General features: G+C 52.3%; 2 protein-coding genes across 5 annotated transcripts; both read left to right on the top strand.

The window, feature by feature from the left end:
• The first annotated feature begins 1,176 nt into the window (after positions 1–1,176).
• On the top strand, positions 1,177–30,974 carry LOC100383808 (uncharacterized). 3 transcript variants are annotated; one of them, XM_008653526.2, is made up of 8 exons: positions 1,177–1,460; positions 27,951–28,176; positions 28,318–28,560; positions 28,650–28,700; positions 28,939–29,199; positions 29,293–29,345; positions 29,464–29,833; positions 29,928–30,974. In XM_008653526.2, the coding sequence occupies exons 1-8, from the start codon at positions 1,356–1,358 to the stop codon at positions 30,749–30,751; spliced, it is 2,133 nt and encodes a 710-aa protein (XP_008651748.1). In that variant the 5' UTR covers positions 1,177–1,355; the 3' UTR covers positions 30,752–30,974. The 3 variants fall into 3 exon arrangements, with proteins under 3 accessions (XP_008651748.1, NP_001355140.1, XP_008651751.1); NM_001368211.1 differs by lacking the exon at positions 1,177–1,460 and adding an exon at positions 27,317–27,857 and having other exon boundaries at positions 29,928–30,751; XM_008653529.3 differs by lacking the exon at positions 1,177–1,460 and having other exon boundaries at positions 28,081–28,176; positions 28,386–28,560.
• Positions 30,975–38,427: 7,453 nt separating this feature from the next.
• Positions 38,428–40,824, top strand: LOC100272692 (uncharacterized). Of its 2 annotated transcripts, none has more exons than XM_023300467.2 (5): positions 38,428–38,781; positions 38,872–38,966; positions 39,112–39,256; positions 39,907–40,185; positions 40,350–40,824. In XM_023300467.2, the coding sequence occupies exons 1-5, from the start codon at positions 38,556–38,558 to the stop codon at positions 40,682–40,684; spliced, it is 1,080 nt and encodes a 359-aa protein (XP_023156235.1). In that variant the 5' UTR covers positions 38,428–38,555; the 3' UTR covers positions 40,685–40,824. The 2 variants fall into 2 exon arrangements, with proteins under 2 accessions (XP_023156235.1, NP_001140619.1); NM_001147147.1 differs by having other exon boundaries at positions 38,507–38,781; positions 40,353–40,803.
• Positions 40,825–70,927: the final 30,103 nt, after the last annotated feature.

Below are 70,927 nucleotides of genomic sequence, written 5' to 3' on the forward strand. Positions count from 1 at the left end.
CACCACCACCCATGTCGCGATGCAGAGGGTGACGCGAGCCAACGCGTGGGGTGCTAAACAAATCACCGGGCGGCCTCATCAGTAGAGAAAATGAGACCACCGACCTACTAGTGGTTAGGGCATGTGCCACGAGGAGCCTAAAATATATTGTTAAGCGTCAGATGTAGAACAATAGTAGAATGGTAAACGGAACGACCTTAGTTTTCATTGGTCGCTGTTTTGTTGTATATACATAGTACACGTCAAAGAATACCAAGGACGTGCGTGCACGTAATTAAGCGGTAACGTCTAAGTAGACATGTTCGTTAGATAAGTGATTGGTTGAGCGGAGAATGGAGCATCGCCGTTGACGGGCTGAGCATTTGGAATCAGCTGCATGGCTAGCCCATGGGCTGGATGCCAGGGAGGAAGGAGCTCGGTAGCTGTCTCCGAAGCGTGGCGGCGCGCGGCCCATAAGAGCTATTGGGCCACCGCGTGGCTCCGTCTCTCTCCCGCGCTCGCCTTACCGACCCCACAGCCCACATCACCACAGAACAAAGTGTCCATCCATTCAATCCAATGTTCAGACCGGTCGCGGGTATATCTAGGGCTGGACGAAATACTCGTGGCTCGATAACTCGCTCGACTCGGCTCGTTAGTAGCTCGGCTCGACTCGGCTCGTTTTAATTTTGTAGCGAGCCAAGCTAGCATTCTAGCTCGGTTCTCTAATGAGCCAGCTCGGTTTAGCTCGTGAGCTAGCTCGCGAGCCAAACGAGCTAAGCCACAACACAAGTTTATCTAGTCATTGGTGTCGTCTTATCTCTCATAGTCTTGTTTTCTCGTTATTATGATCTGTGATATGGACATGTGTGGATGTGCCATGTGCTTAAATAATTGTATTATTGCATGGCTACATGTTTGTAGTGTTAAACACTTAAAATATGATTTTTTGGTTATACATATATTTATGTATATAGATCTTTATATTTAGTTGTGTGGCTCGCGAGCCTAACGAGCTGGCTCGAGCTTCCTAACGAGCCGAGCCGAGCCAGCTGTTTGGCTCGTTAGTATAACGAGCTGAGCCGAGCTGGCTCGTTACAATAACGAGCTGTAACGAGCCGAGCCATAACGAGCCGAGCTGGCTCGATATCCACCCCTAGGTATATCTCCTCTCCCTCCCCTTCGTCTAGTCTAGTCTCGCTCAGAGTTCCATTCCACCACGGGCACGTGGCGCAGCAGAGCTCGACCGCTATAAGGGCTCCTCGTCAGCCTCAGCTCGTCCATCCTCCACCAGCAGGCACCAGGCAGCTGTCGGCCCCGGGGCCGCCTTCGTTTTCTGGTCTCCTCTCCACCAACACGGCGCGCGCGGAGCTCCCATGACGACGACGAGCACCCACCTGGATCTCGAGGCTGCGCGGCGCGGAGGCGGCGGCGGCGGTGGCGGTGGCAGCAGCAGCCCGCCCGGATACGAGCAGGCGGAGGTTAGTTCGCTTCGCACGACAAAACCTCGCCCACCTTCCTTCCTTCCTTCTGCAAGATTTCCTTCCGTTTCCATTCGAACTCGAGCCTTTCATGATCTTTCGATCTGCTGGATCCCCTCTCCGCGCTCTAGCTAGCTAGTGTGAGTGGCGGTCGTCCGTAGTTTCATTACACTCTTGTCACAAGAAAACAAAGCAAAGATTTTGACATGCAGTGCCTGCAGGTTTAGTGTTTCATCAGCTGTAGTAGCAGTGCTCATGCATGCTACAGTCATACTAGGCATTCTCAGTTGCAGAGATTGTGGCGTGATGATGTGGACTCGCACGCTAGGGAATACTAGAGATCATGGATACCTGGGGGAGTGGGAAGACGGGGAGTGGTCTGGTCGTGATAGGAAGGCGGACCACTTTCCAAAGCCCGTTGCGTGCGTTCCGCGCCGGTGATCACTGACAACGGATAGCCTTGTCACCTTGCAGTGAGTGCAGGTTCATTTTCTGCTCTTTTCCAGCGCCATTAGAGACTTCAGTATTTGTTTTTTTTTTCAAGTGTGTACGCGTGGACGCGTGGTGATCCCACTGCCTGTCCTTCCCTTTGCTTCCGTGATTTGTTCATGAAAAGTCGGTCCTTTTATTTTGTTTAACATGCCTAGTCTAGTACGTACAATCTACTTATTAGTTTTAGTCCCTGTCTCCTATTCTTTTTTTAATATATTTTCTTCAAAGATATCAGCATTTGTCGCCTGTCCTTGATGTCATATATGATTGCACCTTTTAATCGTTGACTTGACCCAGGGGTGGTTTCATCATGCACGCAGTCCTTCTGTCTCCTGTCATGCCCTCTGTCCAAATTTTCAAACATACGAATTACGTCGTTTTCGCGCTCGATACCGCGACTAGACCTCTTAATCAAGGACTCGGGTAAAGGTCATTACATTGGCGTATCGGTCTGAAAACACTACTAGCTGTATTCTTTTCTTTAAGAGCAAAAGCAATCTAGTTTGAGCAGTGGATTCCTAGATATACTGTATGCATTTAATAAACAGATACAGTATATGGCTAAATAGGCCTGTCCTCTTTCACTCGCACTATCATATATGTGTTGATGTCTTTTTGGATCAAACACTAAAGGTCTCTAGATCCCACTCGTGGGGAACGAGACCTTGGGTAACTGAAAGTCGCCTAGAGGGGGGTGAACAGGGCGAAACTGAAATTTACAAATATAAACACAACTACAAGCCGGATTAGCGTTAGAAATATAAATGAGTCCGCGAGAGAGGGCGCAAAACAAATCGCAAGCGAATAATAAAGTGAGATACGCGGATTTGTTTTACCGAGGTTCGGTTCTCTCAAACCTACTCCCCGTTGAGGAGGCCACAAAGGCCGGGTCTCTTTCAACCCTTCCCTCTCTCAAACGGTCCCTCCGACCGAGTGAGCTTCTCTTCTCAAATCAAAGCCGGGAACAAAACTTCCCCGCAAGGGCCACCACACAATTGGTGTCTCTTGCCTTGATTACAATTGTGTGTTGATCACAAGAACAAGTGAGAAAGAAAAGAAGCAATCCAAGTGCAAGAGCTCAAAAGAACACGACAAATCTCTCTCGCTAATCACTAAAGCCTTATGTGGAATTGGAGAGGATTTGATCTCTTTGGTGTGTCTAGAATTGAATGCCTAGCTCTTGTAAGTGGTTGAGAAGTGGAAAACTTGGATACAATGAATGTGGGGGTGGTTGGGGTATTTATAGCCCCAACCACCAAACTTGACCGTTGGTGGAGGCTGTCTGTTCGATGGCGCACCGGACAGTCCGGTGCACACCGGACATGTCCGGTGCCCCAGCCACGTCACCAATGCCGTTGGATTCTGACCGTTGGAGCTTCTGACTTCTGGGCCCGCCTGGATGTCCGGTGCACACCGGACATGTACTGTTGGATGTCCGGTGCGCCAGTATGGGCGTTCCTGACATCTGTGCGCGCTGCGCGCGCATTTAATGCGTCGCAGGTAGCCGTTGGCGCCGAAATAGCCGTTGCTCCGCTGTTACACCGGACAGTCCGGTGTACACCGGACAGTCCGGTGAATTATAGCGGAGCGGCTGAAGTGAATTCCCGAGGCTGGCGAGTTCCGGAGGCAGCTCTTCCTTGGAGCACCGGACACTGTCCGGTGTACACCGGACAGTCCGGTGAATTATAGCGCGAGTGCCTCTGGAAATTCCCGAATGTGGCAAGATCGAGTTGGAATCCTCTGGTGCACCGGACACTGTCCGGTGTACATCGGACAGTCCGGTGCCCCCAGACCAGAGGTGCCTTCGGTTGCCTCTTTGCTCCTTTGTTGAATCCAAAACTTGATCTTTTTATTGGCTGAGTGTGAACCTTTTACACCTGTATAATCTATACACTTGGGCAAACTAGTTAGTTCAATTATTTGTGTTGGGCAATTCAACCACCAAAATTAATTAGGGACTAGGTGTAAGCCTAATTCCCTTTCAATCTCCCCCTTTTTGGTGATTGATGCCAACACAAACCAAAGCAAATATAGAAGTGCATAATTGAACTAGTTTGCATAATGTAAGTGCAAAAGTTGCTTGGAATTGAGCCAATATAAATACTTACAAGATATGCATGGATTGTTTCTTTCTTATTTAACATTTTGGACCACGCTTGCACCACATGTTTTGTTTTTGCAAACTCTTTTGTAAATCCTTTTCAAAGTTCTTTTGCAAATAGTCAAGGGCAAATGAATAATATTTTGAGAAACATTTTCAAGATTTGAAATTTTCTCCCCTTGTTTCAAATGCTTTTCCTTTGACTTAAACAAAACTCCCCCTAAATGAGATCCTCCTCTTAGTGTTCAAGAGGGTTTTGATATATCATTTTTTGAAAGCTGCTTTCTCCCCCTTTAGAATACAATAGGATACCAAATGAAAAATATTCTTTGAAAAACTAAGTTTTTTTTGGTTGGTGGTGGTGCGGTCCTTTTGCTTTGGGCTCATACTCTCTCCCCCTTTGGCATGAATCGCCAAAAACGGAATCATTAGAGCCCTCGAAGTAATTTCTTCCCCTTTGGTCATAAACAAATGAGTTAAGATTATACCAAAGATGAAGTCCTTTTGCTCTCTCCCCAAAGATGGAGAGTGGCTTGGAGCGACGGCGAAGGATGAGTTACGGAGTGGAAGCCTTTGTCTTCGCCGAAGACTCCAATTCCCTTTCAATACACCTATGACTTGGTTTGAAATTCACTTGAAAAACACATTAGTCTTAGCATACGAAAGAGACATGATCAAAGGTATGTAAAATGAGCTATGTGTGCAAGTTAACAAAAGAAGTTCCTAGAATCAAGAATATTTAGCTCATGCCTAAGTTTGTTAAAAGATTGTTCATCAAGTGGCTTGGTAAAGATATCGGCTAATTGATCTTTAGTATTAATGTATGCAATCTCGATATCTCCCTTTTGTTGGTGATCCCTAAGAAAATGATACCGAATGGCTATGTGCTTAGTGCGGCTATGCTCAACGGGATTATCCGCCATGCGGATTGCACTCTCATTATCACATAGAAGAGGAACTTTGGTTAATTTGTAACCATAATCCCGCAGGGTTTGCCTCATCCAAAGCAATTGCGCGCAACAATGGCCTGCGGCAATATACTCGGCTTCGGCGGTGGAAAGAGCGACTGAATTTTGCTTCTTTGAAGCACAAGACACCAAGGATCTTCCCAAGAACTGGCAAGTCCCCGATGTGCTCTTTCTATTGATTTTACACCCCGCCCAATCGGCATCCGAATAACCAATCAAATCAAATGTGGATCCCCTAGGATACCAAAGCCCAAACTTAGGTGTATGAGCCAAATATCTCAAGATTCGTTTTACGGCCTTAAGGTGAGCTTCCTTAGGGTCGGCTTGGAATCTTGCACACATGCATACGGAAAGCATAATATCCGGTCGAGATGCACATAAATATAGCAAAGAACCAATCATCGACCGGTATACCTTTTGATCAACGGATTTACCTCCCGTGTCGAGGTCGAGATGCCCATTGGTTCCCATGGGTGTCTTGATGGGTTTGGCGTCCTTCATCCCAAACTTGTTTAGAATGTCTTGAGTATACTTTGTTTGGCTGATGAAGGTGCCCTCTTGGAGTTGCTTCACTTGAAATCCTAGGAAGTACTTCAACTCCCCCATCATAGACATCTCGAATTTTTGTGTCATGATCCTACTAAACTCTTCACATGTAGATTCGTTAGTAGACCCAAATATAATATCATCAACATAAATTTGGCATACAAACAAATCATTTTCAAGTGTTTTGGTAAAGAGCGTAGGATCGGCCTTTCCGACTTTGAAGCCATTAGCAATAAGGAAATCTCTAAGGCATTCATACCATGCTCTTGGGGCTTGCTTGAGCCCATAAAGCGCCTTAGAGAGCTTATAGACATGGTTAGGATACTCACTATCTTCAAAGCCGGGAGGTTGCTCAACATAGACCTCTTCCTTGATCGGTCCATTGAGGAAGGCACTCTTCACGTCCATTTGATAAAGCTTGAAGCCATGGTAAGTAGCATAGGCTAATAATATACGAATTGACTCAAGCCTAGCTACGGGTGCATAGGTTTCACCGAAATCCAAACCTTCGACTTGTGAGTATCCCTTGGCCACAAGTCGGGCTTTGTTCCTTGTCACCACACCATGCTCATCTTGCTTGTTGCGGAAGACCCATTTGGTTCCTACAACATTTTGGTTAGGACGTGGAACTAAATGCCATACCTCATTCCTAGTGAAATTGTTGAGCTCCTCTTGCATTGCCACCACCCAATCCGAATCTTGAAGTGCTTCCTCTATCCTGTGTGGCTCAATAGAGGAAACAAAAGAGTAATGCTCACAAAAATGTGCAACACGAGATCTAGTAGTTACCCCCTTATGAATGTCGCCGAGGATGGTGTCGACGGGGTGATCTCGTTGGATTGCTTGATGGACTCTTGGGTGTGGCGGCCTTTGTTCTTCATCCTCCTTGTCTTGATCATTTGCATCTCCCCCTTGATCTATGCCGTCATCTTGAGGTGGCTCATTTGCTTGATCTTCTACTTCATCAACTTGAGCTTCATCCTCATTTTGAGTTGGTGGAGATGCTTGCGTGGAGGAGGATGGTTGATCTTGTGCATTTGGAGGCTTTTCGGATTCCTTAGGACACACATCCCCAATGGACATGTTCCTTAGTGCGATGCATGGAGCCTCTTCAATACCTATCTCATCAAGATCAACTTGCTCTACTTGAGAGCCGTTAGTTTCATCAAACACAACGTCACATGAGACTTCAACTAGTCCAGTGGACTTGTTAAAGACCCTATATGCCCTTGTGTTTGAGTCATAACCAAGTAAAAAGCCTTCTACAGTCTTAGGAGCAAATTTAGATTTTCTACCTCTTTTAATAAGAATAAAGCATTTGCTACCAAAGACTCTAAAATATGAAATGTTGGGCTTTTTACCAGTTAGGAGTTCATAGGATGTCTTCTTGAGGATTCGGTGTAGATATAACCGGTTGATGGCGTAGCAGGCGGTGTTGACCGCCTCAGCCCAAAACCGATCAGAAGTCTTGTACTCATCAAGCATGGTCCTTGCCATGTCCAATAGAGTTCGATTCTTCCTCTCCACTACACCATTTTGTTGAGGTGTGTAGGGAGAAGAGAACTCATGCTTGATGCCCTCTTCCTCAAGAAAGTCTTCTATTTGTGAGTTCTTGAACTCCGTCCCATTGTCGCTTCGAATTTTCTTGATCCTTAAGTCGAACTCATTTTGAGCCTGTCTCAAGAATCCCTTTAAGGTCTCTTGGGTATGGGATTTTTCCTGCAAAAAGAACACCCAAGTGAAGCGAGAATAATCATCCACTATTACAAGACAATACTTACTCCCGCCGATACTTATGTAAGCAATCGGGCCGAAAAGATCCATGTGGAGTAGCTCAAGCGGCCTGTCGGTTGTCATAATGTTCTTGTGTGGATGATGGGCTCCAACTTGCTTACCTGCCTGGCATGCGCTACAAATCCTGTCTTTCTCAAAATGAACATTTGTTAATCCTAAAATGTGTTCTCCCTTTAGAAGCTTGTGAAGATTCTTCATCCCAACATGGGCTAGTCGGCGGTGCCAGAGCCAACCCATGTTAGTCTTAGCAATTAAGCATGTGTCGAGTTCAGCTCTTTCAAAATCTACTAAGTATAGCTGACCCTCTAACACACCCTTAAATGCTATTGAATCATCACTTCTTCTAAAGACAGTGACACCAACATCAGTGAAAAGACAGTTGTAGCCCATTTTGCATAATTGAGATACAGAAAGCAAATTGTAATCTAAAGAGTCTACAAGAAAAACATTGGAAATAGAATGGTCAGGTGATATAGCAATTTTACCCAATCCTTTGACCAAACCTTGATTTCCATCCCCGAATGTAATTGCTCGTTGGGGATCTTGGTTTTTCTCATAGGAGGAGAACATTTTCTTCTCCCCAGTCATGTGGTTTGTGCATCCGCTGTCGAGTATCCAACTTGAGCCCCCGGATGCATAAACCTACAAAACAAGTTTAGTTCTTGACTTTAGGTACCCAAATGGTTTTGGGTCCTTTGGCATTAGACACAAGAACTTTGGGTACCCAAACACAAGTCTTTGACCCCTTGTGCTTGCCCCCAACATATTTGGCAACTACCTTGCCGGATTTGTTAGTTAAAACATAAGATGCATCAAAAGTTTTAAATGAAAGAATATGTTCATTTGATGCACTAGGAGTTCTTCTCTTAGGCAACTTAGCACGGGTTGGTTGCCTAGAGCTAGATGTCTCACCCTTATACATAAAAGCATGGTTAGGACCAGAGTGAGACTTCCTAGAATGAGTTCTCCTAATTTTGCTCTCGGGATAACCGGCAGGGTACAAAATGTAACCCTCGTTATCCTGAGGCATGGGAGCCTTGCCCTTAACAAAGTTAGACAAGTTTTTAGGAGGGGCATTAAGTTTGACACTGTCTCCCCTTTGGAAGCCAATGCCATCCTTGATGCCAGGGCGTCTCCCATTATAGAGCATACTTCTAGCAAATTTAAACTTTTCATTTTCTAAGTTATGCTCGGCAATTTTAGCATCTAATTTTGCTATATGATCATTTTGTTGTTTAATTAAAGCCATGTGATCATGAATAGCATCAATGTTAACATCTCTACATCTAGTACAAATAGAAACATGCCCAACATTAGATGTAGAGGATTTGCATGAATTAAGTTCAACGATCTTAGCACACAATATATCATTATTATCTCTAAGATCGGAAATTGTAACATTGCAAACATCTAGTTCTTTAGCCTTAGCAATTAAATTTTCATTTTCTACTCTAAGGCTAGCGAGAGAAATGTTTAATTCTTCAATCCTAGCAAGCAAATCATCATTATTATCTCTAGGATTAGAAATCGAAACATTACAAACATGTGAATCAACCTTAGCATTTAAACTAGCATTTTCATGTCTAAGGTTGTCAATCATCTCATGACAAGTGCTTAGCTCACTAGATAGTTTTTGACATTTTTCTACTTCTAGAGCGTAAGCATTTTTAACCTTAACATGCTTTTTGTTTTCCTTGATTAGGAAGTCCTCTTGGGAGTCCAAGAGGTCATCCTTTTCATGGATGGCACTAATTAGCTCATTTAGTTTTTCCTTCTGTTCCATGTTAAGGTTGGCAAAAGAACGCGCAAGTTATCCTCCTCATTGCTAGCATCATCCTCATCACTAGATGTCGGGGACCATAATTAGGGGTACCCTCAATACGCCTAATTCTCAGCTGGTAACCCCCATCAGCATAAAGCTGCAGAGGCCTGATGGGTGCGATTAAGTCAGGGATCAGTCCATACGAGTGACTCGATCACGCTTCGCCCGAGCCTAGCCTCGGCCAAGGGCAGCCGACCTCGAGGGACTTCCGTCTCGCCCGAGGCCCCCCTTTTAACGGCGGACGCATCTCCGGCTCGCCCGAGGCCTTGGCTTCGCTGAGAAGCAACCCTGACCAATTCGCCGCACCGACTGACCGAGTTGCAGGAGCATTTAACGCAAAGGTGGCCTGACACCTTTATCCTGACGCGCGCCCCCCGGCAGAGCCGAAGTGACCGCCGTCACTTCGCCGCACCACTGACCGGTCTGACAGAAGGACAGCGCCGCCTGCGCCACTCTGACTGCAGTGCCACTCAACAGAGTGAGTCTGACAGGCAGTCAGGCCTTGCCAAAGGCGCCATAGGAAGCTCCGCTCCGCCCGACCCAGGGCTCGGACTCGGGCTCAGCCCCGGAAGACGGCGAACTCCGCTCCGCCCGACCCCAGGGCTCGGACTCGGGCTAAGACCCGGAAGACGGCGAACTCCGCTCCGCCCGACCCCAGGGCTCGGACTCGGGCTAAGACCCGGAAGACGGCGAACTCCGCTCCGCCCGACCCCAGGGCTCGGACTCGGGCTAAGACCCGGAAGACGGCGAACTCCGCTTCGCCCGACCCCAGGGCTCGGACTCCGCCCGGGCCTCTGCCGAACGATCTCCGCCTCGCCCGACCCGGGGGCTCGGGCTCGGCCTCGGCCACGGAAGACAGACTCGACCCCGGCTTCAGAGGAGCCCCCACGTCGCCCGACCTAGGGCGCAGGCCCGCCACGTCAACAGGAAGCGCCATCATCATCCTACCCCGAGCCGACTCGGGTCATGGAGAACAAGACCGGTGTCCCATCTGGCTAGCTCCGCCAGATGGGCAATGATGGCGCCCCACAAGCTCTGTGACGACGGCGGCTCTCAGCTCTCTTACGGAAGCAGGTGGACGTCAGCAAGGACTCGACCGCTCCGACAGCTGTCCCTCCGCCAGGCTCCGTTGCTCCTCCGACAGCCACGACATCACGCCAGCAGGGTGCCAAGATCTCTCCGACTGCCACATTGGCATGTACTTAGGGCGCTAGCTCTCCCTCCGCTAGACACGTAGCACTCTGCTACACCCCCATTGTACACTTGGATCCTCTCCTTACGCCTATAAAAGGGAGGACCAGGGCCTTCTTAGAGAAGGTTGGCCGCGTGGGACGAGGACGGGACAGGCGCTCTCTCAGGGCCGCTCGCTTCCCTCACCCGCGTGGACGCTTGTAACCCCCCTACTGCAAGCGCACCCGACCTAGGCGCGGGACGAACACGAAGGCCGCGGGATCTCCACCTCTCTCACGCCCGTCTCCGGCCACCTCGCTTCTCCCCCCTTCGCGCTCGCCCACGCGCTCGACCCATCTGGGCTGGGGCACGCGGCACACTCACTCGTCGGCTCGGGGACCCCCCGGTCTCGAAACGCCGACAGTTGGCGTGCCAGGTAGGGGCCTGCTGCGTGCTGACGAACAGCTTCCCGTCAAGCTCCAGATGGGCAGTCTCCAGCAACCTCTCCGGCCCAGGACGGTGCTCCGTTTCGGGAGTCTCGAGTTCATGTCGTTCGACGGCAGCTACGACATGATACTCCTTCCACCGCCGCGCGACAACGACAATGGCAGCCGACAACCCGCCCACCGGCGGCGGAACCGACGACATCTTCCCCGCGTGGTGGAAGAACAACGTTCGAGCTCGCCCCGTCCTCTCCCCCGCCAACGGAGGAGGAGGCGGGGCAACCAAGGCCAAGCGGGAGGCCGCGCTTCGTCGGCCGTCGAGCGAATCGACGTTCCCAGCGCCCCAACGGAGGGCACGCCGGGCGTCGACCTCGCGTTCGAGACGAAGGCAGGCGCCGTCCCCCCGCGACACGCTGATCCCGAGCAAGAAGACGATGCCGGCGCACTCGCGGAGAGCTTGCAGGATGTCGCCCTCGTACCTGAGACGACGGTGCAACCAGTCCCCGATGTGACTACGTCGCTCCTCGTCGACCAAAAGGTACTGACTAACTCCCATCTTACGTCATTTCGACTCGGCCTCAACCCGCCAAGCGACCTCGCTTTGGCGGGCGCTCTCATTGAGGCGAGTGCAACCCCACTGGGGTTTCGTATGCGGTCGCCTTGGGACCGATTGACGGACGTCTCGACCTACGGGTCCGAGGGAGATGACGATCCCAGCATCTGTTGGGATTTCTCTGGATTTGGCAACCCCAGTGCCATGCGGGACTTCATGACCGCATGTGACTACTGCCTCTCCGACTGTTCTGACGGAAGCCGCAGCCTTGACGACGAGGACTGCGGCCCAAGCCGCGAATGTTTCCACGTCGAGCTAGGGGATCCCTCCGAAGGCAACCATCTTGGCATGCCGGAGGACGGTGATTTTCCTAGGCCGGCGCCTCGTGCCGACATCCCGCGGGAGCTAGCTGTGGTCCCCGTTCCGGCGGGGGGTCACGACCCACAGCTCGAGCAAGTCCGCGGGGCGCAGGCCAGGCTCGACGAGGGAACAGGGGCGCTTGAGACGATCCGCCGGGACGTCGGGCAGGCATGGGCGGGCCAACCCCCGGCCGGAGAAATACGTCACCTGCCCCAAGGTCTCGAGCACCGTGTCGCCAACGATGTCAGGCTCAGGCCGCCGCCCGCATCCAGCGGGGTTGGTCAGAACCTGGCAGCCGCAGCGATGCTCCTCCGCACGATGCCGGAGCCATCGACCACCGAGGGTCGGCGAATCCAGGGAGAGCTCAAGAATCTCCTGGAAGGCGCTGCGGCCCGACGGGCCGAGAGCACTGCCTCCCGAAGGCAGGGATACCCCTCGGAGCCTCACGCCGCGACTTCCCGATTTATGCGGGAAGCCTCGGTCTACACCGGGCGCACGCGCAACACCGCGCCTGCGACCCCGGGCCACCTCGGCAGCGAGCACCATCGACGCGACCGTCGAGCCCACCTCGACGAAAGGGTGCGCCGAGGCTACCACCCCAGGCGTGGGGGGCGCTACGACAGCGGGGAGGATCGGAGTCCCTCGCCCGAACCACCCGGTCCGCAGGCCTTCAGTCGGGCCATCCGACGGGCGTCGTTCCCGACCCGGTTCCGACCCCCGACTACTATCACAAAGTACTCGGGGGAAACGAGGCCGGAACTGTGGCTCGCGGACTACCGCCTGGCCTGCCAACTGGGTGGAACGGACGACGACAACCTCATCATCCGCAACCTTCCCCTGTTCCTCTCCGACACTGCTCGCGCCTGGTTGGAGCACCTGCCTCCGGGGGAGATCTCCAACTGGGACGACTTGGTCCAGGCCTTCGCCGGCAATTTCCAGGGCACGTACGTGCGCCCCGGAAATTCCTGGGACCTTCGGAGCTGCCGGCAACAGCCGGGAGAGTCGCTCCGGGACTACATCCGGCGATTCTCGAAGCAGCGCACCGAGCTGCCCAACATCACCGATTCGGATGTCATCGGCGCGTTCCTTGCCGGCACCACCTGCCGCGACCTGGTGAGTAAGTTGGGTCGCAAGACCCCCACCAGGGCGAGCGAGCTGATGGACATCGCCACCAAGTTCGCCTCTGGCCAGGAGGCGGTTGAGGCTATCTTCCGAAAGGACAAGCAGCCCCAGGGCCGCCCATCGGAAGAGGCTCCCGAGGTGTCTACTCCGCGCGGCGCCAAGAGGAAGGGCAAGAAGAAGTCGCAATCGAAACGCGACGCCGCTGACGCGGACCTTGTCGCCGCCGCCGAGCACAAGAACCCTCGGAAGCCCCCCGGAGGTACTAACCTTTTCGACAAGATGCTCAAGGAGTCGTGCCCCTACCATCAGGGGCCCGTTAAGCACACTCTCGAGGAGTGCGTCATGCTTCGGCGCCACTTCCACAGGGCCGGGCCACCCGCGGAGGGTGGCAGGGCCCACGACGACGACAAGAAAGAAGATCACCAAGCAGGAGAGTTGCCCGAGGTCCGCGACTGCTTCATGATCTACGGTGGGCATGCGGCGAATACCTCGGCTCGGCATCGCAAGCAAGAGCGCCGGGAGGTCTGCTTGGTGAAGGTGGCGGTGCTAGTCTACCTAGACTGGTCCGACAAGCCCATCACCTTCGACCAGGCTGACCACCCCGACCATATGCCGAGCCCGGGGAAATACCCGCTCGTCGTCGACCCCATCATCGGCAACGTCAGGCTCACCAAGGTCCTGATGGATGGGGGCAGCTGCCTCAACATCATCTACGCCGAGACCCTCAAGCTCCTGCGCGTCGATCTGTCCTCCGTCCGAGCAGGCGCTGCGCCCTTCCACGGGATCATCCCTGGGAAGCGCGTCCAGCCCCTCGGACGACTCGACCTCCCCGTCTGCTTCAGAATGCCCTCCAACTTCCGAAGGGAGACCTTGACGTTCGAGGTGGTCGGGTTCCGAGGAACCTACCACGCGGTACTGGGAAGGCCATGCTACGCGAAGTTCATGGCCGTCCCCAACTACACCTACCTGAAGCTCAAGATGCCGGGCCCCAACGGGGTCATCACCGTCGGCCCCACGTACAAACACGCGTTCGAATGCGACGTGGAGTGCGTGGAGTACGCCGAGGCCCTCGCCGAGTCCGAGGCCCTCATCGCCGACCTGGAGAACCTCTCCAAAGAGGTGCCAGACGTGAAGCGTCATGCCGGCAACTTCGAGCCAGCGGAGACGGTTAAGGCCGTCCCACTCGACCCCAGTGGCGACACCTCCAAGCAGATCCGGATTGGTTCCAGGCTCGACCCCAAATAGGAAGCAGTGCTCGTCGACTTTCTCCGCGCAAACGCCGACGTCTTTGCGTGGAGTCCCTCGGACATGCCCGGCATACCGAGGGATGTCGCCGAGCACTCGCTGGATATTCGGGCCGGAGCCCGACCCGTCAGACAGCCTCTGCGCCGATTCGACGAGGAGAAGCGCAGAGCGACAGGCGAGGAGATCCACAAGCTAATGGCAGCGGGGTTCATCAAAGAGGTATTCCATCCCGAATGGCTTGCCAACCCTGTGCTTGTGAGGAAAAAAGGGGGGAAATGGCGGATGTGTGTAGACTACACTGGTCTCAACAAAGCATGTTCGAAGGTTCCCTACCCTCTGCCTCGCATCGATCAAATCGTGGATTCCACTGCTGGGTGCGAAACCCTGTCCTTCCTTGATGCCTACTCAGGGTATCACCAGATCCGGATGAAAGAGTCCGACCAACTCGCGACTTCTTTCATCACGCCGTTCGGCATGTACAGCTATGTCACCATGTCGTTCGGTCTGAGGAATGCGGGCGCGACGTACCAGCGGTGCATGAACCATGTGTTCGGCGAACACATCGGTCGCACAGTCGAGGCCTACGTCGATGACATCGTAGTCAAGACAAGGAAGGCTTCCGACCTCCTCTCCGACCTTGGAGTGACATTCCGATGTCTCAAGGCGAAAGGAGTCAAGCTCAATCCTGAGAAGTGTGTCTTTGGGGTGCCCCGGGGCATGCTCCTGGGGTTCATCGTCTCCGAGCGAGGCATCGAAGCCAACCCGGAGAAGATCGCAGCTATCACTAGCATGGGACCCATCAAGGACTTAAAAGGCGTACAGAGGGTCATGGGATGCCTCACGGCCCTGAGCCGCTTCATCTCACGCCTCGGCGAAAGAGGTCTGCCTCTGTACCGCCTCTTAAGGAAGGCCGAAAGTTTCGCTTGGACCCCTGAGGCCGAGGAAGCCCTCGGGAACCTGAAGGCGCTCCTTACAAAGGCGCCTGTCTTGGTGCCCCCAGCTGATGGAGAAGCCCTCTTGGTCTACGTCGCCGCTACCACTCAGGTGGTTAGCGCCGCGATTGTAGTCGAGAGGCAAGAAGAAGGGCATGCATTGCCCGTTCAGAGGCCACTCTACTTCGTCAGCGAAGTATTGTCCGAGACCAAGATCCGCTACCCGCAAGTTCAGAAGCTGCTGTATGCTGTGATCCTGACAAGGCGGAAGTTACGACACTACTTCGAGTCTCATCCGGTAACTGTGGTGTCATCCTTCCCCCTGGGGGAGATCATCCAGTGCCGAGAGGCCTCGGGCAGGATCGCAAAGTGGGCAGTGGAAATCATGGGCGAAACGATCTCGTTCGCCCCTCGGAAAGCCATCAAGTCCCAGGTGTTGGCGGACTTCGTAGCTGAATGGGTCGACACCCAGCTGCCGACGGCTCCGATCCAACCGGAGCTCTGGACCATGTTTTTCGACGGGTCGCTGATGAAGACGGGAGCCGGCGCGGGCCTGCTCTTCATCTCACCCCTCGGGAAGCACCTACGCTACGTGCTACGCCTCCATTTCCCGGCGTCCAACAATGTGGCCGAGTACGGAGCTCTGGTCAACGGGTTGCGGATCGCCATCGAGCTAGGGGTCAGACACCTCGACGCCCGCGGTGACTCGCAGCTCGTCATCGACCAAGTCATGAAGAACTCCCACTGCCGCGACCCGAAGATGGAGGCCTACTGCGATGAGGTTCGGCGCCTGGAAGACAAGTTCTTCGGGCTCGAGCTCAACCACATCGCTCGGCGCTACAACGAGACTGCAGACGAGCTGGCTAAAATAGCCTCGGGGCGAACGACGGTCCCCCCGGACGTCTTCTCCCGGGATCTGCACCAACCCTCCGTCAAGGTCGGCGACTCGCCCGAGCCCGAGGCACCCTCGGCTCAGCCCGAGGCACCCTCGGCTCAGCCCGAGGCGCCCTCGGTTCGGCCCGAGGTACCCTCGGCCCCAGGGGCCGAGGCGCTGCACGTCGAGGAGGAGCAGAGCGGGGCCACGCCTGATCGAAATTGGCAGGCCCCGTACCTGCGATATCTCCGCCAGGGAGAGCTACCCCTCGACCAAGCCGAGGCTCGGCGAGTAGCTCGACGCGCTAAGTCGTTCGTCTTGCTGGGCGATGAGGAGGAGCTCTACCACCGGAGCCCCTCGGGCATCCTCCAGCGATGCATCTCCATCGCCGAAGGTCAGGAACTCCTGCAAGAAATACACTCGGGGGCTTGCGGCCATCATGCAGCGCCTCGAGCCCTTGTCGGGAATGCCTTCCGGCAAGGCTTCTACTGGCCAACGGCGGTGGCTGACGCCACTAGAATTGTCCGCACCTGTGAAGGGTGCCAATTCTATGCGAAGCAGACCCACCTGCCCGCTGAGGCTCTGCAGACGATACCCATCACCTGGCCCTTTGCTGTATGGGGTCTGGACCTCGTCGGTCCCTTGCAGAAGGCGCCCGGGGGCTACACGCACCTGCTGGTCACCATCGACAAATTCTCCAAGTGGATCGAGGTCCGACCCCTGAACAGCATCAGGTCCGAGCAGGCGGTGGCGTTCTTCACCAACATCATCCATCGCTTCGGGGTCCCAAACTCCATCATCACCGACAACGGTACCCAGTTCACCGGCAGAAAGTTCTTGGATTTTTGCGAGGATCACCACATCCGGGTGGACTGGGCTGCCGTGGCTCATCCCATGTCGAATGAGCAAGTAGAGCGTGCCAATGGCATGATTCTACAAGGGCTCAAGCCTCGGATTTACAACGGCCTCAACAAGTTCGGCAAGCGATGGATGAAGGAACTCCCCTCGGTGGTCTGGAGCCTGAGGATGACGCCGAGCCGAGCCACGGGTTTCACGCCGTTCTTCCTGGTCTACGGGGTCGAGGCCATCTTACCCACTGACCTGGAATACGGCTCCCCGAGGACGAGGGCCTACAACGATCAAAGCAACCAAGCTAGCCGAGAAGAATCGCTGGACCAGCTGGAAGAGGCTCGGGACAAGGCCTTACTACACTCGGCGCGATACCAGCAGTCCCTGCGACGCTACCACGCCCGAGGGGTCCGGTCCCGAGACCTCCAGGTGGGCGATCTGGTGCTTCGACTGCGGCAAGACGCCCGAGGGAGGCACAAGCTCAAGCCCCCCTGGGAGGGGCCATTCGTCATCGCCAAAGTCCTAAAGCCCGGAACATACAAGCTGGCCAACAATCAAGGCGAGATCTACGGCAACGCTTGGAACATCAAACAGCTACGTCACTTCTACCCTTAAGATGTTTTCAAGTTGTTCATATACCTCGCACCCACGCAAAGTTTAGTCATCAAGGAAGGGTCGGCCTCGCCTCGGCAAAGCCCGACCCTCCCTCGGGGGCTAAAAGGGGGGAGACCCCCTCCGCGTCGAAATTTTCCTCGAAAAAGGATCTCTTTTTAGCAGAATTTCTTTCGTGCTTTTTGACTACTTCGAAAAGCGGATCCTGGAAACGACGGAGTACACGTAAGCAGCCAAGGCTGACCGAGCCGAGGGACTCCTACGCCTCCGGGATACGGATACCTCACTCATCACCTTCTGCGATAAGTAACTCGCGTTCGGATAAAGTGATTCCGCGGACCGAACAAGTCTTCACGTTCGGAAGCTCTTCTGCCGAGGCGGTCCTTCAAGCCTTCTCGACTGAATCGGTGACAGGGCCTCGTGGACGGGCGAAAGTACGCGTAAGCGGCAAGGCCGACCGAGCCGAGGGACTCCCACGCCTCTGGGATACAGATACCTCACTCATCACCTTCCGCGAGAAGCAACTCTCGCCCACACAAACATCCCTGTTACCGACGGAAAGTCCAGATGCTCGGAATAAGAGGAAAAGAGACGCGGCTTTACAACGCAGCGAGGGTGTGTTTTCTGGCCTCGGCGGCCGCAGAAGGCACACGCTACAAGACCATCTGATCCTGCAGGCTCGGATCTTCACGCTGGAAGGGGGCTGTAGCACCCTCGGCATCGACGACGCCTTCAGCGAGATCCGACCCAGCCTCGGACGGCGACGCGGTCCGGGGACTTCTCCAGGAATCCGGCCCGAGCAGGCGGCTCAGCCGGTTACCCCTGGGGCCTCGGCCAACCATCTTCCAAGGGCGCCAGCCCGACCCGAGGCCTCGGCTGATCAACTCCGGCGTCAACCCCGCTGACGGGCAACCCGGCTAGGCTCCGGCCAACCAGGTTCCCATTTTCGAGCCAACTCCGCCTCTATTCGTACTGATATCGCTACCCCTGGCCTCGGCTCATCGAAGAGCGGCCAAGGGGTCCCTTTAACTGAGCTAGAGGAGCCTCAGACAACAAGGCCGATCGAGCCGAGGGACTCCTACGCCTCCGGGATACGGATACCTCACTCGTCACCTTGACACGGGGCGACTCATGCTTGGTGAAGCGTTTCAGATAATCAACAGGCGAGACTTAGCGCTCGAAAATAAGGAAAAAACACGGCTCCGTGCCGAAATTACATACATGTTCAGGCCTCGACAGCCACGATGAACAAAAACACTGGCATTCGAAGTGCCATTACAAACGGAACTCCGGTTCCCCCTCCGCAGGTACGAACAACCCCACTCCATGGGGAAGGCCTGTGGAGCAACAGAAGACACGACGCATAAGGGAGGAAGAAAACATGGTTGCCTTCCGAAAGGGGTCGCCCCCCTTTTAAAGGCAACTCTCCCTACGTGCGCCCCCAAACGCCACGGGCTGAGTCTTCTCCAACACGCTCCAAGGCCCTCCCCTGCGGCTCGGGGGCTGGGTCCCGCATGTCATGCAAACCGGCTCAGAGCAGAAGAAGCCAAACCGCCGCGCGCGGTGCACGCGACCGCCCAGCGGTTACAAGCGACCCCCCACTTTTGCCCAGACCAACGGGCGGAAGGGGCGGGCAGCCATGCAGGCGGCATGCAACCGCGCCAGGTGGACGCGCTTCTCCGACTTCTGACACGCCAGCTTGGAGGCCCAGGCCCACGCGTCACGCAACCAGCGCGCCAGTTGCTGCATGCAAGCAACCGCACCGCCACGTGCAACACCGTCGCACCTCTTCGGTTGCGGAACCTATGCCGCGACTCGAGGCGACCCAGCGCACGACCCAGCAGCGCCAGCCTGGCGCGACGGTCAATGCGGCCGAAAGTGGGCCGGCAGTAATGACGGTGGCAGGCGGGCGGGAGCAGCGGTCACGTCGTCAGCCAGGCTCACGTCCCATCCAGGGACAGCAAGAGAGCCTCCTCCCACGGCGTGAAGACGGTGCGCCCGTGATGCGTTCCTCGAACGGCTCGCGCACGTGCAACGGCCACCCCGCCAACCACTCGCCCCGTCGCATTAACTCCGCGGCGGGACAGGCGGCGCCTCTGGCAGGAGCGGCGGGCGACGCTTCGCCTTCGCCGTAATTACCGCGCCAAAAAAGGTACGCCACGTCATTCGATTTCGTATCCTTTTCCTTTTTTCCTCTTTCTCTATCTCTTGCAACAGGGACCGGGAAAGGGGGATACCCCGAAAAGGATCCTTCTTTGCGAAGGAACCGGGCTCCGAGCCCCCCCTACTGATCAGAGGTTCGAAGGCTGGCCCTCCGAAGGGTTCAACAGTCGCCTCAGATCGCGTGGGCCCGACACCCACTACTGGTCAGGGGTTCGAAGGTCGGCCCCCCGAAGGGCTCCATGGCCGCCTCAGGCTACTCGGGCTCCGCGCCCATTACTGATCAGGGGTTCGAAGGCTGGCCCCCGAAGGGTTCACAGTCGCCTCAGACACCGAGCGAGGGATGACCAGGGGTACGTTCGATACATAACCGAGGCTCGGGCTGCGCTCCCGAGGTACCCTAGGACATTTCCGAGACCAGCGGGAACGATCTTGTAACGGAATCCCATCGGAGGGAGGCATCGAGCCCTCGGACCCCGTTGCCAGGGGACCGGGTCCGGCAGATCACCCGCAGGTACTTTTGGGCGTGCCTCTGGGCCCCTAGCCGACCCCAACGAACGGGGCACGGACGTCCACTCGGATCACCCGCTTGCAGCTCACCGGAGACACCATGTTCGGTGCCCATCGAGGGTAACATGGCGCTCTCCCCCCCTCCTTGCGGAAAGGCGACGCAGGGGCGTATGTAAAAAAGCCGAGTCTGTCCCTGATCGTCCTCTCGCCCTGTGCGGAGGCTCGGGGGCTGCTCTCGCAAACCCGGCTCCGGCCAGACCGTTGACAGCGTCAACATACCAGCCCGAGAGCTTGGGCCCTGACCGTGCACCCGGGCTACGACCAGTTCGCATGAGGGAACAACCAGACCAGCCGAAGCATTACGCAAGGCATTAAGACCTCGAAGGAGTGAAACCACTCCTCCGAGGCCTCGGGGGCTACACCCGGCGGGTGCGCTCGCGCGCACCCACCGGAACAAAATGCAACCGAGAAAGGCTGGTCCCCTTGCAAAAAAGTGCGACGAAAGCCTCCAAGCGAGTGCTAACACTCCCTTCGAGGCTCGGGGGCTACTGTCGGGGACCATAATTAGGGGTACCCTCAAGACGCCTAATTCTTAGCTAGTAACCCCCATCAGCATAAAGCTGCAGAGGCCTGATGGGTGCGATTAAGTCAGGGATCAGTCCATACGAGTGACTCGATCACGCTTCGCCCGAGCCTAGCCTCGGCCAAGGGAAGCCGACCTCGAGGGACTTCCGTCTCGCCCAAGGCCCCCCTTTTAACGGCGGACGCATCTCCGGCTCGCCCGAGGCCTTGGCTTCGCTGAGAAGCAACCCTGACCAAATCGCCGCACCGACTGACCGAGTTGCAGGAGCATTTAACGCAAAGGTGGCCTGACACCTTTATCCTGACGCGCGCCCCCCGGCAGAGCTGAAGTGACCGCCGTCACTTCGCCGCACCACTGACCGGTCTGACAGAAGGACAGCGCCGCCTGCGTCACTCCGACTGCAGTGCCACTCAACAGAGTGAGTCTGACAGGCAGTCAGGCCTTGCCAAAGGCGCCATAGGAAGCTCCGCTCCGCCCGACCCAGGGCTCGGACTCGGGCTCAGCCCCGGAAGACGGCGAACTCCGCTCCGCCCGACCCCAGGGCTCGGACTCGGGCTAAGACCCGGAAGACGGCGAACTCCGCTCCGCCCGACCCCAGGGCTCGGACTCGGGCTAAGACCCGGAAGACGGCGAACTCCGCTCCGCCCGACCCCAGGGCTCGGACTCGGGCTAAGACCCGGAAGACGGCGAACTCCGCTCCGCCCGACCCCAGGGCTCGGACTCGGGCTAAGACCCGGAAGACGGCGAACTCCGCTCCGCCCGACCCCAGGGCTCGGACTCGGGCTAAGACCCGGAAGACGACGAACTCCGCTTCGCCCGACCCTAGGGCTCGGACTCCGCCCGGGCCTCTGCCGAACGATCTCCGCCTCGCCCGACCCGGGGGCTCGGGCTCGGCCACGGAAGACATACTCGACCCCGGCTTCGGAGGAGCCCCCACGTCGCTCGACCTAGGGCGCAGGCCCGCCACGTCAACAGGAAGCGCCATCATCATCCTACCCCGAGCCGACTCGGGTCATGGAGAACAAGACCGGTGTCCCATCTGGCTAGCTCCGCCAGATGGGCAATGATGGCGCCCCACAAGCTCTGTGACGACGGCGGCTCTCAGCTCTCTTACGGAAGCAGGTGGACGTCAGCAAGGACTCGACCGCTCCGACAGCTGTCCCTCCGCCAGGCTCCGTTGCTCCTCCGACAGCCACGACATCACGCCAGCAGGGTGCCAAGATCTCTCCGGCTGCCACATTGGCATGTACTTAGGGCGCTAGCTCTCCCTCCGCTAGACACGTAGCACTCTGCTACACCCCCATTGTACACCTGGATCCTCTCCTTACGCCTATAAAAGGGAGGACCAGGGCCTTCTTAGAGAAGGTTGGCCGCGCGGGACGAGGACGGGACATGCGCTCTCTCAGGGCCGCTCGCTTCCCTCACCCGCGTGGACGCTTGTAACCCCCCTACTGCAAGCGCACCCGACCTGGGCGCGGGACGAACACGAAGGCCGCGGGATCTCCACCTCTCTCACGCCCGTCTCCGGCCACCTCGCTTCTCCCCCCTTCGCGCTCGCCCACGCGCTCGACCCATCTGGGCTGGGGCACGCGGCACACTCACACGTCGGCTCGGGGACCCCCCAGTCTCGAAACGCCGACACTAGAGGTTTCGTATTTAGTGGAGGATCTTGATTTTACCTTCTTCCTCTTGCCGTCCTTTGCCATGAGGCACTTGTGGCCGATGTTGGGGAAGAGGAGTCCTTTGGTGACGGCGATGTTGGCGGCGTCCTCGTCGGAGGAGGAGTCGGTGGAGCTCTCATCAGAGTCCCACTCGCGGCATACGTGGGCATCGCCGCCCCTCTTTTTGTGGTACCTCTTCTTTTCTTTCCTCTTTGCTTTGTTGTTATCCCTGTCACTGTCACTTGATAATGGACATTTAGCGATAAAGTGACCGGGCTTACCACACTTGTAGCAAACCTTCTTGGAACGGGATTTGTAATCCTTCCCTTTCCGTTGCTTGAGGATTTGGCGAAAGCTTTTGATGATTAAAGCCATCTCCTCATTGTCGAGCTTGGAGGCGTCAATTGGTTGTCTACTTGGTGTAGACTCCTCCTTCTTCTCCTCCGTCGCCTTGAATGCCACCGGTTGTGCTTCGGACGTGGAGGGTTCATCAAGCTCGTTGATCTTCTTGGAGCCCTTGATCATACATTCAAAGCTCACAAAATTCTCGATAACTTCCTCGGGGGTCATTTGAGTATATCTAGGATTACCACGAATTAATTGAACTTGAGTGGGGTTAAGGAAAATGAGTGATCTAAGAATAACCTTAACCACCTCGTGGTCATCCCACTTCTTGCTCCCGAGGTTGCGCACTTGGTTCACCAAGGTCTTGAGCCGGTTGTACATGTCTTGTGGCTCCTCTCCTTGGCGAAGTCGAAAGCGACCGAGCTCCCCCTCGATCGTTTCCCGCTTGGTGATCTTTGTTAGTTCATCACCCTCGTGCGCGGTCTTGAGTAGGTCCCAAATTTCCTTTGCATTCTTCAACCCTTGCACCTTGTTGTATTCCTCTCTATTTAGAGAGGCCAAGAGTATGGTTGTGGCTTGAGAGTTGAAGTGCTCGATTTGGGCCACCTCGTCCTCATCATAATCCTCATCCCCTACGGATGGTACCTGTGCTCCAAACTCAACAACATTCCATATACTTTTGTGGAGTGAGGTTAGATGAAATTTCATTAAATCACTCCACCTAGCATAATCTTCACCGTCAAAGGTTGGCGGTTTGCCTAATGGAACGGAAAGTAATGGAGTATGTCTAGATGTACGAGGATAGTGTAAGGGGATCTTACTAAACTTCTTACGCTCGTGGCGTTTAGAAGTTACGGAGGGCGCATCGGAGCCGGAGGTCGATGTTGATGAAGTGTCGGTCTCGTAGTAGACCACTTTCCTCATCCTCTTGTGCTTATCCCCACTCCGATGTGGCTTGTGAGAGGAAGATTTCTCCTTCTTCTCTTTGTGGTGAGAAGAAGATTTCTTTTCCTTCCCTTTGTTGGAGGAGCTCTTCTTCTTCTCCTTCCTCTTGGTGCGGGACTCTTCCGATAAAGTGCTCCCGTGGCTTGTGTGGGCTTTTCGCCGGTCTCCATCTCCTTCTTGGCGTGATCTCCCGACATTACTTCGAGCGGTTAGGCTCTAATGAAGCACCGGGCTCTGATACCAATTGAAAGTCGCCTAGAGGGGGGTGAATAGGGCGAAACTGAAATTTACAAATATAAACACAACTACAAGCCGGGTTAGCGTTAGAAATATAAATGAGTCCGCGAGAGAGGGCGCAAAACAAATCGCAAGCGAATAATGAAGTGAGACACGCGGATTTGTTTTACCGAGGTTCGGTTCTCTCAAACCTACTCCCCGTTGAGGAGGCCACAAAGGCCGGGTCTCTTTCAACCCTTCCCTCTCTCAAACGGTCCCTCCGACCGAGTGAGCTTCTCTTCTCAAATCAAAGCCGGGAACAAAACTTCCCCGCAAGGGCCACCACACAATTGGTGCCTCTTGCCTTGATTACAATTGTGTGTTGATCACAAGAACAAGTGAGAAAGAAAAGAAGCAATCCAAGTGCAAGAGCTCAAAAGAACACGACAAATCTCTCTCGCTAATCACTAAAGCCTTATGTGGAATTGGAGAGGATTTGATCTCTTTGGTGTGTCTAGAATTGAATGCCTAGCTCTTGTAAGTGGTTGAGAAGTGGAAAACTTGGATACAATGAATGTGGGGGTGGTTGGGGTATTTATAGCCCCAACCACCAAACTTGACCGTTGGTGGAGGTTGTCTGTTCGATGGCGCACCGGACAGTCCGGTGCACACCGGACATGTTCGGTGCCCCAGCCACGTCACCAATGCCGTTGGATTCTGACCGTTGGAGCTTTTGACTTCTGGGCCCACCTGGATGTCCGGTGCACACCGGACATGTACTGTTGGATGTCCGGTGCGCCAGTATGGGCGTTCCTGACATCTGCGCGCGCTGCGCGCGCATTTAATGCGTCGCAGGTAGCCGTTGGCGCCGAAATAGCCGTTGCTCCGCTGTTACACCGGACAGTCCGGTGTACACCGGACAGTCCGGTGAATTATAGCGGAGCGGCTGAAGTGAATTCCCGAGGCTGGCGAGTTCCGGAGGCAGCTCTTCCTTGGAGCACCGGACACTGTCTGGTGTACACCGGACAGTCTGGTGAATTATAGCGCGAGTGCCTCTGGAAATTCCCGAAGGTGGCAAGATCGAGTTGGAATCCTCTGGTGCACCGGACACTGTCCGGTGTACACCGGACAGTCCGGTGCCCCCAGACCAGAGGTGCCTTCGGTTGCCTCTTTGCTCCTTTGTTGAATCCAAAACTTGATCTTTTTATTGGCTGAGTGTGAACCTTTTACACCTGTATAATCTATACACTTGGGCAAACTAGTTAGTTCAATTATTTGTGTTGGGCAATTCAACCACCAAAATTAATTAGGGACTAGGTGTAAGCCTAATTCCCTTTCAGTAACCAACCTCTCTTTGAGGTGGCAGGCCATCCACGGTTGGTCACAAGACTGGACAAATAACACTAATTCAGTCTTGAACTCCACCTCTATGCTTGCGCCTTCTTAGGGTCATCAAACAGCCATGGACCCTATGGCCTTGTCATGATGAGCATGACTTTGGGTTCGGCTCTAAGAGGTTGTGAACCATCCACAATGGTGTAAAGAGCCCTCAGATGAACCTAGATCTCGCCCTAGAGAGGGATCTCATCATGGTAAGATTCTAGGGTCATCTTGGGGTCGGCAGGCCACCCAAAACAACTCTAGCCGATGTAGAGTCAGATATAGGTGAAAACTGATATGTGGAATATATAACTAAGCTAGGCTACATCTACTCCTAAGGCATGAATCATAAAGAAGGTAAATAGATTGGTTCAATTGAAATGTGTTCGGGGGTTCTCAATCGGTCGTACCCTTTAATATTTATAGTGGGGAGGTATGGACCCGTTCCTAGACGAGATCCAACAGATTCCCATGGATAGGTTACGATAATGACGCGTGAAATAAGTACTCTCGCCGAGTTAATCTGGTCGCGGACCATCCGGGCTAACCCCGCGGACCGTCCGGCCATGCCCAGGTGCCAAATATGGTGCTCAACACATGCCCTGCCTTTTGGTGGAGCTTGACGAACCAAAAGCATTTAGTACTACCATCCACTTTTGGGAAACAATAGATTATGCAACATGCCTTGTTCCCAAAATATAAACTCTAGCGCGATGTAAGTCGCTGGCTCTTGTGATCAGACAATATAACTATTTGATAAAAATCTAATGCATAGAGGATGTTTAGGATTGCAACCTCTTCGGTCATAGCTACCTCATCAACATGTTAATAGGTAAAAACTTGTGGTGCCCACCAGCCGGAATAAGCAAATAGATTTGTCTAGTAGTACGAATTCATCATCATACCACCGCACACTTGAGTAGGCCAACATATCTGCAATGAGTAGACAGGAAAGTACCATGACATCCCTGAAGGCGAGTAAATAGGCGATATTGATTGCACCACTCTTCAGGCCGATTTAGTCGGTCTAGTGGCGGTTTTCTTAAGGAATCGCCACTAGAAATAGCATTGGCATTTGATAATTGAAACCGCTTGTAAAAATTAATCCATATCGTAAGCTTTGAGCTCTTTTCTACTAGTGGACAACGCAGAAATCCCTCGGGTGAACCTGGATCTTGCCCCTGGGAGGGACCTCGTCAGGTTAAGATCCTAGGGTCGTTTTGAGATCGGCAGACCACCCAAGACGCCTCTAGATGACGTAGAGACGAATAGAGATGAAGATTAATATGTGGAATCTATAACTAAGCTATGCTACACCTGCTTCTAAGGCATGAATGATAAAGAAGTAAATATATTGGTTATTGGAATGTGTTCGGTGGTTCTCAATCGGCCGTATCCCTTTATATTTATAGGAGGAGGTCTAAACTCGTTCCTAGGCAAGATCCAACATATTTCCATGAATAGGTTAGGATAACCACATGTTGGGTAAGTACTCTCGTCTGAGTTAATCTGATCGCGATTGTCCGGGCTAACCCGTTGACCGACCGGGCCACAAGGCTTGACCATCCGGTCGTTTCAGGTATCAAATATGGTGCTCAACAATATGTATGTTTTCCCTGGATTTACTGGTGTTTATTTTTCAAAATTACTCGTCTTTTTTCTGTCCATGCTAGCTTCTAGAGGTAGGGAGGAGCCACATTGTTAGAAGCATCGAATACATGGTGCAATTTAATCTCATATTCTAACGACAATAGTGAGCTCTGCAAAATCTCTCTAAATCCATGATCTTAATCACCAAGCGCATCCATCGGCCACTCGCTTCTTCGTGGATATGATACATCTCATACATGACTGACATCAGAACGTCGTCGGCCAGGAGAAATATATAGTTGTTTCAGTCTTTCAGACAAGGAAAAAAGTTAGGTCAAAGAGAGGACAGGGACCAAAGAACTGATATTCTGAACATTCACCACCTTTGCGTGGAGACTAACGACGATGGCATCCTCGTACTCCCTAGTCCCTAGTACCCTTAGTTACCTAATAGTCTGGCGGTAGGTTGATGCAGGGAAGACCACCAAGAGTATGCTCGCGACCTCAACAAGATCCACAACAATGTGTTCCTTCGGTTACTAGGCAAGGGTTGCAGTGCGCTCACGCTCTCGGACAGCAGCCACAACGACCTTGGTGGTCGCAAGAGCCGCTACGAGGGTGGAGTGAGCAGCAGCGACATAGAAGTGAGTGAGATTATGGGTCGCGGGAGCTACGATGGCTAGCCAAGTGAAGCAAGAGGGGCTGAGATCCTGAGCCACGAAAGCGCCAGCAGCGAGGCCTGCACCCAGGCCGAGTCCATGTCCCCTGAGACAAGCAGTACACAGGGGGCCAGTCAGGGCTGGGTCTCCAATGGCACCAGGATGGTGAAGTCCTGGTGGCCTACGCCCATGCTAAGGACGGTTGCGCTAGGGCCAGCGGTGCCTAGGCAAGCCAGGTTGAGACTGCAGTGGCGCGCACCATGGCCGATGATGGTGGCAGTGAGGCTGACGAGGCCTCGACTGGCTGCACCGAGGGCAGTAGAGGGCTGGACAGTGGACACAGCCAGGGCGCTCGTGTCGGAACCGCCGTTGTCGGCGCCAGAGTGCCAGACCCTGTGAGGCCGACGATCGGGGCGGCACCATGAGGGGCAGTACACAATACACACAGTCTAACAAGTGCAAAATGTGCATCTCTCTTGTTTATCTTACCAAGAAGAAAGTTGGATTGCTATCTTTCTTGTTCATTGCGCGCTAATGTCTTCCATCAACTACGAGCAGGCTGGCAACGACCTTCGCAAAGATCTAGCCCTTGCTTACAAGACCCTCGGCGTTGTGTTTGGTGGCCTCGTCACGTCTCCCCTCTACGTTTATCCGTCAATGAACTTGTCATCTCCCACGAAAGATGACTACATGGGGTTATACAGCATAATGTTTTGGACTCTTACTTTGATTGGTGTGGTCAAGTATGTAGGCATAGCACTCAACGCCGACGATCATGGTGAAGGTAACTACCGTGCCCAAGCTGCCTTTCTTCCTCTTCAGCTTGTGGCCATTTAGTTTCTAGAAAAAGACTTGTCTTTACATGAGCAGATCGAATATTGCTTTCTAACACAGTAACAACAAGAGCATGCTTATTTTTCTGTAGGGGGTACATTTGCCATGTACTCTTTGCTGTGTAGGCATGCTGATATAGGCATACTTCCTTCCAAAAAGGTTTATTTGGAAGAGGAGCCACTGCTTCGAAATCAGTCTGCAGCAGCTAGAAGGCCTAGCTGGCTGGGGAAATTCTTTGAGCGAAGCATAACAGCCAGAAGAGCGCTGCTGTTCATGTCAATACTGGGAATGTGCATGCTCATTGGGGATGGCATACTCACTCCTGCCATTTCAGGTTTGTCCCTATGCTTAAGGCAGTCTTTTTTTTTCTGTGATCCCAGCGATATGTGTCAATTCATCCTTTACTTTACCTCATCGTTTCAGTTTTATCAGCGATCCAAGGGTTGAGAGGGCCATTTCCATCCGTCAGGAATTGTAAGTTGGTTTGACAGATGTAACCACTTGGCCTTGTTCGGTTATTCCTGATCCATGTGGATTGGAGTGTATTGGACGGGATCGAGACGGATTTTGACTTGTTATGGATTGAAACCGACTCAATCCCACTCAATCCACATGGATTGAGAGCGAACCGAACAAGTAATAACAACAACAATCTTCTGACACACATGCGTTGCTAATACACTGGGCATCCTCCCTTTTGAATATACCACAGCTGTAGTGGAAGCTCTGTCTGCCGTGATCCTTATCGGCTTGTTCTTGCTGCAAAAGTATGGGACCTCGAAAGTGAGCTTCCTGTTCTCACCGATCATGGCGGCGTGGACCTTCACCACTCCAATCATCGGCCTGTACAGCATCGTTCATTACTACCCCGGCATCTTCAAAGCCATCTCACCGCACTATATCGTCCGTTTCTTCCTGAGAAACAAAAAGGAAGGGTGGCGCATGCTCGGTGGAACTGTTCTATGCATCACGGGTAACAACTTCGCCACCACCATGCATGCATTTGAATTTGATCCACCAAACATGATGCAGCACTAACATAACCACGGATCCTGCATGCGTACAGGCGCTGAAGCCATGTTTGCAGACCTTGGCCACTTCAGTAAGAAGGGTATTCAGGTTGTTTATTTTCATCAACACTACACTGCAACTTTGAGATCCTCTCCTTGTGAGCTGTTCATGCTATGGCCAGTTCAGCTAAACGCCGCCGTGTCCGTGTCTTGTTTTTTGTTTTCAGATAGCATTTCTGTCTAGCATATACCCTTCTCTGGTGCTCACATACGCTGGGCAAACAGCGTACCTCATCAACAACGTCAACGACTTCAGTGACGGATTCTACAAGTTTGTTCCTCGCCCTGTTTACTGGCCCATGTTCATCATCGCGACGCTGGCGGCGATCGTCGCAAGCCAATCCTTGATATCCGCGACGTTCTCAGTCATCAAGCAATCCGTTGTCCTGGACTACTTCCCGCGCGTTAAGGTGGTGCACACGTCGCAGCACAAGGAAGGGGAGGTTTACTCCCCAGAAACCAATTACATCCTCATGGTGCTTTGCGTTAGCGTCGTACTAGGCTTCGGAGCTGGGAATGCGATCGGGAACGCATTCGGTAAGTGGGTTCTGCAAAACGCTCTGCATCTAGCTGCTGCTTTGTTCCTGCATGCTGGAGAATTGATGCATGCGTGGTTGTTTTGTGGCTGCAGGTGTTGTGGTCATCATGGTCATGCTCATAACCACAGTCATGCTCACCCTGGTGATGATCATTATATGGAGAACGCCGCCTGTTCTTGTGGCGCTCTACTTCGTGCCTTTCGTCGTCATGGAAGGGTCTTATGTCAGTGCAGTCTTCACCAAGATCCCCGAAGGCGGCTGGCTCCCCTTTGCGGTGTCCATCATCCTGGCGATGGTCATGTTCGGCTGGTACTACGGCAGGCAGCGGAAGACGGAGTACGAGATAGCGAACAAGGTGACCGTGGAGCGCCTCGGCGAGCTCCTGGCGAAGCCGGAGGTCCAGAGGGTCCCCGGGCTGTGCTTCTTCTACAGCAACATCCAGGACGGGCTCACGCCCATCGTCGGCCACTACATCAAGAACATGAGCTCGCTGCACGCGGTCACGGTCTTCGTCACCCTCCGGTACCTGCTGGTGGCCAAGGTGGACGAGCGGGAGAGGGTCCTCGTCGCGAGGCTGGGACCGGACGGGGTGTACGGCTGCACTGTCCAGTACGGGTACGCGGACAGCCTCAGCGGCGGCGACCTCACCGCGCAGGTCACGGGCTCCCTGCGCCGGCACTTTGGGACGGCGGAGGCCGGGGCGGAAGAGGCCGCGCGCCTGGAGGCGGCGAGGACGAACGGCGTCGTGCACGTTCGGGGTAAGATGAGGTTCTACGTGGGCGAGGACGCCGGGTGGTTCGACAAGGTCATGCTCGGGTTCTACGAGTTCCTGCACGGCATCTGTCGCTCCGCGCTGCCGGCGCTGGGGACGCCGCTGCAACAGCGAGTCGAGATCGGCATGCTGTACAAGGTTTGATCGATCAAGGTTATCAAATGCGCACATAACCAATATACGCAACATCAAAATAAGTCAATGAGTATACCCGTGGCGTGTCATAGTGTGATTGTGTTCAAGAAATTCACATGCATGAACAGAACCTAGTAAAAAGCTGCGAATGAAGCTGCACAAATTTTGTTTTGCCGGTTTGTATGGCATGACATGGTTACTGGCAAGGACCTTTGTTTCACTTTTTCAGTTCTGCAGCAGTGCTTTTCGGTTGCCTTATTCAAAATAGAACAGTTCGCATGCAAAAAGGTGACTACCAATTCAAAACAGAACAGTGGCATAAAAACAAGAGACTAAGGCTTGTTTGGTTCGTTACTAGCTGTGGCACACTTTATATAAAGTCAGTTGTTCGAATTTAAGAATTAAACTTAGTCAGAAAAGTTAGATAAATTGTCACAAATTAGACAACAAACCAAACATATCATGAGCGCCGATTTGGAAGTACTCTCCAGTGACTTCGGCTCCTTGCCGGAGCCCTTCGAAACGCTCTCCTAAAAACAGCTCCGCGTAGAGAGTCGGAGGATTGCTGGAGCCGGAGGAATGCTGGAGCCGAAACCTAAAAACTAGCTTCCCATGGCTCCGCAACCACGTAGCCCTCTCTCCCCACCGTCGCACGCGCCGTGTCCCTAGCAGATCCTTGTGCTCGCACATCCAAACACAACAGAACACAGTGAACACTCGCCTCGTAGCTCCTTCCCAACGCTCGCTGAATGCAGTTTGGTTTCAACAAGTAGCAGCGTTCAGACTATCGATAGGGTACTGTTTCTTTATATCATATTTATATTATATAAATAGACTTTGTTCTAATAAAACATAAAAATGTGTGCTCTGTTAGAGCTGATTTGATGATCGGGGATCCTGAGGGGAAGAAATTCTCTTGCTATTCAAAATTGAATTGCAAGGGGATTCCTCCCATGGATCCCCTAGGGATCCATAATTACCAAATCAGTCCTTAAGATGTGTTTGATTTGAGGTCAAAAAATAATGAGTCGAGGAAGACAGCCACCTCGATTTTTGGGATCACTCCTCCACTAAAAAATATTCGGGTGTTCACATCGTCCCACGTGACTCTTATCCACTAGTAGAAAAGAGCTAAAAAACTGTGGTAGGATTTAATTTTTACATGCAGTTTCATTTATCAAACGACAGTGCTATTTTTAGGGCGGTTTTTTAAAAAAGTTGCCACTAAAAATCATTTTTATCCTATTCTTTTAGTTTTTCAAATGACTTCGTGTAAAAAACCACCAACATAAAAGTTGTAGACCTCTAGAAGTTATGAAATTTTATAGTTGTCAAGTTTTTCATTTAAAATTATTTCGGCTCTCAAAAAAATGCATCCAAATTTGTCAAATATAAAATGTAAATTTTGCAAATGACTTCGAATGGGAAAAGTGTCAAAACAAAAGTTGTAGAATTCAAAAGTTACGAAACTTTGTAGTTGACAATTTTTTCGTTTGAATTCGTTTATAGCCTCAAACAATCAATTTACACTCAGTTGGTTATAATATATGGGCAATAAAACTGTAATATAGATATAAAGTAAATGATAGGCGGAGTGGTAGAGGGGTTTTGCGCGATAGGGAGGTTGGGGTAACCGGCCGCGACAAATGTCGTGATTTGGGACAAAGATGGGCAGTCGCTTAAGGCCTCCCTGCTAATAAAAATATTTTTGCTATTTTTAACCCATTTTTATGTTTCTTGGAAAATATTCAGTTACCCGTCTGCAGAAAAAATTATTTCTATTGACTCTTGGTACTGACAATTATAAAAAAATGCCAGTGCAAATAGGTTTACAGGCCTCCCTCCCAATAAAAATATTTTTTTGTTATTTTTAAATTCATTTTTATGTTTCTTGGAAAATATTTAGTTAACCGCCCGTAGGAAAAAATATTTCTACTGAACTCTAGTACTGGCAGTTGTAAAAACACAGCTCCCAAACCGACTCTTAATAGTACAGAGTTAAAAAAAAGCTAATAATAAAGAGCATCGAGCCGGAGCCATTTTATAGAGAGTAGTCGGTGCTAAAATAAATTGGCTCTTCGCGGCTCCTCCTTTCACTCCCCTTCTCTCGTGTGGAGAGAAGCCGTTTTACCAAATAATTTGTTAAAAAAAACATTGTCTTCTATAGAAAAGTTGTTCTTGAAAAAAGAAAATAGAGTCGAAGTCATTTTTAGAACCTAACGGGACCTTATTATCATGCAGCCTTGTGCACGTGTAGCGTACGGGAGTGTGCGTGTGTGTTCATGCATAAACAAAGCAGTACTAGATGAGAGGCTTAAAAAACTATTCTTTCATTGGGTGTGGGCTGAAAACAAAGCGTAGCTAGCTTGCCCCTTTGGCGTCTAATCACTGAGACAGCAACAGTGCATAAAGCAACCTTGGTTTGGTCCTTGGTTCCATTTATATATCACCTCGAAGCGAAGCTAAACACAAAGCCTCCTAGTTTTCATGTATTTGAACAGAAAGCTAAAGACTTAACTGTGTTCGTCCCTATAGGTTTTATCAACTAATACTTCCTCCGTTTCAAAATATTAGTCGTTTCAAAATATTAATCATTCATGTAGACCTATTTAGACCGAGATAACTATTGTACATGCTAACTACTTTTTTCATGGATTATAAGGTATTGAAACGATTTTTATATAATATAAGAAACCTGACAAAAGATCACCTTGTCCCTCGCTAATTAGACAATGTTACCATTTTCTTTAATTACTGGCTGCTTACTTTAGATGATACCAAGTTTAAAAGGAATCTCAATATTTCTTGCCGAAGAGTTGAGGATCTAGAAGACCTTGTATTTTTGGTTCAAATTTGAACTCTATATCCCCTATATTTAATTTCACGATGGAGAGAGCAATAGCTTCTTCCTTTTTTAATAACTCGCTATTGGTTGAGTCATGTTTGGTTTCTCGAACCAATAATAGTCGCTAGTACTTAGCTAAATATTACCGCTTAATAAGTTTTTATTAACTAATACTCTCCCCGTTCTAAAATATTAGTCGTTTTAGCTTTTAGTTTGTATGTCTATGTTAAGCATATCTAAGTAAATGATAATAAATTTAGACACATATATAATATGCAAAAGTCACTAGGTGGAAGCGTGCAAGTAGATATTTAGTACTTAAACATTTCCACCGCCACTTGATGTATCTTTATAAAAAAAAAAACTCTCTAATAAACCACAATTGTATGTACCATTGGATATAGATCTAACAGACAAAAAAATCTGCTTGCACGCTTACATCTAATATGTGCTTGCATATTAGTCGTTGTCTATATATATATAAAACACATACATCAAGAATTGTATGAATCTAATAATTCTCTAAAAACGATGGCTATTGACTGAGTCATTAGCTGGAGTGTGTATAGAACTATAGATCCACTAAAGTAGTTTAAATTATTAGCTCTTGGGATCAAACAGACCCCCATTCTATGAGCATGAGCCTAATAATTCTCTAAAAAACGACGGCTATTGATTGAGCCAAGCTCACTTTACTCAAGTTCCACCTAGAGTGATGCAGTGAAGATGACGAGCAGACGCACTAGTAAGAAACTAGACGTCCAGACAGACGGACCGAGGTAAAGGACAAATGGGTACAATGGAAACGAAGCGATAAAGCTCAACGCGCGTGATTGGTGGGGAAATCAGGCTCCGAAAGTGACGGAAAAGTGAGAAGAGGCAGAGATAGTGTCTGTCTCTGTCTGCACCGAAACCGTACGTCTTTCGTCGCAGCATCGTCTCTGGCGCCGCGCGCAGTCCTCTTTTTTTTACAAAGGGGAAAGACGCTAGCTAGTTTTCTCGTATATATATATACGACTGTTCAAAAAGAATGACACTGTAGAACGAAGGCGTCTCCTCCCTGTGTCTGTGTCTGTGTCTGGACACAGTTGGAGATTGTTGCGACTACTGTCCGCATAGTAGAGGCCGTGGCGTTGTACACTGTTGGTAGCCCAGGCTCCAAAGCAGTTCCAGCCTTCAAGAACGCAGGAGGCAGGAGCCCGGCCGGCACCGGCAGGCGGCTCTGGTGAGCCTGCACTACGGGGCATGGGACCCGGTCAGGAGCTTCTGGTTTTTACGGGCTCCTACACAAGACTTTGCAGCAGTGCTGCTGCGGAAAATAGTACGAATACCTTTCACCATGATTCAGTTTTGTCGCTGAGGTTTCGCACATCGTCTCATGAACAGTGGCGGATGACCCATTATGACTTAGTATGACATTAGTCATACCTAAATTTATAAAATCTCTATATCTTCCATTATAATCACAAATGGAGATTTGATGCAATGGATAGACCGCTGCATATTTAGCTGTAGGTCGTAGGATCGATTCTTGTTGCCTCTACGCTTAAGGAACCAGAACCAAGGGGGTTCCCGTTCATGACAAATTAAACACATGCAGACACACAAAACTCTCTTGATCCTTTGAAGACCCCCTAATCCCTATCCTGCCTCCCACCATGCACTAAAAACTATCGAACATTTTCGCTCGCGAAATAGAACAGAGCTATTATATTCTATCTTGCAAACATGGAACATAGTCATTCCATTCTCGGAACTTGGAGCAGAGTCATTTGGTTCAAATAGGCTCCGACGTAACCAAAAACTAACTAAGAGCCCATTGCACACTATTCAAGCGTCTTGGTGGCACAATTCCCTTCACCCACTATGTTATTTATTGTTAGAATCTTATCTTGTACGTTTTCGTTTTAAATTATGAGATGTTTTGACTCTTACAACACTCTTTATGCACCCCAACAAACTAACACCATTAGACCGTCCCTAGCAGATCGTGCATATAGCCGTGCAAAACACCGTTTTGCAATGTAGAATACTATATTGTTTACATAGTATGGTTTGAAATAGGATGTGTGATAGAAAGTGTGATAGAAATTCGGCTAGAGATAGTCTAAACATTCATATGCCTTCATCTGAAGGCTTCACCGTGAATATGTGATCCTTCCACCGCACCATGCCACGCTGCACACGCCTAGGGAAAAACGAGTGACCCAAGAGCCAAGACCAGCGACAAATGGGGGCCCTAAGATACGAGGATGTGCTAGCTTGCTTTGTGAGGAAAGGAAATGGCAAGGTGAGAGAATAATGTTTTTCTCTTATTTCTTCTCAAGAATATTTAGACAAAACAAACTTCAACAAAAAAAAAACCATTGATAAAGATCGTTTCGAAGATGGGACATACTTCAATCTGTTGATGCGCCGTTGCTCATCGTTGACCCCGACGACCCTGGGCCCCGGCCGGGTAGGTAACCCGCTCGGCTTTTTGTTGGGTTCTCGCCACCCCAAAACAAAACTGAGGCCTCGATTTTATTATGTGGAGCCCGTTTCCTTGGATTTGTCTCGCCTCGCCCACATGATGGGCTGTAATAATTCAGCCCACCGCCTACACAAAGCAGAGAGCCAGAGAGAGAGAGAGAGGCGAGCAAAAGGGACCGGAAGGTGGGATGGGTGGGACACGGGCGATTAGCCCAGCCGAGTGTGGCCACCGAACCCTCTGCAGCTCTGCTCCTCCTCCTCCTCCCGGTAAACTTTGGAAAAAGAGGAGCTTCCGTGGGGGTAGGCCGGTAGGGTAGTGAAGACGAGGAAAAGAAGAGCCGGGACCGAATCTGTACAGTAGTTTCAGCTCGAAATGGCGTCATCTTAGACCTGTAATTCCACTCAGAAATGTTTAGAAATGTAGGGGTATATATAGTCCCTAAAAACTGTTTACCGTCTTTTCGAGGCAGGTATGTCTGGTCCTGTGCCTGCTACGACTACGAGAGAGGGCAGGGGAAAAGCTGACGAAGCTGCTGGTCCGCCCGCCCACACCCCTTTTCACCGTTCGCCCTCTGACCAGTAGTAGTGATCTCACTCACTAGGTGGCTACCTGCAGCTAGCGAGCTTTGACCTACCCGTAACTGACACGAAACGTATAAAAATGCGGCGGGGCGTAAGCATAGCAGACTCGCGGTCCGGCCTACCGTCATTCTTAAAACGGCCAAGACCAAGAGCCTGAGGAGAGTTCTGAGTCTGAGCCGGAGAAGAAATGGCTCGGCGCTAAAAGAATTGGCTAACTGCACACGGACCTCTGCCGACAGTTTTCGAAATGGTTGACACGGCCACAGCCACAGGCATCTGATTCGTGATTCCCAGGAACAAGACGATGGAATCAGCGAGAAAAACAAAAGCAGGTTATTGTAGGATGGATCGGGTGTGACTGGGGGATGACAGCCAGAGAGAGAGAGAGAGATATATATAAAAACAATAGAGACATGGAATGGACGACGAACAAACCGTAAGGAAAGAAAGAAAGAAAGAAAAGGAGAGAAGATCTCACTCAAGCAAAAGGAGAACAAATAAAGCGGCGGCACGGGAAGAACATAACGAATCACGAGGAAAGAGCTCAGCTCCCCGCCGGCGCTCAACCACCCTCATCTTTTGCTTTCGTTGCTTCGCTTGGACTTTGTACTCGTCTACGTACTCGATCAGCCCCACACCCGTATCTTTTCTTTCTTTCTTTTTCTCCTCTCCCCCACCCGGCCCACGGCTTATCTTAGCTGACTGCGCCATACAAGTCGCCCCCAGCCAGCAAAAGGTAAACGAAAGTGTACGTACATCCGGTACAGGTAGCGAGCGACACCGCGCGGGGCGTGGCATAGACAACAAGTGACACAGCTGTACAGTAACAGATATGTACGTCAGCCAATTTCTAATCAAGAGAGTCTTGCTTTTGGACATGTTTCCATGCACTAGAGCTAATGGTTAGCTGTCTAAGAAAATTGCTAGTGAAATTAGCTAGCTAACCAGATAGAGTGGAGGGTAGACACATAGGTCGTTGAAGTAGTCTTACATCATCAGGTTGTGGCCAGCTTCACGATCCCGGTCGATGTAGCTCTGCTTCTACATCCTCTCTCTCTCTCTCTCTCTTTCTCTCTCTCTCTCTCTGAAGACCCGGAGGCAAGCATCATTGTTGCATCCATTAAAGTTTGATGCAGTATATGGAGTACATCGTCTTTGGTCATCTTAATGTCGAAGGACAAGAAAGACATGGCGAGAGTGGTTTGGTAGTGTGAAAGAAGAGAGAGGAGTGAAATATGAAGTGGTAGGAGTGAAATGAAGAGTGATGGATATTAATGAACCTAAATGTCGTTCTCTGTTTGTAGACTAGATTATTTTTGTTTATTTTTTTGGAATTTAGGCATTTCAAAACGGTTAGCTGACGTGACGCACACGTGGGCTAATTAGGACATGCGCCATGTCGCTACAACCGACCAACTGAACTGACGGGATCTGTCATATATCAATGCTAGTTAGTATCGATCGGCCCATCCAACTGAACAGTTGGTATCGATTGATAATGACTCTAACGCGTTGGTACCGATCAGACCAACCGATACGATAGCCTATACAAGAGAGTACTTGGTATCGATTGATGATAAATTTACCGATCAGACCAACCGATCGATAGATTAATCGATGGATTATTGGTCAAACCAATCGTCGTTGGAGTCATATCGATCAGCAGTAGCATGTCACCGATAGATAGCGACCCACGTTGGAACCCGCGTAGAGTGTCAAAGTAGTGGACTTAACATGCTACTCCGGTATGCTAGTAGGCTGCGCGCTTTTGCTTTTCACGCCCCGGCGAAAAGCCTTGCTATTTAAGCATGCCAAGCTCTGTCTGTCTCCACCCAGCCTCTCTCACAGTCCACTCAGTCTTTACACACTGTCTGCCTCACTCACGTCCTTCTCCTGCTGCCGCTACACCGAGCCATGGAAAGGGAGGTGCAGCTGATGGAGGGGAGGCAAGCGTGGCCGCTCCACATGATGGGGATGGCTGCCGCTGGTACGACCGCCACCTGCTTCGACAACTACAGCAGCAGTGGCAGTGGCGGCGGCGGCGGCGACTGCTTCGTGCTCGGGTGGGAGCAGCTAGCGCCGGCGCCGTTCGGCTGCTTCGGGCTCCTCACCGCCGACGTCCACGACCTCTTCCCGCTCTGTACGTGTCGCATGCATGCGCGCTCGCGACCTTCCTTGGCCCGGATTGTTGATGATGATCCCCGTCGATCGGTTGTTCCTGGCTTTGCAGTCGCCACAGGCATGGAGCCGGCGCTGCCCGCGCTGCCGCCGTCGGCGCACGACGTGGCCGCCGCGATCCCCGGCGAGCTGGACGACCTTCTCCTGGTGCGTCGGGTGAAGCAGCAGACCATGGCCATACCATACCTCCTGGCATTAGCAGTAGCAGTAGCAGCCAGAGCTATGAATTTACTCTGCTAGTGCTAGCTAGCACTTGCTCACCAAACCAACCCCCCTGGCGTGTCCTTTGCAGAGCTTCTGGGACGCGAGCTGCCACGACGGCGACGTGGGCGAGCCGCTCAAGGCGCAGCAGCAGGCCGCCTTCAATTCCAGCTGCTGCGTCACGCACGAGCGGGGGGAGGACTACTGCACCCCCACCACCGACTCCTTCGTCCACTGTGAGCGAGCGCCCCCGTTTGAATCGACCCCTCCTCCTCCGCTCCCACTCTCTCAACTGAAATTGACCGGCTTTCGTCGTCGTCTGCAATGCAGACGGACGGACCTGTTAGATTTTAGGTCCTGTTGGTCCCTCGCGCCTCGCGTGAAGTACACACACCCCGTGGTGGGGGGTTGGGTCGGGGTCGGGGTCGGACGGAGGCCGAGGACAGAGCCAGCCAGGTCGTAGAGCTAAGCGTTAAACAATGTTGTTTTGTCAATGCGTTGCCATCGGAGACGTGGGGCCCGCGGGAGTTTAGCGTCACGTAATTGTCACGGCCCGCCCCATGATTTGCGCATGATCGATGCATGGATTGGTAGCACATTGTTAATTTGTTATTAGAATCATTATGTGTGCTAGTTTCAGTATTATTATTATTATTATATATATAGTGGCAACTGCGTAGTACTACACTGGTATAGCAGGGCGCGTCTTTTGAAGAAAAGACAGATCTGGGTTCTACGTGTTTAGATTGTACTAGTGCTGACAGAGATTCTACTACTGCTAATAGTAAATTAGTCATTAGTGTGCGTAATCTTCTTGGCCAGTCACTCCCCAGTTTTGAACTCAGCCGATGGAACTGACTAATCAACCTCTCCTGCTGTCCTGCAGATGATGACAATGATGACGGCGATGATCCCTTGAGCTCGATTTTCTCCGCGGGCCTCGCGCCGGCAGCGGAGGGAGCGGTGTGCCCCGCCGCCGCAGAGGCAGAGCCCCTCCCCAGCTCGTCCTCGTCCAACTGCCGCGGGGGGGACCCGCGCGCCGGCGGGGTCGACCTGCAGCCGCAGGGACAGATGCAGCAGGGCACCGCGCGGGCGCGGGGCCGGGCCGGGACCCCGCCGCTGCCGAGGACCTCCGCGCCCTCGCTGAAACGCGCGACACGCGAAGGTGTGGGTCTCGACGTCCCGTCTTGTCACGGCCGCGCACGCGAGCTCTCTCTCACAGCCAGCAGCGGCGGCTGGCGCGAGAGTAGAGTAGACACCCCCATCATCATTCGTTCCCCTCGTGCTACTAATAACCCGAGCTTTTGCCGCTGTACGTTTTGTCCTTAGCAGAGTCGTCGTCGGAGCACGCGGCGGCGGCGGCGGCGGAGGAGTGCAGCCAGAGCGGCGGCGGCAGCAAGCGGCGGAAGGGCGCGGGGGTGGTGCGCCCGTTCGCGCTGCTGAAGCCCGACGGGCTGGACGGCGGCGCGACGCTGGCGGACATCAACGCGCGCATCCTGATGCGGCCCGCGCGGCCGGTCCGGCACCCCGTGGGCGAGTTCGCGTGCGCGCCGCGCGTGTCCGCGGACCAGCCGGGCTTCTCGGGCAAGGCCGTCGCCAGCCTCACGCGCCTGCACACCCCCGGCGGGCGCGGCACCATCACCATCATAAGGACGCGAGGCTAGGCTAGGCTTGTACTATGCATGAATCATGGCGGTGTATGTAGGATTAGCTAGCTAGCCACCTGTTGTGGTGTAAATTATGAGCGTAACCTGCAATGTAAATCGAACGAATAAATTTCTCCAATCATGGCGGTGGTGGCTCATGACATCCCTCCTGCACTGCACCGACGAACCGCAACTAGCTTTTGGTCAGGAACTAGTAGCTGAAAACGTCCGTTGCATGGTTTCGCTGGCATTGGCACGGGCCACAGGGCGTACGTGTAGACAAACAGGCTGCGTTACGGCTGCTTACGTTCCCAAAAGCTGGAGGCAGCTAAGGCTATCCGCAACCGTTACCCCTAAATTTTTCCCTCTATATCACTTTTCCCCCCCTATTTTTCCCCCTATTTTTCCATCTCCCGCAGCGGTTCCCCCTAAATACTCCCCCTATACCCCACTACAACTATAAAATATCATTTTCTATACTAACTATCAATTTTTTATCTACTAACAATTACTCGTGGACCCACAGCACAGTGTTTATGGTGATGAACAGTAACACGCTAGATTGAGGGGGAGAGAGAGGAGGACGGCGGGATAGGGGGCGGTGCAGGGGGCACCGCTGCGCGCGTGGAGCGCCCCCTGCACGCGCCATGCAAGGGGAGGGGGCTGCGTAGGGGCAGCCTTTGCGGTCAGTCTAAGCTAGCTTTCCTTTTGTCTGCACAGCCACGCCAGCGTGGGGCCTGCCCGCTGCTACGCTACCAGCCACCATGACTGCTTCGAGTAGCAGTTGTGTTTTCACTATCTCTCTCTCTCTCTGACTCCCTCCGCGTGAGAGAGCGAGAGACAGACAGACACACAGACGGACGGAGAACGCGCTCAGCTCAAACAATGCCTGCTAGCTTCGAGCTCGAGCCGGGCTCGGGGGGCTGCCTCTCCGATCACCACGCGCGGCCGGCGTGGCGCCTTTGGCTGGTCGATGCCGCGCGCAGCGCCGAGACAAAGACGACACGATTAAAAAAAACGCAGTGGCTGGTCGACTCGGCGTGCCTTGTTGCTAGCGGGACGCCGCTGACGCTGACGCTGGGACGTCCGCCCGCTCGTGTACCGTGTGGGGGTTGTTGTTGTTGCTGCTGCTGCACGCAAGGCTGGCTAGCTGACCATGCACGTGAGCCCGTATCGCCGAGTCTGTCCATGCGTATGCGCTCGCGGCTCTTGTTCTCTTGTTCTAGGCTCTCTTCGGCAAAGAGAATATATGGTTCCCGTAAAGACTGTGTGTAGGAGCAGGACAGAGCGAGCGAGATCAGAGGACGAACTAAAGGTAGCTAGCGCTAGCAAGGAGCGGCGGCGGCGAAGGTTTAGGAAGGGAAAAGATCAAAAGAGAGAGAGAGAGAGAGGGAGAGTGGAGGTCGTTTGATTTGATTTGGTTTGGGGGAGTCAGTGAAAGAAAGCTTGCCACGGAGCATCTGGTTCGGTAGACTGCCGCGCGGCCAAAACGAACCCAAAAAAAAAACAAAGTGCAAATGCTGCTCCGGCTCCATCATTGTGGCCGCGCAAAAGCGCAACAGAGCATGGTTGGGCTGGGGCTCGGGGACACTACTGTAGCCTATACGACAAACGTAACCCTGAAAGCGAGTAGCAGAGGCGCGCTGCTGGTCACTGTGAGTGAGAGAAGGCGTGGAGAAAAAGTTTTGTATTCAAAACGACGTTCTGTAATTTTTGCATCTCTACGACGACATAACGAAGATAGACTGAATGATGATACAGATGTTGATTATACGTCCAAGTGATAATTACGATACATGAGAGAACGCTAATCCATATCTTCAGCGTAAAAGGCTATTAGCACGGGTTTATGTATGCAACCTTCAGAGAGATGAAGAGAAAAGTAATGTATTCAAAATGCCCAAATGACGTTCTGTGATTTTTTTTCATCTCTACGACGTAGCGAAGATAGACGGAATGATGATACATGTGTTGTCATGTTGATTATCCGTCCAAGTGATAATTACGATACATGAGAACGCTAATATGCATCTTCAGCATAAAAGGCTATCAGCACGAGTTTATGTATGCGAAGGCAACCACGTACTAAGGTCAATTGACACACCTCACAACTTATCCACTCTCGTCTCTCGTCCTAGGCTTATGCCTTATGGGCAGTCAAACCGGTGCCATCATTTCTCTCTCTCTGCTTGTGCGGTGCTAGTGTATTGACATCATATCGTTTCATCCACGTACGTGTGCATACCAACAGGGATTGAGCCAGGAAAAAAATTTAGGAGGGATTGAAGTATACCGCTACAATGAACAACCTCACTAAACCACTCGCAATGAGCAAATATAATAGTTTGTTTAAGTAGTCTTATATTGAAACATCAATGAACGATGAAAAACATCAAATACATAATGAGATTATACTATGTACGTTTTAAACTTTAGGGTGGGCTTTAGAAGGGTTCCATGGGCTCGAGAGCAGTAGGGGGGCTCGAGCTCCACCCGCCCCAACCGCTAGTGTCGTCCCTGGATACCAAGGAGATGATGCTCCTGTTGTTGCGGTGTTGGTCGGTAACGAACATGAGGAGCATGGGTAAACATATCGCTACTGTTGGTACTTGGTACGCGAGGACACATGACTACTTCCACTACATATTGTCGCACTCTTCTTTCATTGCGCTGCTCATATAGTGATAATGATCCATGGTCATCTATTTACATCGGGGAATGTCTCGAAACTGGCTTGATTTGATCAATCTGGTGATATTTTTATTGCGATTTCATTGATATGGTCTATGAAATTCCTTGAGGTTTCAGGGCACCATATAGGTTGTTAGGAAATCACTTTTCACATCACATGGTAGTATTTGGCTCTCCATCTAGCTTGATCTTGTTGAGAATATTACAAATGGTATGCCCAAATGTATATGTGATGCATGTATGTATTTCTAGCGGCATGCATGTCATATTAATCACAACATCATTGAGATTGCCCTTTTATTGTGTACGACCTATCTGTCGATCTGTGATGCTTCATGTTTTCATGTAATTTTTTACTAGCTAGTGGAAGCATACTTCTTGATGTTATCATGGAGGACTCAAACATGAATGCTCAAAGGATGAGAACTTAGCGATAGAGATCAACATGATAAAGGGTCGCACTATCTCACATAGATTGTGTGCGATGTTTTTTTATCATAATATTAGTTCATGTATCATATATGATATAATAGCTTCCTTTAGAAAAATTAAAAGTTCACTTGATGTTCTTCCAATTTGTTGCATCTATAAAGATTCTTATCATCATTTGCTAGGTCTGCCAAAGCATAGTGCAATCAGTTATCTTGATATAGGGTGTGTTTGGCATGGCTCTGCTCCACCCCAGAGCAGCTCTACTCTAAAACTCTGGGTGGAGCAGCTCTGCTCCAGAGTTTAGATTGTTTCTCATAACCAGTGGCAATGGCGGGTAAATAACTCAAAACTCCATGACTAGGTTGCTTTTTTGGAGTTTTCAGAGCAGCAAAATAGGTACTCCAAAAAATTGTACTGCAGCTCCAAAAGCTCCATAGAGTTTACAACTCTGGAGTTAGGGTGTTTGGCATGCTCTGGTCAGCTCCTCCTTGGAGTTTTGCTCTGGAGCCATGCCAAACAGGCCCATAATAGGGTGGATATCAGACATCTTTATGCATAGTGTTAGTTTTCTTAATGAGGCTATCAAATCAAATTTGGTACATAGGCATGATGCTAGGAGCTAGGGTGTCAGATGCCACCCAACAAACAAGAGTCACATAGTGTGTGATTAGCAAACATTACTTACATATGTCATCGTGTTTCTAGTGGTGATATCAAAGCTCTCTAGATCTTAGTGAACATGGTTTTGGTTTTGGTTTTGGTTTTGGTGAGAGTTCTAGCCTAGTGGTCCTTAGTTCACCTTTATGCCTACCCTTAGAAGTAGGTTTCCATACCAAGGTTCCTGGTCTAGAACCCCTTTCTAAGCTACTCTGCTACTTACTTTTATAGACCTATAAAGAAGAGTGAATTACATATCAGTTATACTAGGGGTATCACTTAACAGAGATCCAACAACTTCCATCTTGTCATGGTTGTGGGGTCGTATGCAATGCATGTCCTCGATTATGTCGTAGTGTTAAGATGTCTTTTGTAGAGGTGGACATACCTAGCACAAAGGCAAATGTGATTCGTCATATCGATAAGTACCAGAGTCCACGTTGTTGGATATGGCATAGTTAGTAACTGATGTAGAAATTTATACTTTATACTACTTCCTGGTACTTTGGCGCTCCCAAGATCCGATCGACCATGGCAATAGTGTATGTTGGGGACTTGTCCTTAAATGCTATGAATTAAGAACAAGGCAACACAGAAATCGTTAAACGTTAAAGTCCTTCGTCCTTCGAAGCATTATTTCCCTTAGGATATAATGAGTTTCGGACGAAGGTTATGAAGGACATACCTTCATCAGTATAACAAATAATGAAAAGGGGATCCACATAAAGTACGAGAAATAACATAAATACTTAAATATTATTATTAGCTCATTTCTATTTTTATTATTATAGAAATGATAACAAATTACAAATATACCTTCGGCTTGAAGGAAAGCAAAAGTACAAGCGTGACGCAAAAGCGAATGCCAAGTCAGTGTGAACAGTACGGGAGTACTGTTCACCTATTTATAGGCACGGGTCGCAGCCCATGTAAAATTACATCCAGGCCCTTTGCTTTTGATAATAACTCTATAGTAATTTATCGGGGTCTAGATAGTCTTTTTCTCTTTAAGTCGGTTTCCTCTTTTCTGCCATCATGCCGAAGCTTCCTTACGCACAGCTTCGGCTCTGTTCCATCCTTCGTTCTCCTTGTGTTTCTTCATACATCGATTTTGACTTGTCCGAAGGGTCCATGTCCGAAGGTACCTGTTCATGTATTACACTCCAGAAACATTGTCAAACCACGTTTTTGAGGACCTTCGGAAGCCGAAGGCCCCCAACAGTAGCCCCTCGCAATATTAATTTGTTAGGATAATAAATTCAGATTGCGATATGGACGAAGGCCCTAAGCCGAAGGTCCGAAAAAACACCTTCCTCTTGCTAGAATAGCAACAGTCAATGGCAAGCGGGACCCTCCCACTTGCAATGCCTTGGGTGTATAAATATGTTACTACTGCGAGCTCATTTGGCACGCCTTCTTGCCATTTGCTTTGCCTGCTCAAACAGCTCTTTGCCCATAAAAACTTGACCAACTTTCTAGATTTTTAGCTTCGGACCTAAGAGCACATTTTTAGCATTTACAAAGGGATGTCTCAGGAAAAGAAAGTTGTTGCTGAAATGAAACTGAGCCTTTCTGAGGAGAAGAATCTGGGCTTTATTGAATCGATAGCGAAGACAAATACAGAGAAGATTACTAGGGAGATTTTAGAAGGTTTATCTGAAGACACTGGTGATAGTGACAGTTATGATGTGGAAAGTGGCGGAGAAGACTCAGAAGATCGACTCTGGCGACCAAGTCATGCAGTTTTTGGAAAATCAACTATTAAACAGAGTCATCTTGATAATATGAGGGGAAGATATTTTCGGGACATGTCTATTGTAAGGGCTGATGACGGAGAGAGGACTGTGCCTACTCCCGAAGAGAATTAAGTTGTGATCTTCCGAAGCTTTTTTAAAGCTGGGCTTCGGTTTCCATTAAGCAAATTTGTGGTTGAGGTTTTAAAGATTTATCAAGTCTACCTTCATCAAATTACGCCCGAAGCAATCATAAGAATGGGAATCTTTGTCTGGGCCGTAAGGAGCCAGGGCGTGGAGCCAAATGCAAAAAGCTTTTGTAATATACATGAGCTAGTATATGAGACGAAACCCTGGGGTAAAGAGCAATATCATAACAATTTTGGCTGTTATAGCTTCGGTGCTCGCTCTGGGTCAAGCTGTCCTGTGCTGACTTTTCGGAAGAGGTGGCCCGAGGACTGGATGAAGGAATGGTTCTATGTGAAAAATGATTTGAAGGCACGAGAAGATATTAAAGATATCATCATGCGCCCTATCTGGCAGCGCTTTGGACTCCGGAAACCGAAGGTGAATGTTGACGAGGCAGTCGAGGAATGCCAGAGGGCCTTCGGCGTGGTCTGCTCTTTCATCGGAATGAGGGATTTAGTCCAAGAGCACATAGCCTTCAGAGTTTGGCCACTTGTAGAAAAGTGAGAAATGCCAAAAGAAACTATCACCAAGCCTGACGAAGGTGGGCTGGTTAGGATGAAGTTCACTTTCAGATATGATGGTAAATTTGTCGAACCAGATGATGATTGGCTGAAATGTATTGAAGCTACAAGCGATGAATTGCTTGGGGCATACTCAAAGGCAGAAGATACTGCATTATCTGCGGCCTTCGGAGGCCGAAAGAAGAAAAGATTCAACCGAGTTTTTGATGCTATTGGGTTTGTCTATCCTGACTACCGCTACCCGTTACGGGGTCAGAAAAGAAAAGGTACAATTTCTGTGAAGGAAGTTGCTTCGGTCGCTCCTAGTGAGCCAACGCCGAAGAGAAAAAAGGTGAAGGTTCTTACCCACCGGCCACGCTACATTGAGCCGGCCACAGTGCCCGAATTTGTCGGCGAGGCTTCTTCGGCCACTGAAGCCAAAAAACCTATACCTGCGCAGAAAGTTGAAGAGCTAACTGCAATACCGAAGACTGAAAGAATTGAAGAGCCGAAAATTGAAGGGACAAAAATATCAGAAATTTTAAGCCCTTCGGCAGAAGTTGGAGTGCCACAAACTCAAAAAGGTCCAGCTGTGACCCCCAAAAGGAAAAGGATGGTTAATGTTTTGGATGTACTGGAGACAATAAAGTCTTCTAGCTCTACTCCTAAAAAAGTTGCCGAAGCTCAAAAAGCACAAATTGAAACAACAGCCTCTGGAGCCGAAACTACAAAGCACCAGGCTGAAATCGAAACTGGACCTTCAGAGTCTGCCAAGGAGAAATCCTTGGAAACAGAAGGAGAAAGTACAAAGGAAACTTTAAAGCAAATTCTGTCTGAAAAAACTCTTTCTTCCACTCCCGAAGCTCCTTATTTTGTTGACCAGGGTCTTGAGCCTGTTATAAGTATGAGTTGGCTCCTCCCCCTGATCATCGCGAACCTTCCTAGTTCACCTTCCACCAACTCCATCTTGGTGAGCATGGTGACGTCATTCCCCTCATGCGAGATCTTGAGGGTGTCCCAGATCTGCTTGGCGTTATCCAAGCCGCTCACCTTATGGTATTCTTCCCTGCACAATGATGCTAACAAAACAGTAGTAGCTTGTGCATTTTTGTGAATTTGTTCATTGATAAATGTGGGACTATCCGTACTATCAAATTGCATTCCATTTTGTACTATCTCCCATATACTTGGATGGAGAGAGAACAAGTGACTACGCATTTTGTGACTCCAAAATCTGTAATCCTCTCCATCAAAGTGAGGAGGTTTACCAAATGGAATGGAAAGCAAATGAGCATTGGAACTTTGCGGAATACGAGAATAATCGAAAGAAAAGTTCGAGTTAATCGTTTTCTTTTTCTCCTCGTATTCGTCGTCCTTTTGGGAATAGGAAGACTCGTCGCTGTCATAGTAGACTATCTTCTTGATCCGCCTCTTCTTCTTCTTGTCCTTCTTCTTTTGACTCGAGCCGGAGTCAGTGGCTTTGTCGTCCCTCGGCTCGTTGAAGATGGACTCCTTCTCCTTATTGTTGACCACCATCGCCTTTCTCTTAGGATCCATCTCTTCGGGCGATTAGTCCCTTTCGTGAAGAGAACCTGGCTCCGATACCAATTGAGAGCACCTAGAGGGGGGGTGAATAGGTGATCCTGTAAAAACTTGAAACTTAAAGCCACAAACTTGATTAAGTGTTAGCATAATGAAATCAAGTGACTAAGGAGAGCTCTTGTGAACCACAATTGACACAGTGAAAACAAGCACAAGAGACACAAGGATTTATCCCGTGGTTCGGCCAAGTACAATACTTGCCTAGTCCACGTTGTGGCGTCCCAATGGACGAGAGTTGCACTCAACTCCTTTCAAGTGATCCAATGATCAACTTGAATACCACGGTGTTCTTCTTTCTTTACTCTTCCCCGTTTGCGAGGAATCTCCACAACTTGGAGCCTCTCGCCCTTACAATGAGATGATCACAAAGAAGCACAGATGTAAGAGTGGTAAGAGCAACACACACAAGCCTCAAAACACGAGCACAAACACACACACAAGTCACAACTTGAGCTCTAAGATCACACACGGAGTTCTCAACTCAAGAGGAGCTCAAATTGCTATCACAACGAATCAAATGCGCTAGAGAGATGTCTTGGTGCTAAGAGATGATCAAAGAATGCTTGGTGTGCTCCTTCATGCGCCTAGGGGCCCCTTTTATAGCCCCAAGGCAGCTAGGAGCCGTTGAGAGCAATCCAGGAAGGCAATTCTTGCCTTCTGTCGACTGGTGCACTGGACAGTCCGGTGCAGATTTCTTTCCTATTCTGGCGCAGCCGACCGTTGACGATTTGGAGCCATTGGCACACCGGACAGTCCGGTGCCCCCATCAGACCGTTGGCCCGGCCACGCGTCACGCGCGGATTGCGCGGCCGACCGTTGGCTCGGCCGACCGTTGGCTCACCGGACAGTCCGGTGAATTTTAGCCGTACGCCGCCGTTCAGTTCCCGAGAGCAGCCTTTTCACCAGAGCCAGTCTGGCGCACCGGACACTGTCCGGTGCACCACCGGACAGTCCGGTGCACCCAGACTGAGCAGAGTCTTGGCTGCTCGAGCCAAGTCTTTTCCATTTGTCTTTTCTTTGATTCTAGCACTTAGACAAATATGTTAGTACACAAAAACCAATGTACTAAGTCTAGAATCATACCTTTGTATTGATTTGCACTTTGTCCACCATTTGGCATAGTTTAACACAACCATTTGTGTTGGACACTTAATCATCAAAATACTTAGAAATGGCCCAAGGGCACATTTCCCTTTCAGTCTCTCGCCCGAGATTGCCCTCGGGCAAGCCGTGACTGCGTATCCCGCTCGGGGTTGGCCTCGACTGAGCCGTGACTGTGTCTCCGGCTGGGGTTGGTTTCGGGTGAGTTGTGACAGCGTCTCCCGCCCGAGGTTGGCCTCACGAGCCATGATTGTCTCCCGCCTGAGGTTGGCCTCGGGCGAGGCATGACTGCGTCTCCCGCTCGGGGTTGGCCTCGAGCGAGCCGTGATTGCGTCTCCCGCCCGGGGTCGGTCTCGGGTGAGTTGTGACAGCGTCTCCCGCTAGAGGTTGGCCTTGTGATCCGTGACTGTCTCCCGCCCGAGGTTGGCCTCGGACGAGGCATTACTGCGTCTCTCACCCGAGGTTGGCCTCGAGCAAGCCTTGACTGCGTCTCCCGCTCGGGGTTGGCCTCGGGCGAGCCGTGACTGAGTATCCCACCCGGGGTTAGTCTCGGGCGAGCCGTGACTATGTCTCCCGCTCGAGGTTGGCCTCGGGTGAGTCACCCTAGGCTGTCGCCACCTGGCTCCACCGCAACGGCGCCGCCTACGCAGGCACATTGGCGTGCCTCTTTTTCTCTACCTGGCTACGTGGGAGCTCGGTGAGGAATTAGGCATCGACGACCTTGAGCACCTCATTGCCAATGGAGGGGAGAACCTTGTCGCCGTACTCGAATCCAAGGGAGGTGAAGATGGTGGGAGGTGGTCCTCGAGTTGTAGGAGAAGTTGTGTCGCGATGACGGGATCTGGGCACGGGCGAAGGCGCTGGGACGCGAGATCCAGGGGTCGCGGGCGCCGCCTAGGGTTTTGGAGTGGAACAGAGTTGAGGGAGGAAGAGACGTTGGACTCAAAACACCATTTGAGAGAAGAGGAACAAGCGTCCCTAATGACGAAGATGGAAGGAGCTGATGGCGAAGATGGAACCCATCCAGTCACGATTCCTTCTAGGGGCGAGCACGTTGATTCAAGGATGGAAGGCGCGGGCAACGATCATGGTGATTGGTTTCCGGATTCGGCGCGGGAGCTGTGGATTCCATCAGTTTCCTTGTGTGGGTTTCCTTTTCGGATTCGGCGCGGCAGTGTGGTTTACTTGCAGCGGGAGGCGCACATGACGGGATGCGGAGGAGAGGGGCGGGGGCATGGTGCACGGTGACGGGGGCGTGCGGACGCGGCTGACGAGGGCGGAGCAGGATGTAGACGCTGATGGTAGACTCTTAATAGATTAGTTAGATGATTATCAACTTACATGTTGTCCTAGTTAAATATAGTAGATATGCTAATGCATAATGTATCTATATTTTTAAATATCATACGTCATATTAAGTTACATACACCAACCAATTCTACCCAAAAGATTAAGGTGATGGAGGGAGGTGAATAATTCACTTATATTATATTCTAACATTCCTCTCACGTCGAGCCTCTTTTGGGTCCCTGACGTGGAAATATAGGAGCGAACAACAATTATTTTATTTAATCGTGCTAACCTGGATTCGAACTCGAGACCTCTAACTCTTATACCATATTAACTTACATGCACCAATAAATTTTACCTAAAAACTTAAGCTGACGGAAGGAATGAACAATTCATTTATACTAGGTGAATGCCCGTGCATTGCAACAGAAACATCTAAAAACATAATATTTATATACAAATGTGTGTTATATTGTTATGAAAAAAGATTTCATAATCTATTTGTGATCGTAGGCTCCTAGCCATACATAAATTTTGTTATTTTAATCTAGTTATTTCACCACTACATTGCAACGAACCACCACTATATTGTAACCATCAGTATCATGCAGACATCTTAATAAACCACAATACAATGAAGCATCCTTATTAGACAAGATGAGCGCCGATTATGATCCATGAGGTGATCAGGTAGCCTTCTGCTTCTTGGGCATCCTATAACCGCCCACAACACATGCATGGTCATGCTCATAGGGCTCCAATGTCACCTGCTAGGCAGGCTTGAATTGATGTGCTTTGAGCTTCTCCAACTTCAACAACAAACACGACCTCAACAGACAGGGTGGAGTCGATACAGTTACCCTAAACAAAATGGTTTCTTATTAGATTAGATCAATGCAGACCAAGATTGCATATCTGTATGACTATATGACAATTGCTACAAGACGGACCCAAGTGTTGGCACCTCGCAAGACCTTTCACACAACAAAAAGTCCTCTCACCACCGTAAGAGACCTGTCCTTCAGACAACTGCTACAAAATTAAGAATAATAACTCGGAGTACCTTGATTGAAATGACAAAGTGGCCATCGTTCTTCAAGAAGTATGAAGCATTAAGGGTTAAGATCCTAACCTACATGATAACACATTCACGCAATATTTAAAAGTCATAAAACACTGGCATGACAATTTCCCCCAACCGAAATGGCTGCCTCCTGTTTGCAAATTTTCTAGTATGTGAATGAATATGCATTCTTAACAAAACTATTTGTGTTCTTGTTTAGTTCAGAATTCTAGATGCAGTAAACCCTAGCGTTAAATGGCAAAAAACACTGACGGGTTAATTCCAACAAACTGAAGAATTGTTATATTTAAAAGGCGAAACAAGGAATATTGATATATTATTGGGCTTCCAACTCAGCTAGATGGTAAAACAATATTCTCTAATGAAACAGCACCAAGACAAAACCAAAAGTTGAAGCAGAATTAGAAGAGAAACCAGCATAGCCATAGGAATTGCATAGGAATCCCCTGCCCTGGCCTTGCCACTGGTGGACGAGGTGCCCCTTTGTTGTCGCGGCGGCGAGACGAAGAGGGCTAGCCAGGGCCAGACTTGTGGCAAAGGCCGCCACCACAGTGCTAGAGCTTAGCCAGTGGCGCAACACGAACATGAAGCCTTGGGCAGTGGCAGCAACGAACGCATACACCAAGACGCACAACAACAAATGCAAAGCTGCAAAGATCTAAACACTGTAAGAATTGCAAAGGCGCATGCCACGATCTTACTCTTGTAGTCATTCAGGGTGCTGTAGGCGAAGAGACAGAGCAAGTCCAATAACGATGCATACTATGTGCCAGTGAGCTGCACCGATAAACAAACAAACTCGTGTTATATCGAGCCGCACACCACCTAATCACCTAATCGACGCGAAAACAAACAAACTCGTGTCAGATCGAGCGGGCGAGGCGGGGGCGAGTGCCGAGGCACGCGACTGTCTTGGGTGGCTTCCGCCGCGAGGACCATCCTGATCCACGTCATGGAGTGAGAAAGACAGCAGGTGTTGGAGGGAGGAAGCGAGGACAACGGTGGGTGAGGGGGCGACATCTTGGGCGCGGGCGAGGGTGCGGGCATAGGTGCGCACCGGAGGCGAGCCTTCCATTGATGGCGCGGGCGCGAGATCTCGGGATGAAGAGACGCGGATCGAAGGCTTCGTCTTCCATCTAGTTCAATCCATGAATGACAGCATGTGGGGCGAGGACTCTCGGGCGGAATCCAAGGATGGTCCTGGAATGGCGGGCGTGGCGTGAGACGGTGGAGACATGATGAAGCCTAGTGTGAACGTCCACGTTATATTTTTATAGAGTAGTAGAGATTATATTCTAACATGTAGCATCAGCTGGCCGGCGGATCACTAGTATCGTATACCATCCTGTCTGAGACGGTAAAATGGGTGGTATTGCCTGCACAAATGCACTGGCGCGCGGAGGCACCATCCCGGGCTTCTTCTGCGTCTGGCGTTAAAAGAGACATCGTCATTTCTATGGTTTATGCATACTGCATTCATCCTCTCCTTGGCTTCATCACAGCATGCATGCTGACATGCCATATGCACACCATAATTGGACGACGAAACACAGCTTGCACAGATTTGTTGTGGACGCGGGTGCTCGCAACGTACGTCTATCGTCGGCGCCATATTATTCGTGCATGCTTGCTGTCAGACCTCGCGCTGCACCACCACCGTAGCTCGAGTAGTCTCTGAACATGCATGTGCACTCGGCTCGTCCCGTCCCGTTGGCAGTCTTTGGAGTCCGCTCGCATTCCGCCACGGCTGTGACAACGGTGTGCTAGGCTTTGATTTCGTGGCGGCGGTCGTTTAAGTTGTGACATCAAACGGGGTGGCCGGAGCCCGGAGAGAGGAGGTTGGTTGGTGCCTCGCTCGATCGCTCGTAAATATGCGTGGGGGCACAAGCACAATCGTCGTGTCGCCAAAGTTAGGGCAGGCATGACTTGAATTAAAGCCTCCAGCGGCTGCTCCTCTCTCGTGCTACGACGAGTCTATTCATTCATTTCCATATGCATGCATGGGAATGGGCCATTTGGATCGCCTTGTCAGGATAGCCTTTTTATTTGCGTGATGAGTGCAGCAGGGAACAAAACTATTCAATGGACTCGTGATCTCGCAACTAAGTAGTCGTAGTCGTAGTAGCATGTGAATAATGCGATGCCGAGGAATATAATGATGCGGCCCTTCCTCATCAGAATCAGTCTGGAAGTAGTCCGATCGGGTACGTAGGAGTAGGGCTACGCGCGCACCTGAAAATTGGCCATTTTAATTTTGCATGAGGGAGAAAAAAAAAACCAAAAAGAGGAGCGAGTACGTGCTTCAGTTCTTTCAAGCAAAGCTGCTAACAGCATAGCGTACTGTATTACTAATTGATCATCGTGCGTGTGGTTCTGTGCTTACAGCAGCTAACTGTTTTCTGACTATGAAAGGGAAAAGCTGTCGGTATTACCTATAATTTGTTGTCCGTTTATTTATGAAAAGAGTTAGAACACTGCCGGTACAACGAACTACACATCTGAAACAACAATATAACACACACAGCTGGAGCATCGCCATGCATAGGTAGCTTTGCCTTTTGAGAAATGTGATCTACTCCAGATTTTGTTTTCCGAAAGGTCCTGACATGATGGCATGCGCATCCATGCATGCATGTCATCAAGCCAGAGGGCGGCCAGAGAAAGTTGGAGCTGAAAACCGCTGCATCCACACGCACACGTACGGCTGGCAAGCTTAATGATGCGCGCAAATGAGGCTGCCCCAGCTAGCTAGGATCGTCGTGTTTAGAGATATCTAAGGGTACAGTAATAGTAAGAGCAATGACTGACGACAACCTGTTGACACATCAGTCACTGAGTGAGTGAGTGAGTGGCTACTGCTACATATCTGTGTCCGCTCATGCATCTGTCCATCATCATCAGTGCCCCGGTTCCCCTCTTTGGCGCAGAAGTCAAAACACAGCTTTTTTTTTTCTTCCCCTCCCCCGGTAATCCGGTGGCCACACAGCTTTGAAATGGCCCGTGTCAATCATTGCCTGCCTGCCTGCCCGCCGCGGCGCTGGTTATTATCAGTAAATTTCCCCTCTTCCCATAATCCTACTAGAGGGGAAGCCGACAAGGACGACAACGGGCTTGCAGGCACAGACGAGCAGTGGTGGGTGGCAGTGTGGCACAGGCATCGCAAGTCAAACAGTTGCACGAGGTTGTCACAGCCAGCCAGTCACGCACAAGCACAATTGCACAAAGGAACGGAACGGAGGACAACGGTGGCGCCGCATGCATGGGTTGGGTCGGGCCGGTTTCGGTGGGTGTGGCTCATGCGGGTGATCAATGCGGCGCGTCGTGCAGATAGCTCTAGCTGGTAGGCGGATTTGGATGGACCTCTTCCATTCAACCGTACGGGCCGCCTGCCCGGCTGGCGGCTGGCCCAGTCGATTTGGGTGGACGCCGCCGCCGCGTGTATTCACTCCCCCTCGTGATTGCATTTGCGGCTCGTTCCTACTCAGCCTGGCCGCGGCGTTAACCGTCGGCAGGTGGGCGAGGAGGCAACAACCCGTCTTGCTTACGTACGCGCGCATGCAATGTGCACGTTTCCCCTTCAAACTAGTTTGTCGTCTCGGACAGCAGCAGCAGCAGCCGTGCAGTGTCCCCGTGTTCTCCCCGCATGTGTCCATGCATGTACAACGTCAACTAGTTTGCATTTCAGCAACAGTACACATCGGTGTGCTCGGTGCAACGTGGAATGTAGGGTGAATTCGCATCAGTTCTATATATTGTTCTCCAACCTCTCCTAAGGCCCGTTCGTTTCGGCCGGATCGGCCCATTCCCGACCTTGTGCTGGTGGAACAAATTGGTCCGGTTTGAAATTGGGTGTGATTTATTGCAGGTGTTCGTTTTGATTGTAACTGGAACAAAAACATGCCTGGTTTGGAGTTTACCTCTCTCTCCACGCCCCGACACCAATCCTTGTCTCTTCCCTTCCGGATTGAATCCTGCCACGACGAGAGACAGCGCAAGGTGAGACGCTGGCGGCGCGGGAGGCGAAGAAGCGGCTGCGTGCAGCCTCGACGGCGACCCTCCCTACCACCTTGTCACCAGTAAGACGCTGCCCTCTCCTCCTATCCTCGCATTACTTGTTCTTGATGTCGCTGAGCACCATGGCCGGTAGTTGCTGAGCACTGGAGACGCCACCAAATAACCTCTGCAGACCCTCACCTCGGCGGCGGCTACAGATGATGCGACGAGACACGGCTGGCGGTGGGGGGGGGGAGTTGTCGGGGACCATAATTAGGGGTACCCCCAAGACTCCTAAATCTCAGCTGGTAACCCCCATCAGCACAAAGCTGCAAAGGCCTGATGGGTGCGATTAAGTCAAGGCTCGGTCCACCCAAGGGACACGATCTCGCCTTGCCCGAGCCCAGCCTCGGGCAAGGGCAGCCGACCCCGGAGGATTCACGTCTCGCCCGAGGGCCCCCTCAAGCGACGGACACACCTTCGGCTCGCCCGAGGCCCAGTCTTCACCAAGAAGCAACCTTGACCAGATCGCCACGCCAACCGACCGTATCGTAGGAGCATTTAATGCAAAGGTGGCCTGACACCTTATCCTGACGCACGCCCTTCAGTCGACTGAGCCGAAGTGACCGCAGTCACTTCGCCGCTCCACTAACCATTCTGACAAGAAGACAGCGCCGCCCGCGTCGCTCCGACTGCTGTGCCACTCGACAAAGTGAGGCTGACAGCGGCCAAGTCCGGCCTCGGGCGCCATAGGAAACTCCGCCTCGCCCGACCCAGGGCTCGGACTCGGGCTCGGCCCCGGAAGACGACGAACTCCGCCTCGCCCGACCCAGGGCTCGGTCTCGGGCTCGGCCCCGGAAGACGACGAACTCAGCCTCGCCCGACCCAGGGCTTGGACTCGGGCTCGGCCCCGGAAGACGACGAACTCCGCCTCGCCCGAACCCATGGCTCGGACTCAGCCCTGGCCTCAGCCGACGGTCTCCGCCTCGCCCGACCCAAGGGCTCGGACTCGACCTCAACCTCGGAAGACAGACTCGACCTCGACCTCGGAAGAGCCTCCGCCTCGCCCTACCCAGGGCTCGGACCGACCACGTCACAGGAAGGTCCATCATTACCCTACCCCTAGCTAGCTCTGGCTACGGGGAACAAGACCGGCGTCCCATCTGGCTCGCCCCGGTAAAACAAGTAATGATGGCGCCCCGCGTGCTCCATGACGACGGCGGCTCTCAGCCCCCTTACGGAAGCAAGGAGACGTCAGCAAGGACTCGACAGCCTCGACAGCTGTCCTTCTGCCAGGCTCCAGCGCTCCTCCGACGGCCACGACATCACACGAACAAGGTGCCAAAACCTCTCCGGCTGCCACGACGGCATGTACTTAGGGCACTAGCTCTTCTCTGCTAGACACGTTAGCACGCTGCTACATCTCCCATTGTACACCTGGACCCTCTCCTAACGCCTATAAAAGGAAGGTCCAGGGCCCTCTTACAGAGGGTTGGCCGCGCGGGGAAGGACGGGACGGCGCGCGCGTAAGCCTCTCGCTCCCTCCCACGCGGACGCTTGTAACCCCCTACTGCAAGCGCACCCGACCTGGGCGCGGGACAAACACGAAGGCCACGGGTTTCCCCTTTTACACCTGCCTCCCTCTGGCTTTTCCCCCCTTCGCGCTCCGTCTCGCGCCGACCCATGGTCACGCGGCGACAATTTACTCATCGGTCCAGTGACCCCCTAGGGTCAAAACGTCGATAGTTGGCGCGCCAGGTAGGGGCCTGCTGCGTGTTGACGAACAGCTTCCCGTCAAGCTCCAGATGGGCAGTCTCCAGCAACCTTTCCAGCCCGGGACGGTGCTCCGTTTCGGGAGTCTTGAGTTCATGTCCCTCGATGGCAGCTACGACATGATACTCCTTCCCCCGCCGCGCGACAGCGACAATGGCGGCCGACAACCCGCCCGCCGACGGCGGGATCGACGACGTCTTCCCCACGTGGCGGAAGAACAACATTCGGGTTTGTCCCGTCCCCTCCCCCGCTGACGGAGGAGGAGGCGGGGCAACCAAGGCCAAGCAGGAGGCGGCACCTCGTCGGTTGTCGAGCGAGTCGACGGCGCCGGCGCCCCAACGGGGGACACGTCGGGCATCGACTTCGCGTCTGAGACGAAGACGAGCGTCGTTTCCCCGCAACACGCCAACTCCAAGCGCACGGACAACGCCAGCACGCTCGCAAAAGACTTGCTGGGAGTCACCCTCGTACCTGGGACGACGGTGCAGTCTGCCCTTGACGTGACTTCGTCACCACCCGTCGACCAAGAGGTACCGACCGATTCCCATCTCGTGCCTTTTGGGTTCAGCCTCGACCCACTAAGCGACTTCGCTTCGGTGGACGCTTTCATAGAGGCGAGTCCAAACCCTCCGGGGTACGCTATGCGGTCACCCTGGGACCGGTTGACAGCCGTCTCGACCTACGGGCCCTCGGATTCCGAGGAAGATGACGAGCCCGACTTTTGTTGGGATTTCTCCGGACTTGGTAACCCCAGTGCCATGCGGGACTTCATGACCGCATGCGACTACTGCCTCTCTGATTGTTCCGACGGTAGCCGCAGCTTCGGCGACAAGGACTACGGCCCAAGTCGTGAATGTTTCCACGTCGATCTAGGCGGTCCCGGCGAAGGCAACCATCTTGGTATACCGGAGAACGATGATCCCCTAGGCCTGCGCCTCGCGTTGACATCTTACGGGAGCTAGCTGTGGTCCCAGTCCCTGCGGGGGGTCAGGACTCACAGCTCGAGCAAATCCGCGAGATGCAGGCCAGGCTCGACGAGGGAGCAGGAACACTTGAGTCGTTCCGCCAGGACATCGGGTAGGAATGGGCAGGCCAACCTCCGGCCGGAGAAGCGCGTCATCTACCCCAGGGCATCCAGCACTGCATCGCCGACGATGTGAGGGCAAGGCCGCCACCGGCTTCCAGTGGGGTCGGCCAGAACCTGGCTGCAGCGGCAATACTTCTCCGCTCGATGCCGGAACCATCAACCACCAAGGGGCGGCATATCCAGGGAGAGCTCAAGAATCTCCTGGAGGATGCCGCGGTCCGAAAGCTCCGCCTCCCAAAGGCAGGGCTACCCTTCGGAGCATCGCGCCGCGACTTCCCGATTCATGCGGGAAGCCTCGGTCCACACCGGGCGCACGCGCAACACAGCGCCTGCGGCCCCGGGTCGCCTCGGCAACGAGCACCATCACCGCAACCGCCGAGACCACCTTGACGAGAAGGTGCGCCGGGGCTACCACCCAAGGCTTGGGGGACGCTACGACAGCGGGGAGGATCGGAGTCCCTCGCCCGAACCACCTGGTCCGCAGGCTTTCAGCCGGGCCATACGACGGGCGTCGTTCCCGACCCGGTTCCGAACCCCGACTACTATCGCAAAGTACTCGGGGGAGACGAGGCCGGAACTGTGGCTCGCGGACTACCGGCTGGCCTGCCACCTGGGTGGAACGGACGATGACAACCTCATCATCCGCAACCTCCCCCTGTTCCTCTCCGACACCGCTCGGGCCTGGCTGGAGCATTTGCCTCCGGGGCAGATCTCCAACTGGGACGACCTGGTCCAAGCCTTCGTCGGCAACTTCCAGGGCACGTACGTGCACCCTGGGAACTCCTGGGATCTCCGAAGCTGCCGCCAGCAGCCGGGAGAGTCTCTCCGGGACTACATCCGGCGGTTCTCAAAGCAGCGCACCGAGCTGCCCAACGTCACTGACTCGGATGTCATCGGCGCGTTCCTCGCCGACACCACCTGCCACGACCTGGTGAGCAAGCTGGGTCGCAAGACCCCCACCAGGGCGAGCGAGCTGATGGACATCGCCACCAAGTTCGCCTCTGGCCAGGAGGTGGTTGAGGCCATCTTCCGGAAGGACAAGCAGCCCCAGGTCCGCCAGCTGGAAGATGTCCCCGAGGCGTCCACTCAGCGCGGCACCAAGAAGAAAGGCAAGAAGAAGTCGCACGCGAAACGCGACGCCGCCGACGCGGACCTTGTCGCCGCCGCTGAGTACAAGAACCCTCGGAAACCTCCCGGAGGCGCCAATCTCTTCGACAAGATGCTCAAGGAGTCGTGCCCCTATCATCAGGGGCCCGTCAAGCACACCCTTGAGGAGTGCACCATGCTTAAGCGCCATTTTCACAAGGCCAGGCCACCTGCGGAGGGTGGCAGGGCCCGCGATGACGATAAAAAGGAGGATCACAAGGCAGGAGAGTTCCTCGAGGTCCACGACTGCTTCATGATCTACGATGGGCAAGTGGCGAACGCCTCGGCTCGGCACCGCAAGCAAGAGCATCGGGAGGTCGGCTCGGTAAAGGTGGCGGCGCCAGTCTACCTAGACTGGTCCGACAAGCCCATCATCTTCGACCGGGCGACCGCCCCGACCGCGTGCCGAGCCCGAGGAAGTACCCGCTCGTTGTCGACCCCGTCATCGGCAACGTCAGGCTCACTAAGGTCCTCATGGACGGAGGCAGCAGCCTCAACATCATCTACGCCGAGACCCTCGGGCTCCTGCGGATCGATCTGTCCTCGGTCCGGGCGGGCGCGGCGCCTTTCCACGGGATCATCCCCGGGAAACGCGTCCAGCCCCTCGGACAACTCTATCTACCGTCTGCTTCGGGACTCCCTCCAACTTCCGAAGGGAAACCCTCATGTTCGAGGTGGTCGGGTTCCGAGGAACCTACCACGCAGTGTTGGGGAGGCCATGCTACGCCAAGTTCATGGCCGTCCCCAACTACACCTACCTCAAGCTCAAGATGTCGGGCCCCAACGGGGTCATCACCGTCGGCCCCACGTACCGTCACGCGTACGAATGCGACGTGGAGTGCGTGGAGTACGCTGAGGCCCTCGCCGAATCCGAGGCCCTCATCGCCGACCTGGAAAGCCTCTCCAAGGAGGCGCTAGACGTGAAGCGCCATGCCAGCAACTTCGAGCCAGCGGAGACGGTTAAGTCCATCCCTCTCGACCCCAGCAACGACGCCTCCAAGCAGATCCGGATCGGCTCCGAGCTCGATCCCAAATAGGAAGCAGTGCTCGTCGACTTTCTCCGCGCAAACGCCGACGTTTTCGCGTGGAGTCCCTCAGACATGCCCGGCATACCGAGGGATGTCGCCGAGCACTCGCTGGATATCCGAGCTGGAGCCCGACCCGTGAAGCAGCCTCTGCGCCGATTCGACGAAGAAAAGCGCAGGGCCATAGGCGAGGAGATCCACAAGCTAATGGCGGCAGGGTTCATCAAAGAGGTATTCCATCCCGAATGGCTTGCCAACCCTGTGCTTGTGAGAAAGAAAGGAGGGAAATGGCGGATGTGTGTAGACTACACTGGTCTAAACAAAGCATGTCCAAAAGTTCCCTACCCTCTGCCTCGCATCGATCAAATCGTGGATTCCACTGCTGGGTGCAAAACCCTGTCTTTCCTCGATGCCTACTGAAGGTATCACCAAATCAGGATGAAAGAGTCCGACCAACTCGTGACTTCTTTCATCACACCTTTCGGCATGTACTGCTATGTTATCATGCCGTTTGGTTTGAGGAATGCGGGTGCGACATACCAAAGGTGCATGAACCACGTGTTCGGCGAACACATTGGTCAAACGGTCGAGGCCTACATCGATGACATCGTAGTCAAGACGAGGAAAGCCTTCGACCTCCTTTCCGACCTTGAAACGACATTCCGGTGTCTCAAGGTGAAAGGCGTAAAGCTCAATCCCGAGAAGTGCGTCTTTGGGGTCCCCCGAGGCATGCTCTTGGGGTTCATCGTCTTCGAGCGGGGCATCGAGGCCAACCCGGAGAAAATCGCGGCCATCACCAACATGGGGCCCATCAAAGACTTGAAAGGCGTACAGAGGGTCACGGGATGCCTTGCGGCTCTGAGCCGTTTCATCTCGCGCCTCGGCGAAAGAGGCCTGCCTCTGTACCGCCTCTTAAGAAAGGCCGAGTGCTTCACTTGGACCCCTGAGGCCGAGGAAGCCCTCAGGAACCTGAAGGCGCTCCTCACGAACGCGCCCATCTTGGTGCCCCCCGCGGCCGGAGAAGCCCTCTTGATTTACGTCGCCGCTACCACTCAGGTGGTCAGCGCCGCGATCATGGTTGAGAGACAAGAAGAGGGGCATGCATTGCCCGTCCAGAGGCCAGTCTACTTCATCAGTGAGGTACTGTCTGAGACCAAGATCCGCTACCCACAAATTCAGAAGCTGCTGTACGCGGTGATCCTGACGCGGCGGAAGTTGCGACACTACTTCGAGTCTCATCCGGTGACTGTGGTGTCATCCCTCCCCCTGGGGGAGATCATCCAGTGCCGAGAGGCCTCAGGAAGGATTGCAAAGTGGGCGGTGGAAATCATGGGCGAAACAATCTCGTTCGCCCCTCGGAAGGCCATCAAGTCCCAAGTCTTGGCGGACTTTGTGGCTGAATGGGTCGATACCCAGCTCCCAACAGCTCCGATCCAACCAGAACTCTAGACCATGTTTTTCGACGGGTCGCTGATGAAGACAGGGGCAGGCGTGGGCCTGCTCTTCATCTCGCCCCTCGGGAAGCACCTACGCTACGTGTTGCGCCTCCATTTCCCGGCGTCCAACAATGTGGCTGAGTACGAGGCTCTGGTCAACGGGTTGCGCATCGCCATCGAGCTAGGGGTCCGACGCCTCGACGCTCGCGGTGACTCGCAGCTCGTCATCGACCAAGTCATGAATAACTCCCACTGCCGCGATCCGAAGATGGAAGCCTACTGCAATGAGGTTCGGCGCCTGGAAGACAAGTTCTACGGGCTCGAGCTCAACCACATCGCCCGACGATACAACGAAACTGCGGACGAGCTGGCTAAGATAGCCTCGGGGCGGACAACGGTTCCCCCGGACGTCTTCTCCCGAGACCTGCATCAACCCTCCGTCAAGACCGACGACGCGCCCGAGCCCGAGAAGGCCTCGGCTCAGCCCGAGGCACCCTCGGCCCCCGAGGGTGAGGCACTGAGCGTCGAGGAGGAGCGGAGCGGGGTCACGCCTAATCGAAATTGGCAGACCCCGTACCTGCAATATCTCCACCGAGGAGAGCTACCCCTCGACCGAGTCGAAGCTCGGCGGTTGGCGCGGCACGCCAAGTCGTTCGTCTTGTTGGGGGACGGGAAGGAGCTCTACCACCGCAGCCCCTCGGGCATCCTCCAGCGATGCATATCCATCGCCGAAGGCCAGGAGCTCTTACAAGAAATACACTCAGGGGCTTGAGGTCATCACGCAGCGCCTCGAGCCCTTGTTGGAAATGCCTTCCGACAAGGTTTCTACTGGCCGACCGCGGTGGCCGATGCCACTAGAATTGTCCGCACCTGCCAAGGGTGTCAGTTCTATGCGAGGCAGACACACTTGCCCGCTCAGGCCCTGCAGACGATACCCATCACCTGGCCGTTTGCTGTGTGGGGGCTGGACCTCGTCGGCCCCTTGCAGAAGGCACCCGGGGGCTACACGCACCTGCTGGTCGCCATCGACAAATTCTCCAAGTGGATCGAGGTCCGACCCCTAAACAGCATCAGGTCCGAACAGGCGGTGGCGTTCTTCACCAACATCATCCATCGCTTTGGGGTCCCGAACTCCATCATCACCGACAACGACACCCAGTTCACCAACCGAAAGTTCCTGGACTTCTACGAGGATCACCACATCCGGGTGGACTGGGCCGTCGTGGCTCACCCCATGACGAATGGGCAAGTAGAGCGTGCCAACGGCATGATTCTGCAAGGTCTCAAGCCGCGGATCTACAACGACCTCAACAAGTTCGGCAAGCGATGGATGAAGGAGCTCCCCTCAGTGTTCTGAAGTCTGAGGACAACACCAAGCCGAGCCACGGGCTTCACACCGTTCTTTCTAGTCTATGGGGCCGAGGCCATCTTGCCCATAGACTTAGAATACGGTTCCCCGAGGACGAGGGCCTACGACGACCAAAGCAATCGAGCCAACCGAGAAGACTCACTGGACCAGCTGGAAGAGGCTCGGGACATGGCCTTACTACACTCGGCGCGGAACCAGCAGTCCCTGCGACGCTACCACGCCCGGAGGGGTTCGGTCCCGAGACCTCTAGGTGGGCGACTTGGTGCTTCGGCTGCGACAAGACGCCCGAGGGCGGCACAAGCTCACGCCTCCCTGGGAAGGGCCGTTCGTCATCGCCAAAGTTCTGAAGCCCGGGACGTACAAGCTGGCCAACAGTCAAGGCGAGGTCTACAGCAACGCCTGGAACATCCGACAGCTACGTCGCTTCTATCCTTAAGATGCTTTCAAGTCGTTCGTACACCTCGTTCACACACAAAGTCTAACCATCAAGGAAGGGTCAGCCTTGCCTCGGCAAAGCCCGACCCTCCCTCAGGGGCTAGAAGGGGGAACCCCCTCCGCGTCAAAATTTTCCTCGGAAAAGATCTTTTCTGCCAGAACGTCTTTCGTGCTTTTCGACTACTTCGAAAGTGGGATCCTAAAAACGACGGAGTACACGTAAGCAGCCAAGGCTGACCGAGCCAAGGGATTCCTATGCCTCCAGGATACGGATACCTCACTCATCACCTTCCGCCGTAAGTAACTCACGCTCGGACAGGTGATTCCGCGAACCGAACAAGTTTTCACGCTCGAAAACTCTTCTGCCGAAACGATTTCTCGGGCCTTCTCGACTATATCGATAGCAGAATCCTGCGGACGAGTAAGAGAACACGTAAGCGGCAAGGCCGACCGAGCCGAGGGACTCCTACACCTCCGGGATACAGATACCTCACTCATCACCTTTCGTGAAAAGTAACTCTCGCTCGGACAAACAATTCTGTTACCGACAAATAAGTCCAGATACTCGAAACAAGAGGAAAAGAAACACAACTTTACAAACACGACGACAGTATGTTTGGGCCTCGGCGGCCGCAGAAAACATACGCACACTACAAGATAAACCGATCCAGCAGGCTCGGACCTCGACGGAGGGGGAGCAGCAGCACCCTCGACGTCAACTACACCTTCGGCGAAGTCCGACCTAGCCTCGGACGGCAACGCGTCCAGAGGATCTCCACTCCGAAGGACGACATCAGCACCGCGCCCGGGCCATCGCCGCCAGGGTCTTCTCCAGGAATACGGCCCGAGCAGACAGCTCGGCCGGCCACCCCGAAGCCTCAGCCAGCTGTCCCCCGAGGACATCAGCCCGACTCGTGGCCTCGGCAACTCGACTTCGGCGTCGGTCCCGCCAGTGGACGGCCCGGCCAGGCTCCGACCGACCGAATCTTCTTTTCGAGCCAACTCTGCCTCTGTCCATGCTGACACCGCTGCCTCCGGCTTCGGCTCATCAAAGAGCGGTCGAGGGTTTCCTTTAACTAAGCAAGAGAAGCCTCGGGCGGCAAGGCCGACCGAGCCGAGGAACTCCTACGCCTCCGGGATACGGATACCTCACTCGTCACCTTCGCATGAGGCAACTCACACTTGGTTAAGCGGTTCAGTTAGCCGACAGGAGAGTCCTAGTGCTCGAAATGAGGAAAAAACACGGCTCCGTGCCGAAAATACATACATGTTCAGGCCCCGACAGCCACAATGAACAGACACCGGCACTCAAGGTGCCATTACAAACGGAACTTCGGTTCCACCTCCGCGGGTACGAACAACCCCCCACGATTGGAGGGCCTGCAGAGCAATAGAAGGCCGACGGATGGCTCACCGCCGCCCACTCCATCAGCGGCGACGACGACTTCTACTCCGAGCGGCCGAACAGCAGCAGCAATGACCTCAGGGCGGATGCTGCTGCCATAAGGTCCTCGCCCACGTCCCCACTCGAGGGGCAAGGACGAGCAGAAGGCTGTAGAGTTGGAGGTCAGTCCGCGGGCGGCACCGACTATCTTGTCGGCGGAGAAACCTCTTCCGGCTGCCGCGACGGAAGGTGGCACCGGAAGCAGCACCGAAGCCGCTCGGACCAGAGAGCCGGACACGCGGCAGCTGTCGGCGCCACGAACGGCGAACGCCCTCCCCCCCCCATCGTTGAGGGAAGGAGACCGACCCCAACTCGGCGCACTCCCCTCCCCAGCACTGATGATGAACATCCTTGAAGCTGAGGGAGGGGCAGAGGCCGTAGCCCGGCTTGCTTCTCCCTACCCAGGAGCTGGTGGTCACCGTCTTGGGTGACCGCCGGCGAGGGGATGCGGCCGGGCTGTCTGATGAAAATCCTTGAAGCCGAACGATGGCTGAAAGGTACCAACTTCCGCGAATTTGCGTTCCTCCGACGACAAGGCGGAAAGACTGCGAGTGTTCCCCATCCGAGGGCTCGGAAGGTGGAAAGACGTGATGCATAAGGGGAGCGCAAAGACATGGTTGCCTTTCGAGGGGGTCACCCTCCTTTTAAAGGCAACTCTCCCCACTTGCGTTCTCAGCCATCGCAGGCTGAGTCTTCTCCAACACGCTCCAAGGTCCTCCCCCTACGACACGGGGACTGGGTCCCACGCGTCATGCAAGCTGGCCCAGGGCATAAGAAGCCAAACCGCCACGAGCGGTGCGCGCAACTGCCCAGCGGTTACAAGCATTCCTCCACTTTCGCCCAGACCAGCGGGTGAAAGGGCGGACCGCCATGCAGGCGGCATGCAACCGCACCAAGTGGGCGCAGCCTTTCGACTCCAACGCGTCCAGCATGGGGGCCCAGGCCCACACGTCATGTAACCGGCGCACCAGTTGCTACGTGCAAGAAACTGCACCGCCACTCGCGCCACTACCGTGCCTCCTCGACTGCGGAACCAGTACCGCGACTCGAGGCAACCCTGCGTATGACCCAACAGTGCCAGCCAGGCACGTCGGTCACGGGTCAGTCAGCCGCGGGAGAAAGCGCGACGGTCGAAACGTCCATGAAAGGGAATTAGGCTTACACCTAGTTCCTAAATAATTTTGGTGGTTGAATTGCCCAACACAAATAATTGGACTAACTAGTTTGCTCTAGTGTATAAGTTACACAGGTGTAAAAGGTTCACACTTAGCCAATAAAAAGATCAAGTATTGGATTCAACAAAGGAGCAAAGGGGCAACCGAAGGTACCTCTGGTCTGGGGGCACCGGACTGTCCGGTGTACACCACCGGACAGTGTCCGGTGCACCAGAGGACTCCAACTTGAACTCGCCACCTTCGGGAATTTCCAGAGGCACTCCGCTAAAATTCACCGGACTGTCCGGTGTACACCGGACAGTGTCCGGTGCTCCAAGGAAGAGCCGCCTCCGGAACTCGCCAGCCTCGGGAAAACGTAGCGGCTGCTCCGCTATAATTCACCGGACATGTCCGGTGTACACCGGACTGTCCGGTGAACCAGCAGAGCAACGACTACTTCGCGCCAACGGTCACCTGCAGGCGCATTCAATGCGCGCCAGAAGCGTGCAGAAGTCAGGCACGCCCATACTGGCGCACCGGACATTGAACAGTACATGTCCGGTGTGCACCGGACATCCAGGCAGGCCCAGAAGACAGAAGATCCAACGGTCAGAATCCAACAACTTTGGTGACGTGGCTGGCGCACCAGACATGTCCGGTGTGCACCGGACTGTCCGGTGCACCATACGACAGACAGCCTCCACCAACGGTCAAGTTTGGTGGTTGGGGCTATAAATACCCCAACCACCCCACCATTCATTGCATCCAAGTTTTCCAGCTTCCAACCACTATACAAGAGCTAGCATTCATTGCAAAGCACACCAAAAGAGATCAAATCCTCTCCAAACTCCACACAAAGCCTTAGTGATTAGAGAGAGTGATTTGTAGTGTTCATTTGAGCTCTTGCGCTTGGATCGATTCTTTTCTTTCGCTTTCTTTCTTGTGATCAAACACTCACTTGTAATTGAGGCAAGAGACACCAATTGTGTGGTGGTCCTTGCAGGAAGTTTGATTCCCAAGTGATTTGAGAAGAGAAGCTCACTCGATCCGAGGGATCGTTTGAGAGAGGGAAGGGTTGAAAGAGACCCGGCCTTTGTGGCCTCCTCAACGGGGAGTAGGTTTGCAAGAACCGAACCTCGGTAAAACAAATCCGCGTGTCACACTCTTCATTTGGTTGCGATTTGTTTTTCACCCTCTCTCGCGGACTCATTTATATTTCTAACGCTAACCCGGCTTGTAGTTGTGTTTATATTTGTAAATTTCAGTTTCGCCCTATTCACCCCCCCTCTAGGCGACTATCAATTGGTATCAGAGCATGGTGCTTCATTAGAGCCTAACCGCTCGAAGTGATGTCGGGAGATCACGCCAAGAAGGAGATGGAGACCGGCGAAAAGCCCACTACAAGCCATGGGAGCACTTCATCGGAAGAGTCCCGCATCAAGAGAAAGGAGAAGAAGAACTCCTCCAAAGGGAAGGAGAAGAAGTCTTCTTCACATCAAAAGGAGAAGAAGGAGAAATCCTCTTCTCACAAGACGCGTCGGAGTGGGGACAAGAAAAAGAGGATGAGGAAAGTGGTCTACTACGAGACCGATTCTTCATCGCCATCCACCTCCAGCTCCGACGCGGCATCCGTCACTTCTAAGCGCCAAGAGCGCAAGAAGTATAGTAAGATCCCCCTACACTACCCTCGCATTTCTAAACATGCACCTTTACTTTCCGTCCCATTAGGCAAACCACCAACTTTTGATGGTGAAGATTATGCTAGGTGGAGTGATTTAATGCGATTTCATCTAACCTCACTCCACAAAAGTATATGGGATGTTGTTGAGTTTGGTGCACAGGTACCATCCGTAGGGGATAAAGACTATGATGAGGATGAGGTGGCCCAAATCGAGCACTTCAACTCTCAAGCAACAACAATACTCCTCGCCTCTTTAAGTAGAGAGGAGTATAACAAAGTGCAAGGGTTGAAGAGCGCCAAGGAGGTTTGGGATGTACTCAAAACCGCTCACGAAGGAGATGAGCTCACAAAGATCACCAAGCGGGAGACGATCGAGGGGGAGCTCGGTCGGTTCCGGCTTCGCAAAGGGGAGGAGCCACAAAACATGTACAACCGGCTCAAGACCTTGGTGAATCAAGTGCGCAACCTCGGGAGCAAAAAGTGGGATGACCACGAGGTGGTTAAGGTTATTCTAAGATCTCTTATTTTCCTTAACCCTACTCAAGTTCAATTAATCCGTGGCAACCCAAGATATACACTAATGACCCCCGAGGAAGTAATCGGGAATTTTGTAAGTTTTGAGTGCATGATCGAAGGCTCAAGGAAGATCAACGAGCTTGATGATCCCTCCACATCCGAAGCTTAACCCATCGCATTCAAGGCGACGGAGGAAAAGAAGGAGGAATCTACACCAAGTCGACAACCAATCGACGCCTCCAAGCTCGACAATGAGGAAATGGCGCTCGTCATCAAGAGCTTCCGCCAAATCCTCAAACAAAGGAGGGGGAAAGACTACAAGTCCCGCTCCAAGAAGGTTTGCTACAAGTGTGGTAAGCTCGGTCACTTTATAGCTAAATGTCCATTATCAAGTGATAGTGACAGGGGCGACGACAAGAAGGGGAGAAGAAAGGAGAAGAAGAGGTACTACAAGAAGAAGGGTGGCGATGCCCATGTGTGTCGCGAGTGGGACTCCGACGAAAGCTCTAGCGACTCCTCCGACGACGAGGACGCCGCCAACATCGCCGTCACCAAGGGACTTCTCTTCCCAAACGTCGGCCACAAGTGCTTCATGGCAAAGGACGGCAAAAAGAAGGTTAAATCTAAATCCTCCACTAGTTATGAGTCCTCTAGTGATGATAATGCTAGTGATGAGGAAGATAATTTACGTACCCTTTTTGCCAACCTTAACATGGAACAAAAGGAAAAATTAAATGAATTAATTAGTGCTATTCATGAAAAGGATGACCTTTTGGATTCCCAAGAGGACTTCCTAATTAAGGAAAACAAGAAACATGTTAAGGTTAAAAATGCTTATGCTCTAGAAATTGAGAAATGTGAAAAATTATCTAGTGAGCTAAGCACTTGCCATGAGACAATAGACAACCTTAGAAATGAAAATGCTAATTTGGTAGCTAAGGTTGATTCTCATGTTTGTATTGTTTCAACTTCCAATCCTAGAGATGATAATGTTGATTTGCTTGCTAGGATTGAATAATTGAACATTTCACTTGCTAGCCTTAGAAATGAAAATGAAAAATTGCTTGCTAAGGCTAAAGATTTTGATGTTTGCAATGCTACAATTTCCGACCTTAGAACTAAGAATGATATGTTACATGCTAAGGTTGTTGAACTAAAATCTTGCAAACCATCTACATATATAGTTGAGCATGTATCTATTTGTACTAGATGTAGAGATATTAATATTAATGCTATTCATGATCACATGTCCTTAATTAAACAACAAAATGATCATATAGCAAAATTAGATGCTAAAATTGCCGAGCATAACTTAGAAAATGAAAATTTTAAATTTGCTAGAAGTATGCTCTATAATGGGAGACGCCCTGGCATCAAGGATGGCATTGGCTTCCAAAGGGGAGACAATGTCAAACTTAATGCCCCTCCTAAAAGATTGTCTAATTTTGTAAAGGGCAAGGCTCCCATGCCTCAGGATAACGAGGGTTACATTTTGTACCCTGCCGGTTATCCCGAGAGCAAAATTAGGAGAATTCATTCTAGGAAGTCTCACTCTGGCCCTAACCATGCTTTTATGTATAAGGGTGAGACATCTAGCTCTAGGCAACCAACCCGTGCTAAGTTGCCTAAGAAGAAAACTCCTAGTGCATCAAAGGAACATAGTCTTTCATTTAAAACTTTTGATGCATCTTATGTTTTGACTAACAAATCCGGCAAGATAGTTGCCAAATATGTTGGGGGCAAGCACAAGGGGTCAAAGACTTGTGTTTGGGTACCCAAAGTTCTTGTGTCTAATGCCAAAGGACCCAAAACCATTTGGGTACCTAAAGTCAAGAACTAAATTTGTTTTGTAGGTTTATGCATCCGGGGGCTCAAGTTGGATACTCAACAACGGGTGCACAAACCACATGACAGGGGAGAAGA

This window comes from Zea mays, chromosome 7 (genome assembly GCF_902167145.1).
Source record: "Zea mays cultivar B73 chromosome 7, Zm-B73-REFERENCE-NAM-5.0, whole genome shotgun sequence".
NCBI lineage: Eukaryota > Viridiplantae > Streptophyta > Magnoliopsida > Poales > Poaceae > Zea > Zea mays.

What these genes read in the sequence shown, in the direction of transcription:
- LOC100272692 (XM_023300467.2), top strand. Translation starts at nt 38,556, where the DNA reads ATGGAAAGGGAGGTGCAGCTGATGGAGGGGAGGCAAGCGTGGCCGCTC. An exon ending in CCACGACCTCTTCCCGCTCT is followed by an intron (nt 38,782 to 38,871) that starts GTACGTGTCGCA and finishes CTGGCTTTGCAG; the next exon opens with TCGCCACAGGCATGGAGCCG. An exon ending in CACCGACTCCTTCGTCCACT is followed by an intron (nt 39,257 to 39,906) that starts GTGAGCGAGCGC and finishes GCTGTCCTGCAG; the next exon opens with ATGATGACAATGATGACGGC.
- LOC100383808 (XM_008653526.2), top strand. Translation starts at nt 1,356, where the DNA reads ATGACGACGACGAGCACCCACCTGGATCTCGAGGCTGCGCGGCGCGGA. An exon ending in AACTGTTCTATGCATCACGG is followed by an intron (nt 29,200 to 29,292) that starts GTAACAACTTCG and finishes GCATGCGTACAG; the next exon opens with GCGCTGAAGCCATGTTTGCA. An exon ending in TGCGATCGGGAACGCATTCG is followed by an intron (nt 29,834 to 29,927) that starts GTAAGTGGGTTC and finishes TTGTGGCTGCAG; the next exon opens with GTGTTGTGGTCATCATGGTC.